Source organism: Panthera leo, chromosome D4, assembly GCF_018350215.1.
Source record: "Panthera leo isolate Ple1 chromosome D4, P.leo_Ple1_pat1.1, whole genome shotgun sequence".
Lineage (NCBI taxonomy): Eukaryota > Metazoa > Chordata > Mammalia > Carnivora > Felidae > Panthera > Panthera leo.
The window spans coordinates 79,017,872-79,089,960 of record NC_056691.1 but is presented as its reverse complement, the minus strand read 5'-3'; positions in this window follow the sequence as shown (position 1 = coordinate 79,089,960).

Here is a 72,089-nt window from a genome sequence, read left to right as displayed (position 1 = left end):
AAAGTCCTTCCTTGATTTTTGCACCGTCAGAGGCTGTTTTTAAATTTTATGCTTTCCGGTCTTTTAGCATTCTGCCTGGTTTGCTCTCACACTTTCCTGGGCAATCTTCAAACGTTACACCTCAGTCCTACCAGACGTCGGGGGGCGGGGGGAGGTCAGCCTTCCGGGGCTGTGATGGATGTGGTGTTGAGGAGGCTGGAGCTGGGGAGGAACATCTGTTTGATGTGTATTTGGTGCACGTATCCACTTGTTTAATTCTTAAACACAGTACTGAGACCGGGTGCTGACTCCCTTCGGCAGACGGAAGGAAATGAACCTCAGAGAGGTTGAGTAACTCCCCCCACGTCGCACAGCTACGTCAGAGGGGACCAGACGTTAAGAACAATTTTTTTTTAAATGTTTGTTCGTTTATTGAGAGACAGGGAGAGACAGAGCGGGAGCGGGAGAGAGGCGGAGAGAGAGGGAAACACAGAACTCGAAGCGAGCTCCAGGCTCTGAGCTGTCAGCACAGAGCCCAACGCGGGGGCTTGAACTCACGAACCGCGAGATCGTGACCCGAGCCGAAGTCGGCCACTTAACCTGAGCCACCCAGGCGCCCCCTAGAGGGAACCAAACATTAAACCCGGGCCTGTTGGATTCCAAGGTCCAAGCCCCTTGCCCTCTCTACCACGTGTTAACACAATTGGGGGAAATGCTTTCCGTCTCCTATGAGAATGTGTGTCTCCAAAGATCAGACTCTTCTTCCGGCTCAGCTTTGTAGATGCCGGTAGCACAGAGCTTGGAACGTTGCTCTGTAGACCTTTGTGGAATAACTGAATGGTCGGTCTCGGGGAGAAGGCAAACTAACGCTCATTCAGTTTCAGGCACTCTGTCGGCGTGTGCTTAAAGTCACACGGGCGAGTATTATCTTTGTTTTACAGCTGAGAAGGCACCAGAGGACTCTCTTAGCTCCAAAGTTAAGGAAGAAGATTAGATGCTAGGTGACCTTTTAATGGCCTTTGCAAAGATACACTTAGAAGAAAATGGAATTTTAATACTGAAAGGAATTGAAGAAAGGCAAGGAGGACGCACTTAGGCACTATGCCGTAGCAGGAGGGAGTGCAGTGCTAAGAAGAGTGGCTCGAGAATCAGACAAAACTTTTCCCAGCCTTGACTCTGCCGCTGTCTAGCTGTGTGACATTGAACTGGCTGCCTGACATCCCTGAGCCTTCCGTTTCTGCAACATAAAGAGAGCAAAGCCCTCTCGTTGGTCAGGCTACAAACCTGGATGGAATGTCCGTCACGAGCCAGCCCTGGTTCTAGGCACTGCAGCTGGAACGGCGAACCGGCCGGCACAATCTTACCGTCACCGGGGCTGAGGCTCCTGCAGGAGAGGGCCACCAAACGCTGCAAACAATACTCGCGTTGGCCAAGTAGTGTCATGTATTGAACAGTGCTTGCTTGAATCGACTGATGAGACCAGGGATGTCCCGGGTGGCCATGGTCCGGGGTGGTTTCTATAGAGCGATGATAGTTGACTTGATCCCTAGAGGATGGGAACGAGCAAGCCGTGCACGGTGCTGGGACAGGAGTGCCGCCAGCAGAAGGCACAGCAAGTGAAATACCTGAAGTGGAAGGACCCAGGGTTGAAGGACCGGTGTGGCTGTGGCTGGGCATACAGGTGACAAGTGGGAAGTGCAACAGAGGAGCTGGCCAGGTGGCCCCGTGCCTTCCGCAGGTCGTGTGGATTCCATGCGGGGTGCTGTGGGAAAGCCATGCAAGAGTCCCAAGACGATCGGGAGGCCGGGGTAATTTTCCAGGTTAGGGTTGGTTGTGGCTTCGAGAAGAGTTAGAAATGATGACAGGTGCTCAGATTCATCCCCCGTCACAACGGCGGGGGTAGAGCCCGGAATGCTTACCGTCGGATTGAATGTGGGGTGCAAGGAAGGGAGAGCAATTGAAGACCACACTGGGTTTTGGGCTTGGATGCCTCGGGGGAGGGTAGTGCTGCTCTTTATTAAGACGGGGAAGGGAAGACTGAGTGGAGAGAGGGTATAGGAATCAGTCATTCTGATTTGAGGAGGTGAAATTTTAGATACCTCTTAGACATTCCAGTGGAGATGTTGGAGGGGCAACAGATCAGTAGATGTACTGGGGACGTGTACTTGATGTATACTGACGGCACAGATGTGTATGGAGGCACCCTCCGTTGGGAGAGGGTGAGACCCTCTAGAGAGTGAGGCGAAGGACAGGCTGGGCAGGATCCCAGAGCTGATGGTATTTGGGGGCCTGGGAGAACAGAGAAGCACAAAGGCAACACCCAAATGGGAGACAAGTTAGACTTTTTACAAAGCGAGGGGATTCCCATACCCAGTGCAAAGTGCTCATTCCTCATACAGGAGATTTGAGTGAGGTTCCCCCCAACTCCCCCTGCACCCCCCTGCCAAATTGCCCTCACTCTCTCTAGATCATGACAACTGTCTGCCTCTGGAAAACGGATGGCTGGATATCATCACCTCCACCGTGGGAAGGGAGGAGAATGGGCGTGTTTACCTGTGCAGTGTTAATGCACCAAGTCAGCCCCGCTGTCTAGCCCTCGGCTGGGGCAGTGACCCGGCCAGGCTGTCACATGTAGGACAAGACCCCAGGGAGGAGATGAATGGGGACCGAGTGCCCTCCTGAGCCTTGAGCTCTCCTCATGCCATGAAGCAGGAAAGAAGAAATGGAAACATGTCCTGCATATGAACGTAAGAGGAATGTTGGAGAAAAGGGCAAGCCTGTAACACCGGGGATCCGCCCTGCCCACTAGTGACACAGGACCTAGAACTTCAGGTGCCTGCCAGTTAGATGAGCACTTCCTCCCCCCCTGTGGGCGGGACTAGCAGAGGGAGGCGGAGCCACGCAGGCTATGCTAAGCCCCGGCTGGTGTCCTGTCTTCAGCATCATCGGCCTCTTAAGACCACGTAGAGCCTGTGGCCTTCTCCTTTCTGAGCTGGCACAAACGTGCTCAAGACCTTGCCCTTCTTTTCCGCTGCTCTTTTTTTTCTCTCTCTCTATTGCCCGTAACTTTCATTCCCAAGTCTAAAAAACTGGCAGGGAGATGGGCCCGGGGAGGGCTGCTTAAATTAACTGTTCCACTTACAAGTTTCGCTCCCACCTCAAGGCCCGGATGAGAGAGGTGTGGAACGAGAGCATCATGTCAAGCCACATGATCCGAAATGTGTTTCTTATTTTTAAATTGGGCTTATTTATATATGCAACAGTTACTTTTTTATAAATGCAAATGGAAGAGCAACGAGAAATCCTCTTTCCTTTTTAGGTCTTATGGAGACTCCTCGAAGTTTTGGATGGCCTTGGGTTCTCCCGTCCCGACCGTGTCACAACTGACCCGATTGGCCCAGGGGTCTGTCTTTACGCAGACCCGTGGCATGGTTACCTGGTAGCACTTGCCGGACTCGGAGAGCACGCCGACTGTGAGAGCTTTCTTCCGTGAAGTATCTGACCAAATGTCTGCTTTTTGAACTTGAGACGGCGGGGTGTGCGGACGTGGGTCAGACCAGCGATCTAGTCGCTCGAGGTTCACGCGATGTCCTGCCCAAAGGCACCCGCAGCTTCATTATCAGACTCTCTCAAGGAACTTCATGTAGTCACTCATTCGACACATAAGTACTTGGCACCCACAGGTGGTGGTCAGGTGACAGGAATCTAACGTTACCCACGGTAGGCTGGGTCCTGGAGTTCACGGGACTTACAGTTTCATGTCTCAGGGACTCGCCCTGTAATGGGGACTCAACGGCTCAACGTCATTAAAGTCAAGGCCATTCTCCCCTGGTGCTGTGGAAGGTGCTCGAGGAAACACAGAGTATTTGGTGCATGTCACGGGTTTCTCAAGACACCCGAGCTCTGTGCACAAGAGAGTAGGACACAGAGTAGAAGCTTTGGGACCAGACCCGAGTTTGGACATTGGACTCACCACAGACGAGCTGGGTGAATGTTGATGAGCTGTTTCCCCTCCTTGGATGCCACGTTGCTCATCTTTAAGGGCGGATGTGAAACTACCAGCTGTGTAGGGCTGTGGCCACGTTGAAAGAAGAGAGCCTAAGTATGCTCTCTAAGAGAGCCTAAGTATGGGGAGAAGACGACCGTGACTTAAGGTCATGGCAACGGGGAATGGAGAAGAGAGGAAGGTCCAGGAGAAGTCAAGGTTGCACAATCTATAGGACTCAGTAGTCACGTAATGTCCAATGCAAGTCCTGGGGCCTAGGACGGGCTTGGGGTTGGAGGGTAAAGCCCTTGTTTTCTGTCCCCACCAAGTGCGAAGAGAGGACTCTTGCGTTTCCCAGTGAGGGCTGGGCCCTGGGAAGCTCCTCCTCCGAGCTCTCCGTTACGGGGAGAAGAACCATGGCTGCCCTGTCTTCACTCGCGGGGGCTGTCAATCTGGTAAACAAAGGCGTTGTCAACTTGTCTTATTGAGAAGTAGTTTAAATTAATCTTGACAGGCGGATTAATAAATAATAAGGCCTGAATGGCTTATAAAGAAATCAATTACACTATTTTTTTTTTTTTTTAAAGCACATGCTCAGCTCCAACTCAGGGAAGCCCCAGCTTTCTTGAGCAATTCCAAATAGGCCCAGACTCGATTCCAGGCAATCTCATCCTTTGGGGGATTGGACGTGGGATGCATTCAGTGGTGCAGATTACCAGATGTTCTGGGGATGGCTAAGGGACATCTGGTGGGTGAGGACGGTTTGTGGAAAACAAGATAATTTACTGTCATTCTCTACCCATAATTCTCTACCAGGTGATCAGGTGTGCGCCTCTTTCCATGATACCTCTACTTTGCTGCCTCTGGAAGCGATCCGGGACTCGTGTGACCCAGTGGTTCTCAGCCCTCCCAGGCGAACATTCTGTGATGCTCCCTTTATTATCCTGAAATGGAGTTCATAAATTATATTACCCACCTAGACATCTCATTTTAAAAATCTATATAATGCCCGCACGGCAAAGTAAATGAAAAATAAAAAGCAAAGTAATTTATAATAAAATAATATGTATGTTGATACGTGGGGAAGAGGTTGTGACTGGGCTGGAAGACGTAACAGCAGCCGGATGATTGCTTGATGGAAACTGAAACGGGTGTGCGGAATCGGCCACTCAAACGCACGCGTCGCACGGCCTTCAGAGTCGTGATTTTCCAAAACAGTGGAGATCGGAACAAAACCGAGAACGACCCGTCTTTCATTTGCATGGTAGCTGCCTTCCTGGAAAATTCCGTGCATATTAAAATCATACAGAAATTCATCGTGTCCGGGCGCCTGGGTGGCTGAGTTGGTTAAGCCTCCGACTTCAGCTCAGGTCATGATCTCACGGTTCGTGGGTTCTAGCCCAACGTCGGGCTCTGTGCTGACATCTGGGAGCCTGGAGCCTGCTTCAGATTCTGTGTCTCCCCTTCTCTACCCCTCCCCTGCTCATGCTCTATCTCTCTCTGTGTCTCAAAAAAAAAAAATACGTTACAAAAAATTAAAAAAAAAAAAAACTCCTTGTGTCTGTATGTGAAATGGAACTGAGATCTAGGCCTGGGTCATGAGAGCGGGGATTTTCCCACCTATTTCAGGTGGGACTTTCCAAAATCAAGTCAGGTGTGGTCCAGTTCCTCATCAGATGCGCCCTCCGGTGTGCTGCAGGGGGTCTAGCGTCTGAACGCCAGCGGTGTCCCTTCCATCCGTTATGACCACCAAAGTGGGAGGGTCCAACCATTCTTTGGAGGGACAAGTGCCCATGTTGAGATCTATAGTTCTTATCTAAGCTCCTCCTGGTCTGGGTGGAGATACAGAAGCTGGAGAAGGCAGGGGACTTGGCTAACGGGGTTCCTGGTAGAGAGAGGCTGGAATCCGGTCCTCCTGTCTGGCAGCCCAGGGCCTTCCCATTGGCCTTACTCTGCAAAGTGGGGTGTAGAGTGGGTCCTCCTCCAGTGTCTTTGCAACCTGGCCTGTGGAGAGATCCTTTGGCCTGGTGGATGTCCGTCTCTTAACCTGTCTGGGATGAGTTCTCGACTTCTGTACTCTGTACCTACTCTTAAAAAGTCTTATCTGGATTTTAAGGTATTACTTCTTTTGCCCCTCCTTTTGTCTTATTCTAAGCAAAGGTGGGTAAAGTACTGTAGAGAACAATGTGTCTCTTGTGATCTAAGCTGCAAATCCTTGTTTATCTTTAGCTTTCTTCACAAGGACTTCTGGAAGATACAAAGCACACATAGAGATACTCTCTAATGCTAATCTCAGGGCAGACATAACTAATGTATCTTCGCACCTCTACCCCTGAGGCAGACACGACTAATCTATCTCAATATTCATGTACATGGACACCATCATGGTCTCCGATACCTTCCTGAGTTGGAACTTCAGGCAGCCAAGACTAATCTGAACCAGCACAGATATGGATAGCTTTGTTCATCTTTGCTTTAGCTCATTGCTGGATAGTTTACTATTAATTTAGAAAATTTGTTATTCCATTTTTTAATGTATGTTTTTAATTTACATCCAAGTTAGTTAGCATATAGTGCAACAATGATTTCAGGAGTAGATTCCTTAGTGCCCCTTGCCCATTTAGCCCATCCCCCTTCCCACAACCCCTCCGGTAACCCTCGGTTTGTTCTCCATATTTATGGGTCTCTTATGTTTTGCCCCCTCCCTGTTTTTATATTATTTTTGCTTCTCTTCCCTTATGTTCATCTGTTCTGTCTCTTAAAGTCCTCATATGAGTGAAGTCATATGATTTTTGTCTTTCTCTGACTGACTCATTTCACTTAGCATAATACCCTCCAGTTCCATCCATGTAGTTGCAAATGGCAAGATTTCATTCTTTTTGATTGCCGAGTAAAACTCCATTGTATATATGCCACATCTTCTTTATCCATTCATCCATCGATGGACATCTGGGCTCTTTCCATAATTTGGCTATTGTGGATAGTGCTGCTATAAACATGGGGGTGCATGTGTCCCTTCAAAACAGCACACCTGTATCCCTTGGATAAATGCCTAGTAGGGCAATTGCTGGGTCATAGGGTAGTTCTATTTTTAGTTTTTTTGAGGAACCTCCATACTGTTTTCCAGAGTGGCTGCACTAAGATAATTTATTCTATAACTCTATAATTCCTAGATTCTAGAATTCAAAGATTCTAGGATCTATAACTTGGCTAAGATTCTACGATCCCGCATATCATTTTATTGTGCCCAGAACCAGAAACAGGCTTTCTTGCATCCTCCTTGGTCATTTTTGGGAATCACTGTGGCTTTCCTTATCTTCTTGGCATTGTTTCTGGTGCCCTCTAGATGGCACCCAGCCCTCTGACCAATACATGACAGTGGCCCCTTGAGGCTGCACAAAGGATCCCTTGAAAATCCTGGAAGAAATGAGGAAACTGAGGCACAGAGAGGTGAAGTGACTGGGCCCAGGCTCTGGAGCCAGTAAATAGTAGAGCAGCTCTCAAGCCCAGTTCTCTTCTACTCCAGAGACTTCCCCTGCAGAGGCTAACACAAGAGAGGGAGTGGAGAATGCAGGACACCTCCCAGCCGCTATTGTTTGATGTGGGGGGCTTCAGGAGTCCTGAGGGTTCAGAGGAAGTAGTACTCCCCCCCCACATCCCCCCACGCGGCATCTCTCACCCAGACCATTGTGACCCTTCCAGTTCATCTGTACAGCTGGAGAAACCTTTGCAGTGGAAATCTGACCACATCTCTCTTCCTACAGTCTTTCGGTGGCTTCCCATGGTCTACGCTTTTCATAACCTTTACCTTGGAATTTAAGACTCTGTGGCCATGGGCCACCTACCTCGGCAGCCTCCTTTCTAATGACACACTCTGCCCTTCAGCCATAACAAACTTTCATCTGTATTGGTTTCCCATTGCGGCTGTAACGAGTTTCCTGCAAACGTCGTGGCTGAAAGCATACGTTTACTTACTTATAAGACAAATTATTACCGTACGGTGTTGGGGGTCAGAAGTCTGAAATGGGTCTCACTGGATTGAAACCAATATGTCAGAAGGTCTGCCTTCCTTTCTGGACTGTCTAGGGGGCGGTCTGTTTCTTTGCCTTTTTTTTTGGCTTCTAGAGGCTACCCAAATTCCTTGGCTCATGGACCCCTTCTTCCGTCTCCAAAACTAGCAACAGTCAGTGGAGCCTTTCCAGTATTGTTTCGCTCTGACTTTCTCACCTCCCCTCTTCTACTTTTAAGGACCTTTGTGATTATATTGAGCCCACTTGGATAAGTGGAGAAAGCTGATTAGCAGCCTTGATTTCTGCTTGCTTGTGACATAACATATTCAGAGGCTCTGGGGATTGGGGACAGGGACGTATTTGGCGGACCATTACTGTGTCCATCAATCTGTTCTATGTCCTTTCTGGCCTCCGTACTTTTGCGCGAGCTCTTTCTTCCGCCTGAAATGCCATCTTCCCTTTTATTTCATTTTAATTTATTTTTTAAATTTATTTTTTGAGAGAGAAAGGCAGGGGAGGGGCAGAGAAAGAGGGAGACACAGACTCCGAGGCCGGCTCCAGGCTCTGAGCTGTCAGCACAGAGCATGATGTGGGGCTCGAACCCCTGAACGGCAAGATCATGACCTGAGCGGAAGTCAGACGCTTAACCCGCTAAGCCACCCGGGCGCTCCCATCCCCCCTTTGCTAACTAACAAATTGCTGTGCTTTCTTAGGACCCAGGTTCAATGGTGCCTCCTTCGTAGTCTTTCCTGAGCTCAGAGAGTTGGTTATACCTTCCTCTTATGGGCTCTGCCCCGCCCCTACAACTTTATTATTATTTGTTCTCTGGATCATGAGCTCCTGACAAAAGCCACCATGATTTACTCAACTCTGTTTACTAAGCACCTGTTTACTGCCTGACACATTGTTTGTGTTCGGAAAAGTTTATTGAAGAGGTGAGTGAATATAGTGGAAGCTAGGAGTTGGGAAGCCTGCTATTTTGTAATTATCTAATTAGCCAGTATGATTTTGGACATCCCCTCATCCCCTCTCTGGGGCTCAGTTCTCCAACTCTGCGGAATTAACACCGGGAGCTAGAGGGACTCCATCTTCTTACCATTAGGTTCAAGCTTCAATGCGTTGGAAGCATATTTCTCTCATGTTAAAGTCCACGATTGCTCGAGGGGTGCTGTTCAAATAAAGTTCCCAGGGACCCAGGTCCAAGGAGAAATTCTACCTCTTATATTAGTGTCACAGAAACACGGTAAAAGACAGGGACAGAAGGGACAAGGGTACCCAACGGCTGTACCTTAAGAGAGGTTCTTAGAAGTCTCCATCAACACCTGTGCTTGTATCCACTAGCTTGAATGAAGTCACATGACACGCCTAGCCACAAAGGAAGCTGGGGAATGAAGGTCATATTCTGGGTGGATAAATTCTATTGTGTGAAAGAAAGGGAGCATGAATATCGGGGGGTCTCTAGCAGCCTCTGCCATAAACTGTAATTTCCCGCCCCGCGGACATTCTGGGATTTCAAGTCGAGTGTTCCAGCTCAACGATTAAGAAGGTCGAGATGGGCAGGCTGGTGTCTATCGTGGATGTATTAGGGTACATCCTAAAGAGGTCTGGTATTACCATAGGACCACAGTGAATCTGGAGGAGGGCAGAAGGCTTGAGTCTTGATGACTTTGACTGGCCACCATTTACGTAATGACCTTCCTTTGTCCCTCTCCAACCTGGCTAATTGATCCGGGGTACTTATGTTAAAGTTAAGCCACTGGGCTTACAGACCTTGGAGCCCCCTACAGCACCCTACAAATAGGGCGGCCACGCACGCTGGCTTGCGTGGGACGGTGCTGGTTTATGCCTGTGGTCCTGGCGTAAGTATCAAGAATTCGTCCTCCTTCCCTCAAAAGCATTCCAGTTTGGATGATCCATTACATAGTCACCCTACCTATAAACAGTGTAGCATACAGCAAGGAAGGGGAGTAGTAACTCATATTCGAACCTCAGGAATATCACATCTAGAATTCAGGGTTTTTTAAAGGCTTGGTCTAGTGGGAAGGCCGTGGGTATGGAGTCAGGATATAAGCTATTTGGGATATCAGTCCTCTCAGGACAAAAAACCCTCATGGGTAATAACATCCATTTGTCAGTTTTTGTTTTTAAACATAAGATTCTATTCACCTGCCTCAAAGATCATTTTCTCAGTGGCCTTCCATGACCATTGGATCTAAAATTGTCTCCCCACCCACCTCCTTTCTCTCCTTACTTGTTATTTTTTTTTAAGGCTTATTTATTTTTGAGAGAGACAGACAGAATGTGAGCAGGGGAAGGGCAGGGAGAGGGAGACACAGAATCCGAAGCAGGCTCCAGGCTCTGAGCTGTCAGCACAGAGCCCGACGCGGGGCTTGAACCCACGAGCCGTGAGATCATGACGTGAGCTGAAGTGACGCTCAACTGACTGAGCCACCCAGGTGCCCATTACGCAGTTTTGCTTTTTACCTAGCACTTTGCAATATTTGAAATTACCTTGTTTATTCATTAGCTTGTATGTTTGCTTTACGTTTCTCTCCAACCCTTCTGCTGCTATGAATTCAAGCTACATATGATCACAGGACTTATTTTGTTCACTTTTGTGTCCCAACTGCTAAGGACATATTATTTACGATTGATGGATGGGTGGGTGAATGCAGATGGTTAAAAATAGTTTGTTGGAAGGTGGAGGAATTGGGAAGCGAGCTCGAAGCCACTGAGATTTAAAACTTATACAATGTTTCTGCAAATGGACTGAGATGTGGCTTTGCCTGAGTTTCATGACATGGGACAGATCACATGGGCGGTGAAATCCACAAGGCTTCAGGGGAAGACGGATACTGGTGGATGGAACATCTGTGGCTCATTTTCTGTTCTGCCAATGCGACCGTATCAGTTTCCTAGGAATGCTGTGACAACGAACCACAAACTGGGTGGCTTAAAACAACAGAAATGTATTCTTTCATGGTTCTGGAGGCTGCCAGTCCAAAATCAATGTATCAGCAGCACCAGGCTCCCTCTGGAGACTCTAGGGGAGCATTTTTCCTTGCCTTTTTCTAGCTTTCGGTGGTTGCTGGCCCTTCTCAGGGTTCCTTGGCATGGTGACACATCAGTCTGTCATCACATGGCATTCTTCGTGTGCACGCCTCTGTGTCCAAATTCTCCTCTTTGCATAAGGATGCAGGTCATTGGATTAGAGGCCACCCAAATGCCATGCAAACTCCTGGGTTTTCTAATTTCTACCATTTTTTTTCGTTGATTATGAGAATACGTGTGTAGCACAGCTCTTAGTCGGCACCAAAGGATAATCATACTGACGCCCATATTTTTTTCCTCGAGATTTTGGTCCTGGCTGTTTGTCCCTTCAGAGTAAGATAACTGAGCCCTTCTGTCTACCCCAGCTGCCTCCTCTCCCCCTTCTTTGGGTTGCGCTGAGGACAAGCAGGAGGCTTTGCCTTCTAGGCAACAAGGCTGTCATGAGTCCATGGGAAATCTGTTTGTGGCTTCCTTTATCACAGTGACGGGAGAACTGGCCTGCCTAGAATGTGAAGGAGCCTGAGGCTGAGAGCAGGGAACCCGAATCCTGCCCAGCCCGGAGGAAGGCAGCCAGGACCAGGGGCTGCCACCAGCGGTGAGAACCAAGGTGATTTCTCGGGGTCACAGAGCCCAAGGGAAAGGAGGCCTGGAGTCACTGATCCGTGCATTGGTGTGTGTGTGTGTGTGTGTGTGTGTGTGTGTGTTCACTGCTTTGTCTGGTTTCTCCCCGATGATTGGGATGCTTCTCCACATGTGCACGCGTTTAGTTTTCAAAGCATCTCACATGCTACGTTGTGTGTGCTTCTTACCACAAACCCTGCAGGAGGTTGGTTTTGTTCTCCCTGTTTTGTAGGTGGGGAAACTGAGGCCCAACGTGAGAAGGACCGGCAGGGCTGGGAGAGCCCAGGGCTTTCTTCACCACGTGGTAGCTGACGCTACGGTCCCCGTGGCTTTCTTGGTGGTGCCCTACAAGCCAGCTAAGATGATGCCTCCCTGCTCCCTCGTGGCCCCCAGCCTTTGAGACAGTAGACAACTCGCTGTGAACAGCTCCTACAAGATCGGGGCCGGGGGCGGGGGTGGGGACAGCATTCAGGAGCAGCTAGAGGCATGACCCAGGCTATCCCATAGAATCCATAGATTTGTGTGATGAACGCGTTGCCACTCCCACCGTAGAGGGGAAGAAACGGAGTCTCAACAGAATCTAAGTAACTTACCCAAGAGCCCGTGGCTTGAGCTGGGAGGCGCCAGGATTTGAACTCAGTTCCGCTGGATTTCAAAGCATTTTCCGGAGGGTTTTCTCGGGTATCAGTTTCAGAACATTATCTTGCACACAGTAGGTACTCGATCAGTGCTTATGAAGTGCCTCTGAATCTCACAATTTTTCCGAGCGACAGGGCAGCGGGTGGGGGCATGTTGGTTTGCATTCTTACTCGAGCCCCTGATACATTCTGAGCTCTCCGTAGACCCAAGTGGCAGGAGAGGGAGCCCAGACTCCAGAGAAGGGTTGCAGAGGGTGTAGCCGGGGGTTCGACGGAATGCTCGTCCTCTCTGCTCTGCCCTGTGCTGCTGTGGATTCACAGACGGGGATGGTGTGGAGAGGGTGGTACCTGGGGAAGCCAGGGGAGGGGGAGGGAGGATTGCATTTCATCTCAGCATTTATATTTCCCCAGAGCGGATCCCCCTGCATTTCAGGACCAGTGCAAAGCACTTAATGGAAATCCATTAATTCCAGCCCTCATTAGCAACTGATCTTGGGAAGCAGAGAGCCTCGCCACCATTAGGAACGAGCAGGATGCAGGCGCGGGGCTTTAGAGGGGTACGGCAAGTCCCCGGTTCATTTCACAGTTGATTAGAGTGAGTTAAACTTTGCCCTGCTTGTAAGTTGTATATTTAATATGAGAAATTGGCAATATGTGAAGTGATCGAAGTACCACAGGTGCCTTGGCAGGCCTCCCGTCGGCATCGCTCATCCTAAACAGCACGGTGACCCCGCAGAAACGGGTCTGAGACGCCATGGGCGCAAGATGGATAATGCGATTGAACCTCATCAGTCCCAGGGAACCGAGAGACCTCCGTTTAACCGCTGACTGCAGATTCTCTCCAGCATCCTGTACGGCAGGTGAGCTGGCGGCAGCGCCCCCTGCTGGCAGAGTTTACCGGGATCCGTAGGCGTGACCTGATCAGGGATCCTGGCTTTTCCATTACAGGTGCAGTGTGGCCTTGGGCAAATTTCCTCCTTTTGGCGCCCCCAGTTTTGCCACCCGTACACTGAGACAGCTAGGCTTGATTGCTCTGAGTGTGCGTGTTGCTCCCGGAACCCACTCTGTGGGAGTGTTATTCCTCAAACCTTTGTGGGAGGTGGTTTACAAGTGGATAGTTTGTATTCTATCACTGCCTGCCCTCTGGACTCCTTCCTTCTTTAGCATCTCCCTCTCCAACTATCCTTCTCACAGACCTCTTAGCACTCAGCTGTTTGCTTTTCCCAAATATGTGTGCGTCCTGGGCTGTTCTTCTTGCTTTTTCACCTGTATCTTTAGACACCTTTTTCACCCATTGGACATTATCTCTGCCCGGAGGACTCCTATGCATTCTTCAATACCCAGCTCGAATATACTATCTCATCGTATGACCTTGCCTGGGACAATGAAAAGAGTCTGCCGTGCAGACCCAGGTTTGAATCCTGCTTCTAACACTTATGACCTTGAGCCAGCTATCCCGACTTTAGAACCTCAAATTCATTAGCTGGAAAAAAAAAAGTGCGTTCGTCTATTCAGAGGACTCTACACATATTGGGGCTAAAACCTCTCTCCTTTCTTGGCAGCTAAGACAGAGTTAACTTCTTTCTCTATAACGGGCTGGCACAAGTTTTCTGTAAAAGGCTACATTCTAGTTATTTTGGGCATTTCAGGCCATATGGTCCCTGCTGCAGGGACACGACTCTACCTTTGCCGCGGGAGCGCAACTGTAAACGGTATGTAAGTGAATGGGTGTGGCTGTGTCCCAATAAAACTTTATTTATAAAAACAAGTAGACGGCTGGGCTTGGCACCTGGGCTGTCGTTTGTCAACTTCTGCCCTGTAGTATCTCCAGGACAGACTCGGCACACAGACTAGGAGGAGGAAAGAGGAAAAGAGGAAAGAACATAAATACTTAGACTAGCCCTGGTGGGTTTTCGTCGGTCTCTCATGCTCGGCTGTGCCTGCTTTGAGAGCAGGGCTGTTTTGTTTTTCTCTGTATGTCTAGGACAGGGCTGAGACATTGTCTCGTTTGATTCTCTTAGCAGTTCATAAGGCTATTTTATCTCTGTTTTCTAGATGGGAACCCAGCGGCACAGGGAGGTAAATAATTTAGCTTGTAAATGGTGGAAGCAGGCTGGCTCCAGAGCTCCTATCTCAACCACGACTCCACGGTGACTGGGACCTGAAGGCCCAAGGGCCATTAACTGACTGAGCATTGAAGCCAATAATGCCATAATTTCCCTATCCTGCACTTATGTGTCTGGTTTTCAGAATCCAGAAACGGGATTTAACATTCTCTCAAATCAGCATTTATTGGGCATCCGTCCCCGTTAAATTCTATGCTGGTAGATTTGGCTCATGTCTCAGACCTGCTCTCAGATCTTTTTGGATCTCGATTCCTTTGTTTACCATGCTCGCTCCCTCTCTCTCTCTCTCTCTCTCTCTCTTGCGTTGGAACTGACCACCTTTTTTTCTGGAGTTGCCCGGGCCAGAGACGACTGTTACATTAATTTTACATCCGTGAATAAAGGCCTGGACAGAGTTTGAGTTAGAAGTTGTGCTGGTTTTTCTAGGGCTTTGCCAAGCCCGTTTCCTGTGGATTAAGTCCCCAATCCTTTCATGGTTTAAAAACAAGAATCTGTCAGCTTGGCACCTGGAAGACTCAAGGTTCTTGGAATTCTGGTCCGGTCTCCAAATACTCGTGGTTCGAGTCAACAGGAGCGAGTTGGCTTGATTTTTACAGAGGGCATAAAATGCGGTCGATAGAAACAGAGGTGGGTGCTGTACGTTTCCGTGTTAACGTACTTGGCACTCCGTGTGCGTCAGGGTCTGCTCGAAATGTCGCGTACATGCATTCTCTTTTCGAGTTGGCTGGGGTCCGTGGAATCAGCCCTGCTTCACAGATGGGGACACCGAGGCTTGGGAGCTTGCCCCAGGTCACAAAGGTACTAAAAGGTGAGGCCCATGCGTCTGCATTTCTAAAAACTCCCATAGGAGACCCGCGGGCAGCGAGGGCGTGAGCCCTGCGCGCTCGGTTGGAGTTCACGCAGGAAACTCTAGGGCCTCTCCACTTCCCGAGAGTCTATTATCGCAGGGAATTGAAGCAGTGATGATCACGTTTAGGGTCAAGGGTAAGGAGGAAAGAACATAAATACTTAGAGATTTAGAAAGTCTGAAATCCAGGGGGGGCGTGGGGACCGGCAGGGACGTCCGAGCCAGGTGGCTGAGCCTAGCACCTCGTGTGAGCCCGAGCTCTTGCAAATCTCGCGCCCTCGTCAAAGCCTCCAACCCTCTGCTCTCGGGTTCCACCTTTGCAGAGAGAGGAGGGAGACGGCGTCCACACCGCGGGGCCGAGGGGAGGACGGAGACGGTGCGGCGTCCTTAGAGCCACGGCGCGCGCAGCGCAGGAAGCCCATGGTCCGCGCCAGTGGTTGTTGGACGTGGGCTTTCTGGGACTGGCCGCTGACGCCTCGTAACCCTGGGTCAGGGCTTTCTCCCTCTTTGACGAACCCAGATCCCATTGGCTCACCCGTCTGAGGAAGGACCGGGCCCCAGCCAAGCCGGCACTCACTGCTGCGGCCCTACTGTGTGTCTCGTGCTGGGTGCGGAGGGCCATGATGAGCCTGCGCCCACGCTCCTGTTTGGGTCAGAGAGGAGGGATGGGGGTCCCGAGGCTGGTGGCCAGCGCTGCCTGGGGTCCCCTGACTGCAGGGACAAAGGAGTGGCGGTTGTGTGAGGAGGAGAGGATGGCCAGCAAGAAAGAGCTTCCTGTGCCTTCTCTTTCCCAACCCTCTCCCTGCACACAGACCACCTGTGTTTGAGACCATCACCTCTCTCTGAGCTCTGGGCCTTCCGCCTGTGCACGCAGGCTATAAGACTGACTACCTCATTTAGGGGAGCAGGTAGGAAGGCTCTTTCATTTTTATTACCTGTTGTATTTTCCCGAATTAAAAAAAAAAAATGCCGGAGGAAACTTTATTCGGATGCGAGTTCCCTTCGGGTCCAAGGTAGACGGTGGAACCTGTAATTTTTTGTTGTTGTTGTTACATTTATTGACTTTTGAGAGACAGGGCACGAGTGGGGGAGGGGCAGAGAGAGAGAGAAAGAGAGAGAGAGAGAGAGACAGAATCCAAAGCAGGCTCCAGGCTCCGAGCCATCAGCACAGAGCCCGACGCGGGGCTCGAACTCACGAACCGCGAGATCGTGACCCGAGCCGAAGTCGGAGGCTCAAACGACGGGGCCACCCAGGCGCCCCAGAAGCGCAATGTTTATGTTGCGTTCCTCAAAAATCTTGACTGCGCCAGGATTCTGGAAGAGGCAGTGTGGTGAGTGATGGGAAGACAGTGGTGGGCAATGAGAACAGCTACCACGTATTGTGCACTTGCCACGGCCAGGCTCAGTTCCCAGCTCTTTGTAGGTACTAATATTTAATCCATGCAAAAGTCCCATGGTGTTACCCCAAGTTTCCAGAAAAGGAAACAGACACAGCGAGGTCCCACGACCTCCTCGCGGTCATATGGCTGGTGGCGGCAGGGTGGGGGTGACGAGGCAGCCGTGGCCCCCGCCTCAGGGGGCTTAGAGTCTAACGAGGGAGACGGATGGGTTAGTGGTCAGGATCGCAGGTTGGTCAGGGCTCTAGAGTGTAAGGAAGCCCGGAGGAGGTGCCTCACCCAGACTTAGGGGCTCTGGGAAGGCTTTCTGGAGACATCGATGAGTAGTAGAGAATAATTATGAGTTATAAGTAGAATTTTGAAGGTCAAGGATGAGGGAAGTAGATTAGGTGTGTTTTCCAGCCAGAGGGCATAGAATATGACACATTGAGGGGTGCCTGGGTGGCTTGGTCGGTTAAGCGTCCGACTTCGGCTCAGGTCACGATCTCGCGGTCCGTGAGTTCGAGCCCCGCGTCGGGCTCTGTGCTGACAGCTCAGAGCCTGGAGCCTGTTTCAGATTCTGTGTCTCCCTCTCTCTCTGCCTCTTCCCTGTTCATGCTCTGTCTCTGTCTCAAAAATAAATAAACATTAAAAAAAAAAAAGAATATGACACGTTGGCCATGAGAAAAATCATGGAGCGTTAGCAACGTGACAAGAGGGGTGCCAGGGTAGCTCAGTCAGTTGAGGTCATGATCTCACAGGGATCTCATGGTGATACCCCCAGTCACGATTTTTTTTTTCTCTCTCTCTCTCTCTCAAAAATTAAAACAAAAACAAAAATAAAAAAAAAGTGACAACAAAAAATTTCAACGTGGCCTGAGATGTCAAAGACCAGAGCAGAGGGCAGGAGCCGATGATATTAACAAGGGTCACAGTGACATTTTCAAGTCCTGGGTTCCAATTTTCTCAGAACCAGAGTTCAAAGGGCAGACTGTGTCTCCCTTCCACCTGAGCCCCCACGGGGGCGGGGGACAGACGTCGGGGGTCCCTAATTCTCCAAGGGCCACGGGATTCTCATTTAGTTTCAGAAGCCCCTCCCATGACATCAATTCACTTCTGTATCGGTCCTGGGCCATTCCTAAAACTTGAGACAAAAAGGGAGAACAAAAAAACCGAACCCAACTCCAATAAGGAATCAAATTTAGATGTGATTCAGAAGAGAGGATCAAAACAACTGGGTTTTATTTCACAAGGATAAAATAAATTGGCTTCTGTCATGGAACGAGCCAGCACTGTTACTGAGGTAAAAGCCCCCTTTGTAGCAACATTGAGCTATTAGGCTATAAACCTTGACACTGGGAAAGGACCAGGGAGGAAGCTGGCCGGGGGCGGGGCCGGGGGGGGGGTGGTGAACCGTCCACAGAACTGAGGTATTAAGCACTTCACATTTAACAAGGCAGTCTGCCCAATGGTCTAGTCTGTCCCATATTATCAATCTGAAAGCAATGACTATCATTCAGCATTAAAAAAAAAAAATAAGATGCACACCCTTCTTGCAAGGGGGCTGCCCTAACCATGTGTCTTACTTTGGAACGGATCTCGCGTTCTTGGCTCCCATGGAAACACTCCATGTCTTCGTCTATTAGCCACCGATTCCTGCCTGTCTTGGCTTCTAGTTCTGTATTTCATCCATCTCCTTTTTTTTCTAATTTTTTTTGAACGCCTATTTATTACTGAGAAACAGAGACAGAGCATGAGCCGGGGAGGGGCAGAGGGTAGGGGAGACACAGAATCCGAAGCAGGCTCCAGGCTCCGAGCCGTCAGCGCAGAGCCCGACGCGGGGCTCGAACCCACGGACCGCGAGATCGTGACCTGAGCCGAAGTCGGACGCTCAACCCACTGAGCCACCCAGGCGCCCCCGTCCGTCTCCTTTAGGAGACTGTGTGTTCCTCAGAAACAAGGACCGTGTCTTATTTCATTTTCCTTTGTATCCTCCACAGCCCAAAGCATCCCCAGAGACCACCTGGTCACACTTTTCCACTCGCTTCTGAGAACCTAAGTGCCGTGAGTTAAGCGGTTGGACCAGAAGGAGAACCCGGACCTCCTCGTTTGCAGTCCCGGGATTCCCGGCCACGGCTGTGGCAACAAGGCAGCTCAGGTGGGACATCACTTGTGAAGCTGGACGTAAATACACTCCGAGCAAGGGTAGGTGGTGCTTGCCTTGGAGCACGGCTCCCAAGCTGGCAAGGCTCTTTCTCGGCTGTGCCCTTGTGGATATTGTCCTTGTCTCCCACCTCACATGGTGGTGAAGGACATAGCGTCTGGGGCAGACAGACTGGCTCTGTCACTCCCTGGCCGTGTGGCCTTAAGCGAGCTCCTCAGGCTCTCTGAGCTGTTTCCTCCTCGTCCAAAAGGGCTGGTGGTGGGGATGCTGTGAAATCGAGAGCGTACGTGCTCAGCTGGACCCGTGTCTTTGGAGGTCGTGGCCCCCCGTTGTCCAGATCAGGTTCTGCAAAGGTGAGGTGGTCAGGTTATCTGATCCCCAAGTCGGTGAGGAGTCACCGTATCAAAAGATAACGTTTACGGTCTCGGGATCTTAGTAAGTGACCCTACTGTTCCCATGCCAGGCTCTCTGCTCCGCCTTTCCCCCACAGGACACCGGGTTCAGCTGCAATAGCGATCTCACGCAAGCAAGGACCCAGGATGACAAGTTTTATTGTCTAAACATACAACCCCGGGGCTTTGGTGGTGGGCCAGGGCCAGGGCCAGGGGATTTAAGAGCAAGAAAAGATTTTAGAAAATGTAAGTGATTGTTGCTTCCGGCTTTTTACATAGACTCCAAGGCTTTAAACGTCTCGACTCCCTCTGCACCCAGAGACCTGTTACCCACAAGCCCCCAGCTCGCTCTGTTCTGCCCTCCCCCGGACCTACACCCTGTCCGTTTGGAGGCTGAATTGCTTGCTAGTTAAAGACACGGAACCGAGCCCCCAGCTCTGCCGCTTGCTTGCTGTGGGATCTCGGGAATGTTTCTTAACCTCCTTGAGACTCGATTTCTCTATGTATAAATATGGGGCTGTCTATGACATACAGCACGTGGAAAAACCAGGCTAGACCTTCTTCTTCTTTTTTTTTCTTTTCTGATAGAATATATTTCAACGTACATTAGCTCCAAAAAGAGACACAAATGCAATCTGAAGAAAGACAAAATTCTCGGTTTCTAGAAAATGATCGATCATTCCGAGGTAAGTGGGCAGAACCCGTCTGCATTATCCAAGTGGCAGTAAGGTGGCAAAACTATTTACGGAGAAAAAAATTTCACTTTCATACCTCAAAGTAAGAACCGAGTAGGGCGAGATGTTTATTTATGTATTTTGGCCCCTCTTCCGAGGAACTTTTGCAATTCACAGACACGCCGAAATACTCCCTCATAATATGTAGGCGGGACCGGACATCACTGTTGCCATTTTAGAATCATTAAGGTCCAGAGGGGTTAAATGACTTGCTTAAGGTCACACAACGAGTCGGGCTTAAATCCCAGGTCCACCGACTTGGTGATGACCCGTTCAAGCACTATACCCTATCCACCCAATGAAGAATCCCGAGTGAGACACTGATTGTTAAGGAAGGAAAACAGCTATTGAACTACGGAAGCTGACATTTAGCCAGCCAGAAATCATTAATGTGGCCAGGTTTAAGGAGAGCTCTATTAAACTGTCCATCAAATGCTTTGCTCTTAAATGGATTTATTGAGAAAGGGGAAAAGAGTAGGGTAGAGAGAACATATTAGAGGTAGCTTTTTCTCTTTCTGCTGGAAGTTCACAGTGACTGGCAGGGAGGGAGGATGCCCCCGGAAGGCGGCAATTGGTGAGAGGAGAGGTGGAGTTTCTTAGGGCTTCGGGGCCAAGAAAACCAGCTGGGGTGGTGGCGGTGAAATCTGTTAGCTGTGTGTCATCGGACACGTTTCTTTCCGTCTCTGAGCATCAGAAAGACGTTGCAAGGATCTAATGTGAAAATACACGTAAAACACGGTGTCTGGCTTACCATGTGAGCCAAAAAACACGTAGGTGTTTGGTATTATTGTTGTTAGAGTTGGTGGAAAATAGAAGAAAGGAAGGGAGTGGACACGGCCCAGCCAGCCAAGCCACGCAGGATAATAGGAGAAGGAAGAGAAAGGGGGAAGAGTGTAGTCTAGGTCCAGAAATAGAGAGAGAACGTGTGTCTCATCAGGTAGGAGCAGCCCAGAGAGTTGGGGAAGGAGGCATCCATAGGTACAGAGAGGCATCTCGAGTTTTCTTTTCAAGGGGGGTTGCAAATGCTAACCCTCCTTTTTGCAGAGTGGCCAGAGGATTAAGCGAGTCTCCCACTATGCGTGCTAGCCCCTCAAAATATGTGCTGGAAACACAAAGCAAAGCTCCAGCCCAAACTGCCATCATGGTCTTTGTTCTGAGTCACGGGCCCTGACCCACTCGTCACTCTGAATCTGACCCTTCAGTCATCAAACGTGGCCTGCACACTGCCATCCGCTATGCTGGGCTCTAGGCACACAGGTGTGCAGACAAGGCGGGGGTTGTGGCTGAGGAAGGGGGCTGGGGGCACACAGCAGGTCCTTAACCTGATCTGGGAGCCGGGAGAAGGTGATGACCACGCTGGGTCGGGTCGTGGGGAAAAAGTAGGAGCCATCTGGGATGAGAGGAAGGAGATGGCTGTTCCAGGAAGAGGGAATGCCATGAGCAAAGGCCCACACACTCCAGGGATCACCTGGCTGCTGTTGAGATTCAAGCCACTGGAGGTTCCTGAGATGTCAGGGGTGGCTTGGAGAGAGGCAAGAGAAGGCTTTGGACAGGACATTTGGGTTCGTATTATGGAGGCTTGGTGGGGGCCCCCTGGGGGCAATGGGGAGCCACGGAAGGGGTTTTTCAGGGGAGAGGGATAGACCAGACGTTTGTCTGCGAAAGATAACCTGAGGGCAGTGTGGGGGAGGATTGGAGGGACAGACAGAGGTGGGGACCGGTGAGAAGGCTGCCGTACCCAGCCATCGTTCCTGGGACCTGGGCTTTGGGGTCTGATGCTTTGGCACTGTATGTCCTCACTAAGACCTTAACTCTGCTGGTCAAAGGTTCTGGATCTCCACTCTGAGCGTGTGCCCTTTGGTGGCCTTCGCTGATTATGTCTCCATGTTTGAATTGGTCCTTGGGTCCTCGTGCCTGGGCAGGATGGCATGCCAGTCGAAGGACCCAGTACCTTGGCAAGCAGGCCGTGGAAACACCTACAGGGGGTGAAATAGTTTCTGAAGAACTGGAAAGTCGACAACCCACCCTTGAGAGCCTCGGGTCTGGGCTTGCATTCATTCATTCATTCATTCATTCATTCCATACTGACTTGATGGACTCTACTTTCAAGGGGAATTTTAAAGGTGAGAGTCCTCTCATGGGGGCGGAGGAGGCAAAAAGAAGAGTGGGGTTAGTCATAGCTGGGTCAGGAAGGGTTTTCTAGAAGACGTGACCCCTGTGGTGCTCGCTCTCTGGAGATAAGGAGGTTCCCACCAGCCGGGACGATTGAAGGGCATGCTGGGGAAAAGGAGTTGTCTAAGGAAAGGCCTCAGACCATGAAATAATACGGCATGTTAGGACAACCCAGCTGGAGGTCAGGGTGGAGTGTTGGAGAAATCAAGACCCCAGGGGCCTCAAAGTATATTAGAAGTAGACTCTTACTCCATTTCTACCACGTCCCAGCTGTGTGACCTTGTGCAAGTTACTTGACCTCTCTGAGTCCCAGTGTTCTTATTCATGAAACGGGGGAACCTAATGCTTAATTTCCATTCTTGTTAACAGGAATAAATGGGATGATAGTTGAAAAGTAGCACAGTCAATAAACAATAACTATTATTATGCTTATTTTTATTCTCAGTGCCTAGAGATTCCAAATAGAATCTAAATCTGGTACGACAAAGCTGTTTCACCGTGAGTGCCAATTCCCCCTGATCAGGACCAGCTGCCTGGAGCAGCGAATTGTGAGGTTGTGTATGAGATCGGCAGGAGGAAGAAGAGCTGTGATCAATTAGTAATGTCTGCACGGGGCAGGGAATGGGAGTGATATCTGTGCCAAGTGTTGTCGACCCCAAAATGAGTGTTGCTTAAGAGCTGGAAGTTGGGGGTGCTTGGGTGGCTCAGTTGGTTGAGCGCCTGCCTCTTGATTTCAGCTCAGGTCATGGTCTCACAGTTGGTGAGTTCGAGCCCCGAGGGGGGTTCTGCACTGACAGTGTGGAGCCTACTTAGGATTCTCTCTCTCCTGCTCTCCTGTCCCTACCCTGCATGCACACACACACACACACACACACACACTCTCCCTCTCTCTCAAAACAAACAAACAAATAAATAGATAAGCAAACAAACTTAAAAACAAAAGCTAGAAGTTGTGAGTATCGGCCGTGTTTTAACAGGAAACATAGGAAGAGGGGAGATTTGAATCAGCCCCTTGAGGATAGGAAGGTAGGGGACAGGTGGAAAAGGAGGAGGGGGACAATCTAACCCAGCTGAATTTGGATTTCGTCTCGTTGGCAACGTAACATTCTATTTTGGGGCCCCAGCTTCACAAGCCAAAGTGTTAGAGACTCATCCCTTATCAACTGGCTACCAAACAAACATATGCCCGTTTCTCTGGGGAGGCAGGGGCCACTTGAGCAGAGTCTAAGTAAGGAGGGCAAGGAGGTACGTGCCTCATTTACCAAACCCCCAGTCTCTGGTAACTTTCCGGAATGCTAAGCTGTTTATTTTGGGAGTCTTTAAGCTTAGTCAGTTGGTATTTAGAGACAGCTAGGAGTTTTGGATTTCACTCCCATTCCCATCGAAAAAAGGAAAAACTTAAGTGCCTTCCAAATACTGGTAAGTCAAATGAGGACAGCCTGGCTCCAATCTGCTCTCATCCCCCCCAGCCCCCCGCCCCGTCCCAGAAACACAGAATGAAAAGGAAAAGCAACATGATCGATGCACTGAGCCGCAAGTTGAAACTTCCCCCAGAGAATGCCAGACAACGAGACTCCCTCCGCATTAGTTGAGGCAGGAGAGCATTTGTCAGTGTTTGTGAGACTCAGGGAAGAGGGGGGGCTTTTACTTGGTCCTTGTGGGTCTCCCTGAGGTGTGGCTTGTCCCATGATGGGTCACTGGCCTCCATCCAGACACATCTGGGGTTGGTGGTCTTACTCCGGCCCATGCCTATCAGACCCCTAGACTTTCTCTGCTGGACCCTGACCGTGAGATGTCTTCAGGCCCACCAGGACTCCCATGCCCTGCTTGCTGGCTTTCTCAGAATCTCTTGTGGGTGAATGGGGTGGACCAGTCTGTCCCTGGCCATGGTGGCCGCCCTGTGTCAGGGTCTTGTTTGCCGGGCAACTATACCTCCTGCCCCCTAATCCTTCAAGCTCATTTGGGTTCCTATCATTCCACCCTGATTAGATGGACTATCGGCCCCAAGATTTTCTGCCCCTCTTGATATCCATGCTCTTTGCATATGACTTTGGAATTTTCTCCATAAAGGCAGGTCACACCCCACCTTCCCGCCCTCCTTGACTTCGAGCTCATTCGTGGGACTTGGTCTGGCCAAGGGAATGAGGGAAAAGTAATGGTGTGTCATCTTCAGGCCCAGGTCTTCATAGGCCTCTGTTTCCAGTTGCCCTCTTGTGCCTCTGTTGTTAGCAAGAGAACATTCCTTAGCTTTCCCTCTGATCCAAGGACGACGAGAGATACACAGGGCAGAGCCACGTCAGATAAACCCAGCTTAAATAAGTTAACCCCCAGGGGCACCTGGGTGGCTCAGTGGGTTAAGGGTCCGACTTCAGCTCAGGTCATGATCTCGCGGTCTGTGAGTTTGAGCCCCGCGTCGGGCTCTGAGCTGATGGCTCAGAGCCTGGAGCCTGCTTTGGATTCTGTGTCTCCCTCTCTCTCTCTGTCCCTCCCCAACTCGTGCTCGCACTCTGTCTCTGGCAAAAATAAATAAGCTTAATTAAAAAAATTAAAAAAAAAAGATTTTGTGTTTGTTACGCAGTATTTGTGGGTCAGTGAGTAACTGATACACTCCCACACCCAAAACTTAGCTCAGGAGGCTGGGAACCTAAGATCCAGTATTTCTCCTCTTCTCGTCCCCCCGTCACACTTTATTCTCCTTTCTCGGTGGAGGCGAAAACTTCTTTGGAGGCCTTATCCATTCTCCTTCCCCTTTCTGGGATCTTATGCTTTCCACTTGTTGTTCTGGGTCTCTCGGGGCTTAGGTCTCACCGAGAAAAGTCGTCATTGCCTCTCCCTCGAAATTCCTATCCTTCCCAACCTGTGATATCAGCGATGTGGCAAAACCCAAATCTATTCAGAAAGGCAAACGTGAGGGTCTCAGCCGTCTTTCTTCTGAGGCTACCCATATAGAGGAGTATCGGCTTTTCCAAACGGCCTAAAACACAGGAGAGACGCGAGATGACTGTCTCGAAGGACAGGCCTAGAGTACCCCCACTGGTTTCCGGAGGAGAAGGAGAGGCGCTTGGAACGGGGCCAAACTGTGCCAGCCAAACCCAGCTCTGATCAGTCGATCCCGGCCTGTCCCTGCCCCTCCCCCCATGACGAGTGCGACGGCCTAGATCAAAACGGTACAGCCTAGGTCGCCCGAGCCACACAGACGAGTGAGGGGTGAATGTTCATCGTTTCAGTCCCTGAGGTTTTGTGGTATTTTAAAGCAGCAATTCTTTTTTTTTTTTTTTTTTTTTTTTTTATAAACTTTGTAGTAGTTGCTTTTTATTTTTTTCAACGTGTTTTTTTTTTATTTATTTTTGGGACACAGAGAGACAGAGCATGAACGGGGGAGGGGCAGAGAGAGAGGGAGACACAGAATCAGAAACAGGCTCCAGGCTCTGAGCCATCAGCCCAGAGCCTGACGCAGGGCTCGAACTCACGGACCGCGAGATCGTGACCTGGCTGAAGTCGGACGCTCAGCCGACTGCGCCACCCAGGCGCCCCTAAAGCAGCAATTCTGTGGCAATAGCTAACTGATAGAAACCTCCATCCCCAAACCAATAAAAGTGCAGATTCTCTTCTTGGAGGAGCGGGAGGGGACCCTGGACCCTCAGCCATCTGACCTCTTCCATCCTCTGTGTCTAACCTTGAGGGCCTGTTCCAGGACCGGGGTTCCATGAACCCGGTTTCGCAACCATTACTCCGATCCACACCGTCTGCCCGGGTCTCTCGTCATTTCCTGCCTTCCCCGATTCACTTTTGCGTTCTCTCTGCAGCATCTCCGCCATGGGTTTTCAGCTTGAACCCCTCCTTGACAGGGAGCTCCCTCCTTCAAAGGCAGCCAGCTCCCCTCCCCCCCCACCTTGGACCGCTCTGGCTGTCGGACAATGATTCCTCCTGCCCTGGGGGAGCTCAGAGCTATCACAGAAGAAATGGGGCGGGATGATGGTAGAGGAGTTTTTAATTTTTTTTAATGTTTATTTATTTTTGAGACAGAGAGAGACAGAGCATAAATGGGGGAGGGGCAGAGAGAGAGGGAGACACAGACTCGGAAGCAGGCTCCAGGCTCCGAGCCATCAGCCCAGAGCCTGACGCGAGGCTCGAACTCACGAACCGTGAGATCGTGACCTGAGCTGAAGTCGGACGCTCAACCGACTGAGCCACCCAGGCGCCCCTGTCCACGTTTTCTTAACGATCGTCACTTCTCCTTATGGAGCACAGAGTAGGAGTCAGGCTCAGTGTGAGGCATGTGAGATACGACAGACATCCTTGGTTCCGCAGGGGGTGGGCAGGTTCCTTGCCCGAGGTCTTACAGCCAGTAAATGACGGTGGGGAGGTTTGAGCCCATGTTTCTCGGCCCTGGAACCGGTGCTTTTAGGGACCCCATGACCACAGCGATGACAGTCATCATAACGGCACCGTAAATGGGAACAACTAAGCTTCATCACCTGTTTCCTCGCTATGGGTTGAACATTGTAGTAAGGAGCATTTGCAGATGAAACAAAACCTCACCGAAACTCGGTTGGGAAGGTAATCCTCCCCCGTTTTTAGGGATTAATGACTTTAGCGCCCCCCGCCCCCCGCCAGGCCTCAGCCTTTTTATCCCTTAGAGTGTATTTAGTCCTTACGCTACGGTGTTCTCTTCTCCCCGACACCCCTTTTCCTCTCCTCGTTCCCACCCCCGTATCCCTTCCATGTTTGCGGACCAAGAAAGAAGGAATGCTTCCCGACCTGCTGGATTACTACGAGCCAGACGGTGAAGCAGATCTTGGGTCGTCATTGCCTGATTTAAAGCTCACCGCCACCTCCAGAGCACCCCGTCCTGACCCTTCTCGGCGCCTACGACCCTTTGTCTGCTCGACCCCTCCCTGCCCCACGAGACCGACCAGCCTGTCAGGGGAGGAGCCAGTCTATTTATTTCTCTCTCTCTTTCTCCAGGCCACGCAGGAACCCCACACGCGGGGAGCCAGGCTCACCAAGGCAGGGCCGTCTTCAGAGGCAGCCGCATCTAGGGGGTAAGAGCAGGGCTCTGAAGCCGGACTACCTGGGTCCACGTCGCAGCTCTGGCCATTTTGCGGGCTGTGTGAACTTCGGCAAGTGAGCTTCCCCCCCTGAGCCTCAAGGTTCCCCATATTTGAAAGGGGAATCACCGAGAAACTCAAGCCGGGTGGTAAAAGTAGGGATCCTGGAGACAGACTGGCCAGGTTCATGTCCCAGCTCCGCCCTCGGCCCCTAGGGCATCCGGGGCAAAGCGTGTGTGTCTCCGTTTCTCTCCTGGAGTGCAAACCAGGGCTGCGAACACCTCCTGGCCCATAGCCGCCACAGGGGCTGAGAGAGCCAATCCCCGAAAAGCCCTAAGGGCAGGTTGTGGCCCTAAGTAAAGTGGCAGGGTCCAGGTCACCCAGCTACTTAGCACGAGAGTCCAAATTTGAGTCCAAGTGTACCTCCAAGTTCATTGCTGCTCAGGATACACCCGGGTTTGGGGAAGTGGTCTTCGTTCGAGCTGCTTGTTTCTAGCACCTTCTAGGAGAGCAGACGTCCCTCACGCTACTCCTCCGGTCGAATCTTGATGTCCTCGAAACATTGCCTACATCGGTAGAGATAAGCGTATCCCCCCCCACCGACCCCGGGGGAGGGAGTGGCGACCGCTTCTAGGAGGGAATGAGAGGAGTCATCGGAAAGCACGAACCAGCCAAGGAAGATGGAAAATAATTAAAATCGGAAATGTGCCGTTGCGTCTTCACAGGATTTCAATTTCGCAGTTGCCCGAGGTGGGGGGGGGGGGCGGGTGGCAGACATTCGCTTTCTCACGTCGATACACATTTTGATAAAGGGTGGTCAAGGCTTAGAAAAATTGACAGGTCAAACTGGAGTACAGGTTTGGAATGTCCGCATCCGGTAAGTGAGGGCAGGCGGCCAGCGGCGTCCCTGAGAAAAGGTGCCACCCCTGCCCACCCTGGTGGGCCGGGTCCCGGGACGGCCACCCTGTCCTTCTCCTGCTCGATCTCAAGCATCCCCGGGGCCTCGGCTCAGACTCTGCTTCCTTGGGGAAGTCTGCCCTGGTCCCCCAGACTGGACGGGGCCCCCGGTCACATGCCCTCGGCGCTCCCTGAACCTCCTTCCCGGCCCCTGGTGCTGTAACCACTACGCGGGCTCACGGCCGGTGGTTGGACTTCTATCCAGAACCTGCATGAGACTCTGGGCATCAAGAGTACGGAGGATGGCTTTCTTTGTGTCGTCACGTATCGCCAGGGTCCAGCGCACAGAGCGGGTGCTCAGGAAATACTTACTGAAGGAAGGGGTAGAGGAAGGAAGGCACAGACGTGGGGTTCGAACCAGCAGGTGAAGCAGGGCTTCGCGTCGGGAGGCGAGAATACGGAGGTACTTATTCCATTACGTTGTCTTCTGCACGCTGATTGAATCTGAGCCCCAGAGTCCCGTTCAGAAACACTCAGCCAGTGGAGTTTGGTGAAAAAGGACCACCTCCGCCTTGTCCAGGAGGACCAGTGTAGACGTCCTCACGTCACGGGGGGCGGGGAGGTGGTGTCATCTTGGGTTGGCGTAGGAGCTCTTAGCGCGCTTGAGGTTGCTATCTTCGCCTCAGTGCGATGTAGAGGAAAGGGGTTCCCGGGGGCCCCCCGGCACCACCACCGCGAGGCAGCTGGGTTGCTTGGGGTCCTGTGACAGGGCTTTTCCAGCCGGTGTCTGGGCCTGGGTTTAGGGATGAAGGCATGGAAATCCGCCTGTTGAATGCAAGAAGGCTAGACCGTTCTTTTCTCCAATAACCTGCCTCCAGTTACGCTCCATTTACCTGCTGCGTTCCCCTGCCATTTGCTTGTCTCTGCTTTCAGGTTTTCTGAGACCCGCTCCTCCACACTGAACCCCGCTCCCAGCCCCTCACGGTGGCTGAGGCCCCCCCCCCATCCCCACCCTTCAGCGGCAGCCCCTGACAACAATGGGCCCGTCTTTTCGTGCTTCTTAGTTCAGACTACCTACCGAAGAAATGTGACCGGTCCCTCTCCCCTTTGCAGGAGAGATCACAGGCTGGATGCTCTGATGGACGACCGACCTACGGACTCGCTGCCTCCAGAGCAGGTGCCCGGTTAACGCCGCACTGCCTGCATCGTCACCCGCCACGTGTTGAGGTGACATGCTTACGTGTTGGTTAAATCACAGATGTTGCTAACATCGCCTTTACTCGCCTTTTTTACCGTGTGAACGCGTCCGCCGGAAAAATCTACGATCACATGCGTGGCTCGCGTTGTATTTCCACCGGACGGTGCTGAGTCACTGGCAAGAGCCGGGAACCAGATCACCCGGGAGGAGCTGGGCTGCCCAGAAGGCAGACGTGGCGTGTAGGGACCTTTTCTGCAGAAGGAGGCCCTGAATAACATCCATGTTGTGTTTTGAGTAACGCAGTTATTATCAATGTCCGTTCAATAGTTATTCATGGTACGTCCCCAGAGTAGCAGCGTTTAAACATTCTATCACGTTGCATGAATTATCTGTTGCTGTCCCCGATGTTGTGACCAACTTGGTGGCTGCAAGCACCACACGTTAATTATTTTGGTGTCCGTGGGTCAGGAGCACAGGTTGTGGCTTGACTGGGTCCTTCACCGTAGGAGCTCCTGCGGCCGAAATCCAGGTGTTGGTCGGCTCCCATCTCGTCTTTAGCCTTGGCGTGGTCACTCTGGGTGGTCAGGGGCTTCCGTGGTCTTGGTAGAATGTAGTTCCTCGCAGCTGTGGTCCCAAGGACACCAACTTCTTACTGGTGGCTGGGGACCGCCCCCATGTCCCCACTGGTTCCTAGCCACATGGGCTTCCTTGGCATGGCCACTCGTTTTTCACAAGGAGAGAATCTTCTAGCAAAACTGATGTTACAATCTCATGTAAGTAATCATAGAAATAGCATCCCATCATCTTTGCCATATTGGCTCAAAACAAGTCACAGCCCCTGCCCGTGTTCCAAGGGGGGGGGTGGCGAGGGAAGGTTATACAAGGGTGTGGACGCCCACAGGTGGTCAAGGGGGCCTCTTCAGTCACGGTCCGCCACAGTTCTACAGGGCTTACTTTAGAGGTGGAGATGTAATGTAGAACATTCGATGTTCCAGATAATTTAAGAGCCATTAGCTCCCATTCCCCCAAGGAGAAATGGAGGCCCAGAGGGGGAAAAGAGGCTTCAAAGATAGCACAGCGCATGCCAGTGGCCAGATCAGACCCCATGCCAGGGGTCAAGGAGTGACCCCACTCCTTGTCCTTCCTCTATGCCGCACCAGCTCCAACAACAAGAGGTAGAACTGACTCGAAGCAATGAGCTTTGTTCTTAACATGGACAAGGCCATAGCACTCTGTAGATCAGGAGAAGTAGCTGATGGCTGATCAATCCTCCTTGGGGCCGCCATGGCTTTGAACAGACTTCTCTCCAAGGTCAAGCATCTTGCGTCTTGCCCACTAGAAGAAGAGAAGCAGAAAGCACCCTGCTGTCTGTGACTGTTAGTAGCCATGGGTTTCCCTGGCAGGTTGGAGGTCCTGCTTGCAGAGACCTTACGAGACAACTCAACCCAACAATTTCATGGTTGTCCAGCTGGAGACATGCTAACCTGCTCCCAGAGCACCGTGGGGATGATACTCCACCACATTCTGGATCTTGTCGGCTACGAAGGTACGTGCACAAAACCCTAAGAGGTGCAGAATAGCATCCCGGAATTTAAGGGTGTGAGAAGTCCTTTAGAGCCAACAGGAATATTTATTCATTTGTTTGTTTATTTTACATAGTAATACATTATTGAACGCCAAGCAAAATCCAATTTATGTGTATTGAAAAGGTATGGGACCTCTAATCATTTTCTGTCTAATTATCCTTTTCCCTCTAAAGTACAACATATTCATAATATAAAATTGTCATTGCATAATAAAATTTCCCTTTCGAACAGCTTCATTGAGGTATAATGTATAAACCACAAAGCACACATACTTTATTTTTTCTATTTTTTAACTTATTTTAATGTTTATTTTTGAGAGAGAGAGCAAGAGAGACAGAGCGTGAGGGGGGAAGGGACAGAGAGAGAGACAGAGAGAGACAGAATCCGAAGCAGGCTCCAGGCTGTTCAGCCTGTTCAGGCTGTTCGAGTCCGGGCTCGAACTCACAGACCTCGAGATCATGACCGGAGTCGAAGTGGGACGCCCAACCGACGAAGCCACCCAGGCGCCCCACAAAGCACACTTACTTAAAGTACGCAACGCGATGTGTGTATCTTTCTACATACGCCTGTGACACTCTCACCAAAGCCAAGATAATAAGCATGTTCATCACCTCCAGAAGTTTCCACATGCCCCCACTCCCTCCCTTTTCGTGCTTCATTCTTTTGTGGTAACAACACTTAACGGGAGAGTTAACTCACCTCACAATTTTAACAACGTTGCACGACCCACTATCGTTAGCTATGGGCGATATGTCGTTCAGCGGATCGCTAGAATTCATTCATCTTGCATGACTGCTAACCTCAAACCCGCTGAAAATAGCTCCCCAGCCCCACTGACCACAGACGACAGCGTTGTTGACCTCAGGGTCACAGAGCATATGCCTCATCTAACGCCCCCCCCCCCCCCCCCCCAAGCTTCTGATTTTGGATGAAAAGGCTGAGGCTTAGGGATAAGCTCAATAACCTGAAGGACCAGGTCTTGAATCTGTGTCTTTCGGAGTCCTTCTCCTCTAAATCCCGCCACGCTCTGCAAGAAAATTCTGGCTCGCCTCTTGAGAACGACGGTAGCTTCTACGTTGGTGGATTCTGTGGGCCACATGCTATTTCGTGCACTTCAGATGGACTCATGTAATCCTTACCGTACTCCTGACAGGTGGGAATGATCATGGCTGCCATTTCACAGGAAGGAAACTGAGGCTCAGAGAAGTCAGGGCCCTTGTCAGGGTCACGCAGCTTATAGGCGGGAGAGGAGTGATTTGAACAGGCTCCTAAGGCTTAGCCACTGTGCGTGCTGGCTCAGGAGAGCACTGTGGCATCAGTGTCACCCCGTTCCTGTTTTCCATGTGGGGAAACTGAGGCTTGCAAAAGTAAAGGGGCTGAGCTGTACCCTATTTTCCAGGCCGGAGGGCCCCCTCCCCAACCCATGTCTCACCAGCTTCATCTTTCAGAGCTAATGGCCTTTAAATGTCCCTGGGTGTCCCGCCCCTCCCCAGGAAGGATGCAGGGTAATTAAAATCCCTCTCTCCCACCCTCCTTTCCCTTTCAACACTTGGTAAACTGTTTTTTTTTTTCCCCAGTTCTATCTTTTTAGCCTTCCACAGCTGCTCATTTGGATAAGATCTGGTACCCATGGGTTTCTCTGATGAGCAACATCACAGCCCAGTCCCCTTCCCTTGGGAAGCCAGAGGGAGGGGACAGGGAGAACAGGGAACGTTTCCCATTAAATTGGCCTCCCGCAATCTGCGGAGTTTAATCTGAACTTGAAAGTGGTTTTGATCGGCTTTCCGGCCGCTTCCCCCTTCCGGCCCACCCCTGTCTTTGGACCCAGCACCCTTTCTCTCCCCGGCATTTGGAGGCATTCAAAGTTGTGCGTGTTGGGGTGTGTGTTGGGGGGGGTCGGGGGGGAAATGAGTGGCCGTGCTTTTAGCTCCATTTTCCAGCTGCCTTTCTGGCCAGACAGAAGCGCTAACTCCAGTCCCTTCCTAGGAGCTGAGGACCAGGTGCTATATTGAGATCTGACCTGGTGTCTGCATTTCAAGGGCATCTCTGTGCAGCGTAGGGCAACTGCTTCCTCCTCCTTTCTCCTTCCTCCTTCCCTAGTTCCCCTCTCACCCTTGACCTCGCCTTCTGCTCTTGGCTCTGACACTTTTTTTCTTTCTTTTTTTTTTTTTCCCCCTCCCCAGTGACTGCTTCTGTGCTGCCCTTTTATGCTTTGGAATGACTCACTAACACAGCTCCCTTGCCAAGCAAAGCAAGGTCTGATCTCCTTCTAAATGGTCCAGGATTTGCTGGAAAATAATGTCTCAATGTTCCCAAGCCTCATTATATATTCATTTGGCGGAATGCAGGTTTACAGAGAGAGGGAGACTGTTGCTTACTCCATAAATGAATTTCTGGCGAGGCAATATCCATCCAGATTGAAGGCACCCGTAGGTTCTCTTCTCTCCAGAGGAGCTGGAAGGTGTTATTATTCCAAATAAACCCAATGCATATTCATGACCGGGGGTGGGAAAATTCTGGATGGAGAAAAGCTAGCCAGGCCCTTGGTGTTTACCACATTTTGGTCTGAGATCTGGTCCTGCCACCTCCTTGCTGTGTGACTTTGGGCAAGTTCCCAACCTCTCTGAACCTCAGTTTTCTCAGCAGTATAGCCGGGATAAGGACAGTAGCTACTTCCCAGGTGTGTTCTGGGAGATCATGGGAGGTGGTGACGCTGAAAAGTTTCCCCGGACCGGGGCGCCTGGGAGGCTCAGTTGGTTAAGCATCCATCCGCCTTTGGCTTAGGTCGTGACCTCACGGTTCGTGAGTTGGAGCCACGCATCGTCGGGCTTTGTGCTGACAGTGCAGAGCCCGCTTGGGATTCTCTCTCTCTCTCCTCGTCTTTCTCTGCCCTTCCTCTACTCACGCCGTCTCTCTCTCTCTCAAAATAAATAAATAAACTTAAAAAAAAAGTTTCCCTAATTAGAGACCATTCTTCTGTATTCATTAGAGCAGCCCCCTAGACATTTCTGCTGTCCTGTGCCGTGTGTGAGTGCGATCCGTGCGGACGTTTATTTTCAAAAGGAATTCTTCACCTCTCTCTCCAGGGTCCTACTGGGGGCCCCTTTCACTGATTTGAATATGCTGCCACACACACACATACACACACATATTGAGATTTGAGAGTTTTCTTTTGCTAGAAAAAATCGGGGAAACCGTGCTTCTTCATCACATGACTGTGAGCGTGCTCAGTGCGAGAAGGACCCCCGAGGACGTCGATAGTACTGAGAAGTCTTGATGACTCAGGTGTCTCTCCATCCCCAAGTTGATGTGGACATTCTGCCATCATAACTGCACCCTGCATATGATGTCTTGTGTCCCCTATAGGGACGCAGCCACCATCGGCCATCTATGCTGGTAGGAGTCATTCACACCTTACTTACGCGTAGTCCAAAAGAAGGATGAGTTGCCGTGAAGGGTGTCGAGAGTGAGACAGTGTGGGAGCAGAGGGGAAATTGGTACCAAAAAAAGAAAAAAAACAACCGACAACAACAGGAAAATGACTTCAGAAGCTTGATGCTTCAGAAGTTTCACTGGCGCACTCGCTTGGATCATCCCTCTTATTCTTTCCAGCATCACGGTTTTAGTACAGGACCCTGGAATCCTTTGTCGGGATGGCTGAAGCGGTCTGCGTACTGTACTCTTCGCCTCTGGAATCAACCATGCCGGTACCGGCGCCCGTCTTTCTAACCTGAGCCAAACTGTGAGCGGCGAGAACTAATTCTGTCTCTCTGAAGGCTGCATCGACGCGTGATGGATCTCTCAGGCTCCTTCCGTCTCTGAGCACCTGGGGGTCTAGATGGCCGGTGTCCCCTGGGAGGGGCACCGTTCACTCACCAGGGTGTCTCCCCACTGTGTAGGCGGAGGGAACACAGACGCAGGCTGAACTCTCTTGGGGTCCCAGCCATCATCTGCTGCTGTGCCACCTCAATGGCTCGTGTTCCAGAAGACTCCTACCTGCGGTGCTCGGCGGCCACCTGGCGTTATCCATCTGCCCGAGAGCTGCTGACCAGAGAGCAAGCCCTGCAACGTGTGGGTGTGAATTGGCTGTGAAATCTGCCTCCGTCCCCCCCTCCCCCCCACCCCGTGATGGCCGAGCCCACGTGTGTGTGGGAGCGGCGAGGGCCTTTGTCCCTGCCTCTTCGGTGGCACACATCTTAGAGGTAAAAACAGGAACAGGTGGTTGATTAAATAAACATGTCACCGGCAGTCCAAGTAACACGGCAAAAAATTGGAGTCTCCATCAGGACCTGGTAAAGAGCCCTTGATTTGCAGTCAAGATTCTCATCTCGATTTCATCGCTGAACTTGGACACGTCACTGCCCCTTGCTGGGTTGGGTATCCACCCCCCTCCCCAAAATAGGGATGGGAGGGATGTGTTGATCTGATCACCTTTAAATCTCAGCGCTGTGCTTTGCGAACTTCGCAGCACGCGTAGGTCATAAGCTGTCGTTTCCTTTCATTGTAACATTTCTGAAATGGATTTGCATCTTACAGTCGGGGGCACGTCCTAGTTTAATTGACAACATTTGTTCTTTGTGGGTGATACCGAAATGATGGTGTATCGTGCGATGGGTGGCATATGCAATCGGATGAATTATGTGACGTTCGGTATTCCTTCCTTCTTGTGATCCGATGACCCAAATGAAGGAACCGGCTCTCGCCGTGGATAGCGTCTTCTTTCTATATCACTTTTCATGCTAAGCTATCTGGTTGTAACAGCTAGGATCGTGGTTAGCTGTATGGAAAAGACGCTCCCCAAATAACAGTGGCTTTACAAAAATCATGTATTCCTTTCTCACATACAAGAATTCCAGAGGGAGGCAAGCTGGAGTTGGCCTGCTCAGGCTCCAGGTTTCCCATTATTATTTCAGCTTTTTTCCATCCCAGTGTCCTCTGGGGCACCTTACAGCCCAAGATGGCAGATGGAGTGTTAGCTTTTGATGACCAGAAGGAGAGAGGGGCACATAGGATCCATCCTCGTAGGTCCAGTTCCCATGAGAAGGTCTTCTTGGAATCATCCCACGATTCTGTCTGATCATGTGACCAGCACTTGGTCACATGATCAACCATCATTAAAAGGGAGGTTTGGAAATACAGTTTTTGGTCGATGCCTTGATGCTCCAAATAATATTGGAGTCTGCTACTAAAGGGAAAAGGGAGCGTGGCTCTGTGGTAGGCCACCAGCTGTCTCTGCCACGTCACTGAGGTATGACGGCTATGAATCTGCAGATCAGGAGGAAATTTGTCTAATTTCATCTTTTCTTGCTTGTCTTAGTTTTCTCATATACATAATGTGGTTAATGATGTTTCTACCTAATGGAAATAATTTTTGCGCAAATTATGTGAGGCACAGAAAGGAAACAGCTCCTTAAATAAAATAGACCCCCTAACATGAAGAGATAGGAGGTTTTTAGTTTATCGAGAAAAGCTTTAAGAGAATAAAGAGCATCATGAATAGGTCTGTTTTTCTTAATGTTTATTTATTTTTGAGACAGAGGGAGACTGCGAGTGGGGGAGGGGCAGAGAGAGAGAGGGAGACCCAGAATCGGAAGCAGGCTCCAGGCTCCGAGCCATCAGCACAGAGCCTGATGCGGGGCTGGAACCCACGAACTGTGAGATCATGACCTGAGCCGAAGTTGGACGCCCAACCGACTGAGCCACCCAAGGACCCCTGAACAGGTCTGTTTTTCAAATTCCTGCTGATCTTTGTTCCTGAACTTTATTCTTCCCTTCAGGCATGAAAAGAGGCTTCCAGATCTCTTCATCTATGCCTCAGTGTCCCGCCCAGACTAGATTCGAACATTCTGGGTTTATGGGCATCTATGTCTTGAAAAATGGCGTTGCCCTTGTTTCTAGTCTGGTTCCTGGACACCTTCAAGGTATTCTCTTTTCACTTCAATTGCAGACCCTCATTCTGTCGCTTAATCTCCTTTCCTTCCTTCTGCTGGTGACAGACACAGGACACTCTAGGCTCTAGTGGCTGTCAGGGGTGTTTTCACAGGAGCATGGAGATCATTTTGAGGTCAGGAGGATACTGTAAGAGCACAGCCACCTGGGTTTAATCTCAGTGCTGCCTTTTGTATCAGTGTGACTTCAGAAAAATCTCTCCCCCCTGCCCCACCATCACCTGCAGTTTCTTTGTTGGGAATGTAAAGACGACTGGAAAGATTGAAATCTACTCTCTACTGGGAATCATCGGCTCCTTCCTTAGCACACTTGTGTGAACAGAAATGAAGGTCAGAGGTGGGCAGTGACTTGCCTGTGGTCACAAAGCCGATATGGGTATCAGATCTTTAAATCAAATGCATATCGGGGCGCCTGAGTGGCTCAGTCGGTTGGGCGTCTGGCTTCGGCTCAGATCGTGATCTCACAGTGCGTGGGTTCGAGCCCCGCGTCGGGCTCTGTGCCGACGGCTCAGAGCCCAGAGCCTGCTTCCGATTCTGGGTCTCCCTCTCTCTCTCTCTCTCTGCCCTCTCCTGTTCATGCGGTCTCCCTCTGTCTCTCAAAAATAAACATTAAAAAAATTTTTAAATCAAACGTGTATTTTCTGGTTCTCAAATGGCCGACTTGTACTCGCATTCCAACTCCAGAAACCACCAAGCATATAATTTTGTATCTTTAAAATCTGCATTACAAAATTAAATGCTTATGTTAGGCAAGAGGCTGGGCTCCTGTTCAGCACATGGGATGTATCAGACGTGGGGGGAGTAGGTCCGGGTGGCTGGTTTCATTTGTCTCTCTTCCAGTATTTGAAGAAATCTTCAGTGGTGACAGGAGCCACGGAGCACCCATGACATCAGCCTGACCTTCTGGACTGGTGGGGTCAGAGAGGGGTTGTTCCCTGACAAAATTCAGAACAAGGCAGACGTCCCTTGGACGTGGCTGTCCACAGGGTGCCAACAGCTGCCGCCGTTGAGAAGGGCCGGGCCGGAGGCTGATAACAGGGTGACGCTGTGAGACAGGCATGGCTCTCACTTGGGGCTTGGGCTGGGAAATACCTGTGACAATAATAAAATCCCCTGGGGCACTGCTCCAGGGAGACGGGCAATGTCCTGCTGCACATCTAACCAATGTCCCCAAGCTTACAGATAGCGTTGACTGATGAATGGCGGGCATTGGCTAATGATGACTGCAGCCGCTCAGACTTTCCTTCAAGAAATGACTCGTGGCCCAGCAGCAAGGACTGTAGTTAGATGGCAGCATTCAGCTGATAGATGTTTTGGGGCCTTATTCCTCTCGGGGAGCCCCTGTTTCTCAGATAATAGTTTTCTTTTTCCCATTGCTTGATTAACCCAAGAGACGTTGATGAACTCCCGTCGGGGGTGTGCCATAATCAAAGAAATCCAACGTGGAGATCAAAGATGTTCTTAAAAAAATGGATCAAGGGGCGCCTGGGTGGCTCAGTCGGTTAAGCGGCCGACTTCGGCTCAGGTCATGATCTCGCAGTCCATGAGTTCAAGCCCCGCGTCGGGCTCTGTGCTGACAGCTCAGAGCCTGGAGCCTGTTTTGGATTCTGTGTCTCCCTCTCTCTGACCCTCCCCTGTTCATGCTCTGTCTCTCTCTGTCTCAAAAATAAATAAACGTTAAAAAAAAAAATTAAAAAAAAAAAAGTGGATCAAGGGTGTAGTAAGCTGAGTACTAAGGAGACCCGATTGAGGATGTCACAACCCCTGTCCTCAATGAGCCTAATGGGTCTAATGGGCAGAGGGCTGAGAACACCTGCCTGCTCCGGGCAGTGACTCAGGGAGGAAGGACGAGAGGGGAGTCAGCTCCTTCTAAGAGTTGGGCAGGTTTCACGAGGTGCTGGCATTAGCTTTGGACTTTGAAGGGGAGAGCGTGTAGGCCAGAAGTGGGGGAATTGGCTGGCAATCACGGACCCGCGTCTGTATGAGGAGAAGCAAAGAGGAAGGGAGTTGTGTCCCGTGCTAAGCGAACAGGGAACTAACTGTTCACTTTGTCACTCTGCCTGGAGCTACCTCTCTGGCTCATTCTGCTCTCTCTCATCCTTGTTCTTTACTTCTAGCCTCAAAGGCCTTCAGTTTCTTGGCTGATCTGGAGATCACCTTTGGATCTCACCTGTGTTGATCCTTATGCCTGGAAGCTTCTCTTCCCCTCCACCTCTTAGTCTAGCTAACTGCAACTAGGTTTAAATGTCACTCGGGGATGTCTTCCTGACCCGCTAGCAGAAATTACGACCACGCATCGGACATGCCCGTTGCACTCTGCGGCTAACTCTTGTGATGTCACAACTGTTGTGACATCTATCTCTGTTTTCCCACAAGCTCTACAAGGCCCACCACTGTTTTCCCAGTGCCCAGCATGGGCCCCAGAACACAGCAGGTACTCAATTGTCATTAGTGGAATGAATGAACGACAAGGATGACATTGGCCAAGCAGGTCACTAGCAACTCTTGAAAGCTCTTGAAAGCTGAGTCAAGGAGTTTGGGTTTTATCATTCAGCCAAATGGTGAGCCTTATACCCCAAGTATGAAAACGCCGTCTAGCAAACCTGCACGGGAAGCACGAACAGATATAGACGGCGTCTCACGGATCTTTTCAGCGATTCCTTGAGAACTTCTAGGACATGCCTTTTATCCCCACGAAGATAAGCATGAAGCTCAGAGACGTTGAACTAGGCGACCCGGTCACTAACTGGGCTGATGGCAGAGTCAACTCAATGTCAGGCCTAATGACTACATTCCGGCTCCTTCTTTCTTATTGTGCTAATGCTCTTAGAAGAAAGAGCATCTGGAAAACTTGAGATAATTGGGAAGCCGCAGTAGATAGTAGCTGTGGATGAAAAGACTTGTATATTCTCCCGGGGTCCCTGGCACAGGGCAGACCCAAATGACTGAGAACACGGCTGGTGGCTTCGTGGAAGAAGTCATTACGTGGACCAGTCTTTCCTAAGCCAAATAATGAATAATAGTGCATAATTACTGAAAAGAAGGGGGCCATTTACGTCCTTGTAAATCGTTTTCAAGGGATTCCTTTTAGCGTTTCCTGTTGCTGGATTTTTTTCTGCTCATTTCTTCGGCCATTCCATTTTGCTTGAGACGCAAGCGGAAACACACGCCCGGCCCGAGCCGTCTTTTCTAGAGAAAAAGGAAGGCCGCCGTGTGCAAATGCTAGATGGGTTCCGTACGCATCTTTTCCGATGTCCGGATCCCTCCAAAGGCACCAAGTGGTGTTCTCCGGGTCGGCTTTGGATTAAGAGAGATGAGTTGCCCTGACTACAGGTTTTAGGGACACAGCGAGGAAGCGGGAGTCAGGACAGAAGTTCTAAACCTGGCTCATCATTAGAATGACTTAGAGGTGGTGTTTAAAACTATAGAAGCCTCACCCTTGGAGACTTGGCTCTTACAGGGCTGGGAACTGATTTTTTTTTTTAAGTTTATTTATTTATTTTGAGAGAGACAGAGAGAGTGGGTGAGAGAGCATGCATGAATCGGGGAGGGGCAAAGAGCTGGGGAGAGAGAATTCCAAGCGGGCTCTGCACCGTCAGCACAGAGCCTGGGGTGGGGCTCGAACCCACGAACCACCAGATCATGACCAGAGCCGAAATCAGGAGCCGGACACCCCACCGACTGAGCCACCCGGGCGCCCTTCACATTCCCTCTTTGAGGTAAGTACATTCGTTCTGCTTTGTGGGGAAGGCATTCAGAGATGTTAGACGATGTAAGACATCAATGCCAGGATACGAAACCAGGCTCCGACCCGAGAATCCACACTTTTCCCCCTAGACCGCCCTGCCTCGGGATCGGGGATCAAAATTGTGTCCTGAGGAAATAAGTGGAGCTAGCCAAGTACGATTTTGTCAGGAGAACCGTGCGGCCGAGGCTGTAGAATCAGTCGGATCTGGGTTCAAATCCCAGGACCACCACTTAGCGGGTTTAGAAATCACAGTGCCCTTCTGAGTTTCTGTTTCCTGAAACAGAGCAGAAACTAAAGAAAAGTGTGTCGGGACGATAATGGAGTAAACCAATAAATGGTCGAGATAAATTTAGGTAGTGGCTGGGGCTTGAGAAAAGCAGACCGCGACCACGTGTACGATGTGAGGCGATGGGCGTAGGGAGATGGGGTCAGTGCCTACGATGGGGTGGCCAGAGAAGACCTCACGAGGTGGGGTGTTGTAATAAGATTCAATAAATAGGAAACGGACAAACTTGGAAGATCTCGGGATGGGGCCGTCCAAAAAAAGAGAGAAGAGCAGAAATGGAGACCTCTACGTGGGAATATGCCCAGCGGGTTTGAGGAACAGAAAAGAAGGCCAGTGGTGGGGACAATAAGGAGCCAGTGCGGGGTCAGGGGAGATCAGTCAGAGAGGCAGACAAGCAGCACAGTCCCTTTGATGGTTCAGGAAATTCAGGACAGGGCTTCCTCCCCAATAAAATAGGAAAGCAGATGACGATGACCTTAATACATAGACTCAGGTAGTCTGAGTAAGCAGCCTGCGACCGACACTGTGTCGTTCAGGGTAACGCCGGCTGCTGGGACAAATAAGCCTCTTGTCGCCAATGTAACAGGTGTTGTGGGTGTTCTCGGTCGACCGGTTTCTCTCTGGCTCGCTGGCCCAGGTCCCTTCCATCGTGAGGCTCTGCCATCCCCTGGGTCCTCGGGGTCCCTCTGCACCTGGCGCATGAAGGGGAAAGCAAGTGTATGAAGAAGGCGTGTCCTCTCATCAAATCCCTTCGTCCAGAAGTGACACGCGTGGCTTCCACTCACAACGGGACAGCAAGAACCAGCCACGTGTTCCCACCCAGCTGCAAGGAAGTCTGGGAAATGTAGTCCATGCTGGAGCATCTCCCGGGAGGAGCCCACACGGAGGAAGGAGAGCACATGCTCTGGTCCATAGTGAGGCATTTCTGCCAGAAACACCAAAGGAAGAGAGTTTTACCTCGTCTGCCAGGGTCAGCGGCGAGGTGTGCGGGAAGGCGGCCCGCGTGAGGGCCCAGGAGACCACTCCCCACCCCGTGTGCCTTGCGGCCCTGGGTGGGAGCTTGCCATGCCCTGTGCTTTCTTTGGGTTGGAAAAAGATCCCTGCAGGTCAGCAGGCCTGGGGTCTCAACCGACTCTCCTGGAATGACCTTAAGCCAGTGACCAACACTTTGGAATATCAAGAGATTTTCCTTTCCTAATCTGGGGCCCGTTCTCACTCATGGAAGTGAACCAAAGAGAGATGTTATGAAATTCACATTTGGAAGGCAGTCGTGGTGTCACAGACACACAGGGCTTAGAAGATGGCCTCAGCTTAAAGGGTTTTTTTGGTCGCCTATTTTTTTTTTTGAGAGAGTGCGAGAGAGACGAGGGGCAGAGCGAGAGGGGGACAGAGCGTCTGAAGCGGGCTCTGTGCTGACAGCAGAGAGCCCGACGTGAGGCTCGAACCCATGAACCATGACATCATGACCTGAGTCAAAGTCAGACGCTTAACTGACTGAGCCACCCAGGCACCCCTAGCTGAACGCTTCTGTAAACAGAGGAGGGACATTAGCCGAGTTACTTACCTTCCCCGAAGAGGTTACAGATACTCCTGTAGTTTTTTGGTTGAGCGTCCACTCATGAAACCAAGAACTGCTGAGTGTCTTTCCTGGGTTCTGGAATAGCAAATTAAATGGCTAAAGTCCCCACGTCATGGAGGTTGCATTCTAGCACAGGAAGACAAGTCACTAAACACATGAGCAAATAAATACGTAACACACTGGAGGGCAGTAAGTCCTGAAGAGGAAAACAAAGCAAGTGCCAGGACCCTGTGGGGTGCGATAGGGAGCGTGCTGGGCAGTCAGGGACCGTGTGAATTCTCATATGCCCTTTGAACAGAGACTCGAAGGAAGAGAGAGTGAGCTGTGTGTATGTATATCTGGAAGGACATCATTCCAGGCAAGGAGAAGAGAAAATTCCCTGCCTCTTTGGACATCTGTTTATGGGGCTGTTAAAGACAGACTGGGTAATCTTTTAGAGAATCTTTGTCCTCTATTTGTTCAAAATAATTACACTGACTTGGTGTGGAGTAAGAAACTAAATTTTGGTTGAAATGGTTGCTTTGCAGTTCCCTGAGTTAATTTCATATGAATAACCTATATGTCATCTCACAGCTCAGGTAAGTGGGGGAAGCGTGTGAAACTCTCTACCGAGGGCCATGGGCTCAGAGGTCAGTTTCTCTTCGTTTTCCATCGCAGGAAAGTGGTGGGGAGGGACAAAGTCAGTGGGTGTGAGATGGTATGAGCTTACAGGTGTCTGTTCTCAAGGGTCTCCGTCTATCAAAAAGTCGTAATTGCTGGGTTAACTCCACAGGGTTGCAGATGTGCGAATTAAGTGAAGAAATGGAAGGAAGGGCCCTTGACAAACTTCGTGCTGATCGGTATCTTTAGTTTCAGGTTAAGGAGACCTTCCCCGCAACTTGGTCTAAAACCCATTTTTGGAGGAAGGTCCATAAGGGTGAAATCCATGGTCCCCTAACATCCAGAAAAAAAGGTACCCACACCCAATTTCAGAGAAGGTCAGACCCCTTCTGAAAACCATCCTATGAGGGTCAGGTTAAAAACCCCTTTTAAACCACTTGGTTGACATGTCTTTTTCAACAGATAACACGTAGTTGGGTTTTTTTTTTAAAGGAGGAAAAGGGGGAAAATGGACACAAAAAGACCATGTTGTAGAATGGTGTATTGACCTAGGTTATTACCAAATGTTTACGAGGATTCATTTGTGTGCAGACATGTGTGGGTTAGTGCAAATCATCAGATTCTGTGCCTTTGGGTTAGTGCAAATCATCAGATTCATGGTGGTGACGGGAACAGTGCATTGGTTGTGGGTGAAAACACACGCACGAGCACAGCTGTGAGTCTCGGCAGGCATATCTTTTGGTTCACATGCATCTGCCTATGTATGTATGGGCAGGTGTGGGTAGGCTTCAATGTCCGTGTGCTTTTGTTAGATTCTGTTGGAAGTGTGGCCTTTTGGATCAATGCACCAAAAGATGAATCTCATGTAGAAGAGGGCCTGGCCCCAGGGCTGGCATCCTTCAAGGTTGTCTGAAAAACCCATTTGCAGGCAGATGCTAGCACAGTCTAGTTCAAAAAACACTGACCATATCCAGAATCGTGTCTGCTTGTCTGCTGATTTTCTGCAAGTTTTAAAGAGAAAAGGCAAACATAATTCTCTTTTTGGTCTTCTGTTGTTTTTCCTGCCTCTGTTCCTTCTAGTGATGGAGAGCCAGAAAGGAGAAAAGAGTTTCTGCCAGGAAATACATTCCTTCTGAATTCCAGCGACTTTCAGGAGGGAGAGTGTAGAACATGGTGGTGAGAATTTGAGCCTGGGAGTTAAAATAAGTGAGTTCTAATCTCGTCTCTACCATTACCGGCTGGCACACAATGGACAAATCACTGAAGCTTCCTGAGCTACCAATCACTCCTTACTAGGATGGGGATGATGTCTATTTTGCCAGACATTGGCGTTGTTGAGGCTATGCTATAACATATACGATGGCCTGCACAGAATAAACATATATTTAGTTTATTAAACAAATAACAATTTCATGTGTAGTCAATCAAATGTAAAATGCTTGAAAGAATTAAATAGTGCTTCCTTTCCTGTGGTGGGCTTTCTGGATTAACTTAGAAAAAAAGCTGGGAAAATTCTCGTTGTGTATTTATTTAAAGCAGATGTTTGCTCAGCTCCTACTTTATGCCAGGCACTGTGTTAGGGGCTAGAGACACAGTGGAAAACAAATATAACAATAATCCCTATGAAAGGAATTTACAGCCTACTGAGGGAGAGAGGCATTAAGCAGGCAAATGAGTAAATATATAAATAGAATTAAAACTGTGGCAAAAGCAATAATAATAACAACACAAATGAATGCCATGAGTGACTAATAGAAGGTTCTAATTGAGCCTGTGTCATCGTGGAAGGCTTCCCCGAGGAGGTGACTTTTAACCTGAGATTTGAAGGGGATTGCTTGAGTTGGTATGGAGCTAAAGCAGTCCCTAAATTCTGCCCGTTAAGATCTGCTTTCTCCCCTGTGATTCTGTGGAACAAACATGAAATTGAATTCCTATTCTGTGCTGAAAAGTAAGTAAAGGGAAGGGTGGAGGGATCTATGTAAGGAGAATATTAAGAGATAAATCTTATTTTTATATTGTAGTCTCTTTCCTTCAAACTGTTCCTAATCCCCTGACTTTTGATTCATAAAGAGATAGAATTTTCTTTCACGTTAGAGCCTTGCCTATAGACAAAGAGCAGTTTTGCCACAAATGATTTATGTTCTGAAATCTGGAGAGATTTTACTCATAAAAATATTCCAGCCATCTATCTTGATCATCTGAATATCAGAGCCTGGCTTGGATACTTCTGAATTAACTGCAGATTAAATTATTCAAGCCAGTTGGAAAAGTCTAAGAGCGGTAGGGAGTTGGTGGGGGGGTGACAGAAGGAGGCTCATCACCACTGTGATTGTATCCTATTTAGTCCAGAGGCTTATTGCAGGATGAAAGGCAGGAGAGGTGGAAGTGAAGACTGGGTCTGGGGGGGGTGGGCATATTTCCCGGGTGGGTGAGTATTTAGTCATTAACACATTTATTGAGCACATACTATGTGTTAAGCAGGGAGGTTGCTGCTTAACAGTGGCGAGCATGTTAGGTATGGGTGCTGGTCTTGCGGAATTTACGGCCTGACGGAAAAAGGAGATGATGAAACAAACAAGATATCTACCGATACATCTCCGTCCCAGCATCGCTGCAATTTAGTGGAAAGAGCACGGGTCAGACCATGTACCAGCCTTCCAGACATCATGGCTTCACTCCCTCCATCAAGTAATTCTCCCTCTCCTATACCTGCATTTATTCCACCATCCACCTGCTATTCAACAAGCATTTTTCTTTTTTCAATGTTTATTTATTTGCGAGAGAGAGAGAGAGAGAGAGAGAGAAGGAGTGGGGGGGGGGAAGGGCAGCGAGAGGTAGACAGAGGATCCAAGGTGAGCTCTGCGCTGACCACGGTGACCCTGATGTGGGGCTTGAACCCAGGAATTGTGAGATCATGACCTGAGCAGAAGTCGTTCACTCGACTGAGCCACCCAGGTGCCTCCCAACAAGTGTGTCTTCTGAGTTTCTATTCTGCTTTCTCTTTGGTGTCACCAGGAAATGGATGAGCCCCAGAAAATGGATGAGACGGGGCCTCCACGTTCAGAAAAGCTCAGAGCCTCATGGTAACAAATGGTCACTCTTGCAAATCATTTCAGTGCAAGGCAGAATTGTAAGTGCCTCAAAAAGAGTTTCATTCCAGAGGTCGTGAGGGCCCAGAGGGAACAGACATCTTATTTAGCTGGGTAATTGACTTTATGGAAGAAGCCAAAAATTCAACCAATATATACTGAGTGCCTTCCTCTGATCCAGTCTCTGGGCTAGATTCTGGAATTAACAAAGATGATTAGACAGTGGTGCTTCCCAATGGCAGCTTCTAGTTTGAAAGATGGGACAGACGTTTCGCCGATATTTTCGGTACAACAGGGTCATTCATCCACTTAACAAATCTCTCCCAAGGATCTACCATGGGCCAGTCTGTGTGCTACTCTATGTGGATACAAGGTGAGCAGGGTTGACCTTCTCCTCCCCTGTGGTACTTATCTTCAGGTTTACAATATGGTGGACTGATTTTGTTATTTTACTGGGCATTACTGGCTTTAGTTGCTGCCAGGTGGGGTAGGTGATGAGGGGCCCCCGGGGGACTAACTTGCCTACCGGAGTCAAAGAATTGGCTATCCAATGAACAAGGTTATAGTGGGGGTGATTCAACACAGAGCCTTCCCCCAAAATTCCAAAAGAAAAGGTGAACTAGGGGGGGCCAAGCAGAAGATGTGAGACACTGGGAACTTGGGTAGTCAGCAAACAAATGGAAGGTCTGTTGGGAAGGAGGGAAGAAGACAAACATTTACTGGGCACACACCAGGGCAGGCATTGTACTAGCTATCTTCCATGCAGAATTTCTTTCATTCTTTGCAACGGGCAATGACGAGAGAAAGTCAAGGCCCAGACCCATGTAGGACCTGGGATCCAGACATAGTATCAGAAGTGGTCTGAGCTAACCGTCTAGGAAATCATGCACACGGGGCTGGAGGAAAAGAGAGGATGGGGCTTTGAGAAGGAGAAGGGGGTAAAGGGATGAGAAAAGTGTTGAGGTTTCAACACTGAAAATGAGTGAGAAGTCAGGCAGAGCGCTGGCTGTCCTTCCTCACGTTGGAATGAACTCTCGAGCCGTCGGCTGGTGAGGGTCAGTGGTGGCCTGTGCAGACGGACAAGGGGCAAGATGGGCAAGGCCTGGCATAAAGGAGCAGAGCCGGACTGTTTCTGATATATTTCACCCACCAGGACCTCTGACCTCCTCTGAACGTCCCCCATGTCCAGCTTAGATAAGGTAACAGAGATAGGGAATCTTACAGTTCCTGGGGGTTTTATTCATAGAAAATGCATTAGAGTGTTCAATCACAAGTAACTAAAACTCAACTCAACTCAACTCAACACCAACTAAGATATTCCAGATAACTTATTTTTAACTATAATTCACATACCTTACGATTCACCCACTTGAATTTTTTTTAAGTTTATTTATTTTGAGAGACAGAACGGAGGAGGGGCAGAGAGACAGAGAGAGAGAGACAGAGAGAGAGAGAGGGAGAGAGAGAATCCCAGGCAGTCTCCATGCTGTCAGCACAGAGCCTGGTGCTGGGCTTGAACTCACGAACCGTGAGATCACGACCTGAGCCGAAATCAAGAGTCGGAGACTTAACTGACTGAGCCACCCAGGCGCCCCAACAATTCACCCATTTAAAGTGTATATACAATTCAATGGTTCTCCATAGTCAATGTTGGATCATTTTCATCGCCTCATAAAGAAATCCCATATTTTATAGCTATCATCCCCCCTCAACCTGCATCCCTCCTAGCCCCATAAGCAACCACTAACTAGTCTTTCTGTCTCTAAAGATTCCGTGCTTTGGACACTTCCTATGAGTGGAATCATATAATGATAGAATAATATAATGTGTGGTCTTTCATCACTACCTTCTTTGACTTCGCAAATTATTTTTGAGGTTTATTCATGTTGTAGCATACATCATTACTTCATTTCTTTCATGGCTGAATAATATTCCATTTTACGGATATACCACATTTTGTTTCATCAACTGATGGACACTTGGGTTGTTTCCACCTCCCGGATATTATGAAAAATGCTGCTGGAAGCATTTACGTACAAGTGTTTGGCAGACAGACGTTTTCCCTTCTCTGGGGTCTCTACCGAAGAGAGTGGAATTGTAGGTCATTTGGTAATTCTGTGTTTCGGCATCTGACGAAATGCTAGGCTCTTTTCCAAAGTGTCTGCACCACTTTACATTCCTGTCGGCATTGTATGAGGATTCGGATTCCTCTCTGTTTTCACCAACCTTTGTTAGTATGTGGCTTTTTAATTTAGCCATCCTAGCACGTATGAAGTGATTTCCCATTGTTTTGATTTGCATCTCCCTGGTAACTAATGACATTGAGCATCACTTCGTGTGCTTATTAGTTAATTGTACATCTTCCTTGGAGAAATGCCTATTCGGATTCTTTGCCCATTGTTTTAAAAAGTTTGTCTATTTGGGTGGGGGGCAGAGAGTGAGGGGGAGAGAGACGATCCCAAACGTGCTCTGCCCTGACAGTGCTAGATCTCACAAACTGTGAGATCATGACCTGTTTTTCATTGCTTATTATTCTCTCTGTTATTGAAGACTATTTTTGTCTGAATATTCTTAAGGTATTGTGGATTTCAGGTGAGGCTAGATCCAGTGGCTCCACGATATAATCAGAGACCTTTTTTCTTTATGTATCTTATTTCCGCCTTCCATTATATTGGTTTCCTTCTAAGCTTGGCTCCTTTAGTGGTTGAGAAATGGCTGTGGTTGGGTCAAAACTTCCTTTGTCCTACCCAGTGGCAGAGAAAGGGGGTTCCCTTCCCCGACATAAAAATCTTGGACTTATTTTTGATTAGCTTGATTTAGGTCATGTGACCACCTCTGAATTAATCACAGTGGTGATGGAACGGGAATGGTACAGATTAGACTGGACCATTTGAGAGGCATTTGAAGAGGTGGGATTGGGCGTGGTTCCCACCTCTCCCTCAAATGCACAACTAGGAGGGTTAGGATAGATGTCGGAAGGGCAACCAACATAACCCACTGTAGCGCTTTAGTAATTACAAGTTTTGGTAGCTATTTGATTAATGCCTCCCTAGTAGAGGATCAAGGCAGGGGCCATACTTCTCTTGCTTATTTGCATTTAGAACACCACCCTCATCATGTTAATGGACAGATGTGGGGCAGGTACTGTGTTACGTGTTCCTTGTGTATTAAAACACTAAACAGTTGATATTAGTATTATCGTCCCCGTTTGACACGTGAAACATCCAGTAAGTGGTGGAGCTGGGATATGAACCCAGACAGGCTGAAGACTGGGTACTCTTGACCTCCTTCCCCATGGATGACAAATAATTTTCACCTTTGCAGGTTTCAGGGCAACATGTGGCACAAAAGAGGCGTAGGCACTCAAGAAGTATCGGCTTGAATTGGGATTGAATTAAATTCTAATATTTTAAAATAAAGGCATGGATTCCTCTTGTCATGGCAGGAAGACTAGTAGAGGTCAGAGACCAGAGTGAAGAACTAGGTGGCTGGACAAGTTCACCAGCAGCCCCTGCCACCACACGGATGCTCCCGCCCCAGCTTAGAGATGCAGGTCTGGGTCAGAATGTCTGAGGTCCCATGCGTCAGTCAGACACATCTTTTGACCTTCAGTGAGCTCTCCTCTCGGGAGGTCAGACCGGCTTCCCAACGTTCATGAGTGAGTGCAGAAGTCCAGAAATCGAGTTTGAAATGAGGCTTTAAATGCCTTCTGCAATAAATAATTGAAAAATCCTGTACGTTCCCCACCCCCCCCATCCATCGAATCAAAAAAAGAAATAATGTGAGATCAAAACCCCCAGAAGAATATGAAGAAAAATATTCAGAAAAGATACGGGTGCTTGGCATAGAAAACATCTTCTTTTCCCAGGCATCAAAAGAAGCTCCCAGTTTATCAGACATTTTCACGTGGGCTGCAGCATGTTGGGATGAGAATAAAAGCAGAGCAGTAAATTCTAGGTCATTAGATTGGAAAGTCCGCTGAAATAAAGCGAAGTCCTGCCTTTCCCTTGAGACAGACATGTTTGCAAAAGATTTACTCAATGTATGACTATTTCCTAATTTGCTTTCCCCGCATTTGGGATTGAAAGATTCCTTATAGACTGATGTGTGGATTGTCACAGAGCTGGCAGGGCCACGGCTGAAATTCTATTAGATCTTTGGCCCTCTGTGCTTTCAAGAACAGAAGATGGAGGGAAAAGGCACACACGGGCTAAAGTCTTCTATCACGTTTGTAGCTGGGTGGCTTCGGTCAACTTGTTTTACCTTCGTTTTGCTTATTTGTGACATTGGGAAAATACCCACGGTGTAAGACTGTGGTGAGGTTTAAGTAAGACAATATACATCAAGGACCCAGGTGGAGAATTTGAGATGGCCCGGTAACTAAATAGATTATAAAATAGAATTATACATGCTAGCATATGGAGAAGATGTAGCTTATACCAGTAGAAAATGGGTTTCCTAAGCCTAAACCCTGGAACGAGGTAGACTTTCCACCCAGCCATCTGCAACACTGGCCCACACAACACCTCCTCGCGTGGGGCAGGTCTAGTGTAATGTTTCTGCATGGCCAAGAGCGTTTCTGAGCGAATGGTTTGTGCAAGCAGGCTGGTTCCTCAGAGGGAAGGGAGAAGAAGGGACAGTGGCAAATCAAAACCCCGAGATCAAATCAAAACAATGAGATGCCACTAGGTTGGCCATAATAAGGAAAGGCAGTAACAGGTGTTGAAGAGGGACGTCGAGAAATGGAAGCGTCACTTATTGACGACGGGAATGAAAAATGGCGCGGCCACTTTGGAAAGCAATTCGGCAGTTTCTCAAATTTTTAAATCTAGAATTAACATGTGGCATAGCCATTCTACTCCTAGGTATATATCCAAGGGGAATAGAGTTATTTACAATTTATAAGTTAAGCACATTTTTTTTTTTGAGTTGATTTGTTTATTTGGAGAGAGAGAAGGAGGGGGGAGAGAGAGAATCCCAAGCAGGCTCCGTGCTGTCAGTGCAGAGCCTGATGCAGGGCTTGACCCCACGTCATTATAACCCGAGCTGAAATCGAGGGTCGGACACTTAACTGACTGAGCCACACAGGGGCCCCAAGTTAAGCATATTTTGATAAAGAGAACACGAGGTGTGATAAAGTTATGGCTGCATTGATTCAAAACTCTAAGGGGTTGACAATAAATTTCATATATTAAAAAAAAAAAAAGAGATGATAAAAAAAAAAACAACAACTCTAAGGGGAGCCATCCGCGCTGTGGTCTATGTAAATGGCACTCCTGGAACCGGGGTATCATGACGGTCCTCCATGGGAAAAGAGCCCTACTCTCCTTGCAACCCTGGGAAAGTCATTCACTGTAAAATGGGGGAAGGCTCGGTGGTTTCTAAGGGATCTGGGATTCTCTCTGCGTATCTCTGTCCTGCGTTTGTCTCTTGCTTGATATACACGGGGCTGTCTGTTGATGCCTTGATGTTTTAATTTGGGAGCTCCCAGAGCAGCAAGATGGAAATATCAAGGGGGATATAGATGCCATCTGGTTCCTTTGAGTCTCACTTAACATGGGCTTCCCCCTTCTAGGAGCTGCTTCCAGCCTCGGATCCATTTGATTCCCATGGGGGGGCATTTCTGTGGAAGCAGAGGCCAGCTGCAGGCCTTACGGATGCTGATTGCTGACGTCCCAGGCAACCGCAGAGACAGAAGACAATTGCTTAGAAACTGGAAACAGTGTCCAAGTGCTTTCACACCCTCTGATACTACTTTTGGTTATTTGTGGCATTGGCAGATGTGCTGATGACCTGGGGTGGGGTTATCAGACCGGATCGCACAACAATTCCACGGCTCTCAAAGGTAATCATCTGAACAAAAGAAGGAGGAAGAGGGAAGCCCTAACAGTCCCGACTGACAGATATCAGTTGTGTGTGGCTGGGGCTATATTATGCACTCTCTACACGTTTTGTCTTCATCATAAACCCACGAGGTAGGGTAGGTACTGTTATAACCGTTACCTATGCCGGCAGCCTCCTGGTGGTGAAAACACTTGTTGGTTTACTCTTGTTGGTAGTGGAGGATTGGAACCCCCAGTCTAGGTGGTTTTACTCCAGTGTCCACGTACTGAACTACCAAAAAAAAAAAAAAAAAAAAAAAAAAAAAAAAAAAATATATATATATATATATATATATATATATATTTATCATAAATCGGGTCACCAATTCAGTTCAACTCTGCAAGTGTTTATTGAGCACATAGTATGCTAAAGGAAAGCATGAAGGAAACCAGCAGTTTGGGGCCCTTCTATAAACTGGCACTGTTGTAGGGATTCTATTATTTTAATTATTTTTTTGAGCTTTATTGAGGTATAATTGACAAATAAAAATGGTATATGTTGAGAGTATACAACTTGATGTTTTAATATTTGTATACATTGTGACCAAGCTTGTCAACATGCATCACCTCCCATAGTTAGTATTTTATTTTATTCTATTTTATTTTATTCTATTTTATTTTATTTATTTTATTCTATTCTATTCTATTCTATTCTATTTTATTTTATTTTATTTTATTTTATTTTATTTTATTTTATTTTATTTTATTTTATTATTTTCTTGTGGTGAGAACCCGTAGCATCTACCCTCTAGGCAAATTTCATGTATATAATATGGTATTACTAATTACAGTCACTGTACTGTACATTAGACCTTCCAGGACTTATTCATCCTGCATAAGTGGAAATCGGTACGCCTTGACCAACTTCTCCCTATTTCTTTCTCCCCCTAGCCCCTGGTAACCATGATTCTCTGGGTCTGACTATTTTAGATTTCACATATAAGTAAGATCGTGCGGTATTTGTCCTTCTGTATCTGGCATATTTCACTTAGCATGATGTCCTCCAGGTTCATCCATGTTGTTGTGAATGGATGGACTGCCTTCTTTTCTAAGGCTGAATAATATATAATATATAATATATAATATATAATATATAACATATATATAATATATAACATATAACATATAATATATACATATAACATATAATGTATATATATACACATATATATACATATAACATATAATTATAATATATAATATATATGTTATAATATATAACATATAATATATAATATATAACATATATAATATATAACATATTATATATAACATATAACATATTATCTATAACATATAATATATGTTTGGATATGACATATATCCAAATTATATTATATAGATTATATTTTATTTATTATATTATAAAAATATTTTATATATAAAATATTATATTATTATTCATATATAATATTATATATAAAATATTACATTATTTATTGTATTTTATTATATATTTATTATATATTATATTATATAGATTATATTGATTATATTATATATTATATATATATCTCACATTTTCTCTATGTATTCATCCACTGACAGACATTTAGGTTGTTTCCATGTCTTGGCTGTCATGAACAATGCTGCAATGAACCTAAGAGCACAGATATCTCCTCTAGATACTGATTTCATTTCCTTTGGAAATACACCCAGAAGTGGGATATCTGGATCATATGGTGGTTCTATTTTTAATTTTTTGAGTAAGCTTCATACTGTTTTCCACAATGGCTGTGCCAATTTACATTCCCACCCGCAGTGCACAAGGATTCCCTTTTCTCCACACCCTCGCCAACATTTGTCATCTTTTGTCTTTGTAATAATAGCCACCATTCTAACAGGTGTGAGGAACAAGCTCATTTGATTTTGGCTTGAATTTTCCTGATGATGAGGGAGGTCAAGAGCATCTCCTCATGTTGACCGTTTGTATGTCTTCTTTTGAGAAATATGTAAACATGTACTTTGTCCATTTTTAGATCAGGTTAATTTTTTTTTTTTTTTTTTTTTTTGCTATTGAATTGTATGAGTTTGTTATATATGTTGGCTATTAACACCTTATCAGCCTTATGGTTTGCAAATATTTTCTCCCATTTTGTAGGTTGCCTTTCTACTTAGCTGGTTATTCCCTCCACTGTGGAAGAGCTTTGTAGCTTGATCTCATTCCACTTGTCCATGTTGGTTTTTGTCACCTATGCTTTTGGTGTCATATCCAAAAAATCATTGCCTGGACCAATCACAAGGAGCTTTTCCTTTATGTTTTATTCTAGTAGTTTTATGTTTTTAGGTCTTATGCTTTTGGAGTTTATTTTTGTATATGGTATGAGATGACAATCCAATTTCATTCTTCCAATGTGAATATCCAGTTCTTACAGCCCCACTTATTGAAGATATTATCTTTTACCCATTGTTTGCTCTTGGCACCCTTGACAAAGATCAGTTGGCCATGAACGTGTGGCTTTATTTCTGGACTCTCTACTCTCTTCCGTTGGTCTATATGTCTGTTTTCACACCCATACGATGCTGTTTTGATTACTGTTGCTTTGTAATACATCTTGAAATCAGGAAATGTGATACCTCCATGTTTTTTCTTTTTTCTCAAGATTGCTTTGTCTATGGGGATCTTATATGGTTCCACGTACATTTTAGGATGATATTTTCTATTTCTTTAAATAATGCACTTGGGATTTTGATAGGGATTACCTTAACTGTATAGATCACTTTGGGTAGCATGGACATTTTAGCAATGTTAATTCTTCCAGTCCATGAACATGGACGTCTTTCCATTTATCTGTGTATTCTTCAATATTTGAGGTCCACGTCTTTTGCCGTTTTGGTTAAGTTTATTCTTAACCGTTTTATTCTTGTTGTTACTGCTGTAAGTGGAATTGTTTTCTTAATTCCCTTTTCAGATAGTTTGTTATTTGCATATAGAAACACCATTGTATGTTGTATGTTGATTTTGTATCCTACACGTTTACATTTGTTCACCTCTCTTAACCTTTTTTTTTTTTTTTTGGTTGAGTCTTTAGGGTTTTTTGCATATACGATCATGTCATCTGCAAACATTTTAGGTGCACTATTTCATTGGGTCTTCTCTTCTAAGGTTGGGTGGTGAGAATCACGATGTCTGTCGTACAGAGGAGAAAACAGAGATCCTAGAAGGGAAGCCACTTTCTCAAAGTCATATCTGTGATTCATGGCAGAACGAGGGTGACTCAAGACTCCTGAACTTGAACACTGTGTTCTTCCTACTCCCTCTGACATCATTCATAACTTGCTCACATGTATAAATACATATGTGCAAATATACCTATTATCAATATAATGAATATACACCCACATTTACACATCATAGTTCTCCCCGCATCGGGGGGCAATGGGAAGGACCAAACTGTATGCAAACGGATGTAAAAAGGGTTGTAAGCCTGTTATTATTTATTGTTATTGCTTCCGTGGTTATGACTACAGTTACAAAACACAGGTGCTTGTCTGTGAAGGATACTCCCTGACCCACAGCATGAGGGGGCTCTGGAGAAAAGACAGACGTTTGCCTTCCCCACCCCTTTCCTGCTGACATCACAGCTCCGTTTCGGCACAAATAAAAGGAAAAGACTGATTAAGCGGAGTGATGTTGACTTCAACTCCATTAAAGTCTCAGAGGGATGGTGTCACGGGAAGGGGGGTCAGCTTATGGGAAGCAGGCAGGGAAATGAGAGTTGCAGGTGGCTGGCTTGTAGGCCTTTTGAGGCATGGTAATTTCTCTTTATGCCCTTAGAACTCCCAAGTATAGTAAATCCCCAAAACTGCTTGAAGGCAAGGGTATCTGTACAGATTTTGAAGCTACTGAGGGGCTTGTCGAGTTACCGATGGGGAAGACATTGGAAGGTGGAGGTGGAAGGTGTTTTATTGGCTGGTACAAATGCATCAGAGCCAAGAGAGTAGGTTTCACGTGTGGCTTCCTGGGGAGGCTCTCTGCGTTCAAATCCTGGCTTGTCTATTGTGACCTGTGTGAATTTAGGTGAGCTAATTACCATCTTTCACCTCCATTTCCTATTCTTTGTATTTATTTTTAGTTTTTATTTGAGAGAGAGAGAGAGAGAGAGAGAGAGAGAGAATGTTAAGCAGGTTCCACGCTCAGCACAGAGCCCAACATGGGGCTCGATCCCACCACCCTGGGATCGTGACCTGAGCCAAAATCAGAGACATTTAACCAACTGAACCACCCTGGTGCTCCTCTGTTTCTTATTTAAAAAAAAAATTTTTTTTGCATTTATTTATTTTTGAGAGACAGAGAGAGACACAGCACAAGTGGGGGAGAGGCAGAGAGCGAGGGAGACACAGAATCCGAAGCAGTCTCCAGGCTCTGAGCTGTCAGCACAGAGCCCGACCCGGGGCTCGAACTCACAAACCACGAGACCATGACCTGAGCTGAAGTCGGACGCCCAACCGACTGAACCACCCAGGCGCCCCTCTCTTTCTTATTTTTTAAAAAAGATTATGCTACAGCCTAACCCATAGAGGCTTAGAACTTACTGTGTTACTCAGCCCTCCTTCTGTCAAGGCTCCCGACTAGAGGAGGTATAAATTTGGGGAAATAAGAGACTAGAACTTAAGGTAAGACTTTACCATGAACTAAATGAGAGCCTGCTTTCCCAAGCAAAGGCTTTCTGATCAAAGTTAGATTTGAGCACATGGCGAAGGCTGGAGGCCCACCCAAACCTTCCTATTCTCCCACTCTACCCATGTCAGATTTGGCTCTGGGGCCAGCATGCTGAGGAGACAGACAGACAGAGATGCCCGAACTTGAGAGCCACCCTGCCTCATAGAGTTCTCTGGAGGGTGTAGAAGCCGGATCTGCCACTGGTCTGCCCCAAGGGAAAGTCTTGCCTGGGTGGGAGGCAGGATGTGCAAGCGACCAGTGCAACATGAGGCCTGTCTTGGAGATTCAGTAGTAAAATGTGGCCTAAGCAGTGCCTTGGGCTCTGACTCGTCTTAGAGCTTCTCTTCCTACTCTGCAGTGGCTGGAAAGGGGACAGTCAGAGGGGGCTCTGACCTGGGAAGGGAGGTGATCCCTTGTCCCCACACTCAATATTTTTATCTCCGACGGGGATCCTTTAGGCCGATACCTTGCATCTTCATTTCCCCTTTGAAGTGGTTCTTGTGCCTGGATTTCATCTTCCTTTCTAGAATTTGATCAAATCTAAGAACTGGATGGGCTCCACTTCGAGCCTGTACATCAGGCTTGGTCCAAAGTCACGGTGTCCTAACTCGTCTCCTGCTGTCTAGCCTCTCCATTTCCCCCATTCACGGTTCTTAGTCACCCGTGGCTTCTCTAGAACATACTCCCCAGCTCGAGAACATTCCTGGCTGCAGACTAAAGGTCCAATTTCTTAGCATGAGGCGCTAGACCACCACACCCTGACTTCATCTATCCTTTCCGTTCATGGCATTGTCAACTAGAGCCATTCCCCTCGTGTCCCAACACCCTTATGGTATCGAGTACAAGTTTGTTTATGTCAGAAAACTGCAAACCCTTTCAGATGGGGACTGTAGATTATTGATCTTTATAGCTCCTACAATACCCAGTGACGTGCTTGGCACATAGTAGGTGCTTAGTGTGTTGGAGTAGACCTCTGGAGCCAGACTTTTGGCTTCTGATATGGTCTCTTTACCACGAACTACGTGGCTTTGGAGAAATCATTCGATATCTCTGTACCTGAGTGCCCTCTTCTTAAAAATGGGGGTGAGAATAATACCTACCCCCTAGGGATAATTTGAATATTGCGTTGGTTAGTAATCATAAATTCCTTTGACACATGCAGGGAATAAATGAGTGTACAATCCCAGTTAGCTACGACTACTGTCACCGTTGCTCCCAAATCTCTCAAAGTGTCCGTTTACAGGAATTAGCACAAATTGTAATCATCATGGCCCATCACTTTTATTTGGGTCTTTATAGCTTTCATCACATTTCCCATAAACAATTTTACATGATTCTCACAACTGATTCTGTGAAACCCTTCGCTTCAGATGAGGAGACTGAGGTAGAGAGGGGGGTCAGTGGCCTCCCCAGTGACACAGAAAAAGACTCGAAATTAAATCTTTGGATATCCGGTTCGTTACTCCTTCCATTGCACCGTGGCCATCCCATGAATTCCAGAAGAAACCGAGCATAGGTCCTGCACTAAATGGATTTCACTTGAAGAGAAGAATTGTGAATTTTAATTTTCTTTTTCTTCCAAAGGCTTTATTTTTAAACACGAGACTCTGTGCTTTCTTAAGTGTTAAGACCATGTTTCGTGGTGTCTGATCCTCCCAATCTCATACAGTATCTGGGATAAGACACACTCGAAACGTTGTTGGGAGAAAGAAAAAAAGAAGACAATGAGGGAAAAATATTTTAGGGTATGTGAAATATACACATGCCTCCCATTTTCTGATACCCATAATATCACGTAAGTTAGCTATTCATTACTAGAAACGAGGGTCCTTTTCATTTTTGCTTTAGTGGACAAATAGACACTCACAACTGTCTTACCCAATTCCCTTCCAGAAAATGCAGAGCAAGTGGAATAAGGATCCCCTGTAAGAGCTCTCCTACAATTTCTCCGACATGACGAAAACATCCGTAGTACCGCTCAATGTGAAAGAAACATTAATTATATTTAGAACCCTTGAGTATGTTTCTTAGGAGTTGCTTGAGATGGAATTAGCAAGCTCTTTCATTTTAATAAAAATCCTAAACTTATAGAAGAGATTCATTCAGCTGCCTTTCTCTGCCTTGCAAAGGCATCTTAGCCAAAGTGTTGGGAAGGAGAATGTCTAAAAGATGCTTCATTAGAATAAATGCTCCCCAAGAGCGGACGTCGCCTGTCTGGGCCTACGTGTTCCTGGTGCCTGGAGGGTGCCTGGCTGGTTGGTAGTCAGAGCGCAATGATTGCGTGTTGGATGAATGAGATCGTCTTTGGCTTATTTAAGCTCGGTTCAAGTTAGAGACACTGGCATTTGTGTGATTACAATTCTCCTTTAAAAAAATAAGCTGACCCCACTACTCCTAATGATTCCGTGAAGTCAGGCAGATCTGGCTGGATGTTTATGATCAATCATACCGATCAGCAAATGGATAGGCTTCCAGATACAGACCATAATACACGACTTGTATATGCCGCAAATCCAAATGTATTCAAACTGTTCACATCACCACCGTGCGCAGTTTACCAGAAGATCTGACTGCCTCCTTCCATGTGATGCTTCCAGCTGCTTTCACGAATCACACTAGCTCATTCTCTTTGAGGTCCAGAACAAGGACGGGCATTGTCTTTAATTCTAATTGAGGGCTTCAATTCTGGGATATCTCAAATATTGCAGGTGACACGTGCTGTCTCTTCCAAGGCCACATTTCGAAGGGTTTTCTAACAAGGAAGCAGCAAGATTTGAATATGGTGACATTAGACCTTGTCAGACAAAAACATCAATATTGGTGCATAATTAATGCTTAGAGCTTATCTGACATGGACAGAGCAGGCCCAGAGTGCTTTCAAAAATCAATTTGCTACCTGAATTACAAACATCGTAGATACAACCTGACAGGCTGATGCTATTAGAACATGGGGGCATCTAGAGAAACATTTGAGCTAATCAAAGATCTATTTTCCCTTTCACTCCTGATATACAAAGAGACTGAACAGGATTGAGAAAAGGGAAGTAACATTCATGCAGGATCCGTAACAATCGGATGAAATGACGGTTGTGATACTAACACTAAAGGTAGGAAAAGAGGCTCAAAGAGATTAAAGAATGTGACCAAGATCACACTGCTAGTAGGTGACACATAGCACTTGAATGCACATATGACCCCAAACTGCATGTTCTATGCGTCCTTTCCCAACACCACACGTGCCCGTGTTTTTACCTTCTCCATCCTCTGGGCGTGGTTCTTTCAAAGCTGTGTTCCCGTGGCGGGGGAGGGGGTGGGTGGTGGCGACGGGCACCGGACGTCACATGCGGAAGAGCAGCTGTGACTACCTAAAGGCCCACGTCACCCTAAAAGCTTCCTTTACAAGCTGTAATTAAATTACTGTGTCGTACACCTGAAACTAATAGAACTGATAGAACACTGTATGGTAACTAACTGGAATTGAAGTGGAAACTCAGAAGAAAACTGTAATTAAAAATAATCTCACTGATTGACACGCCAAAATCGCTACTAAAGAGTTAGCTTATTTTGTATAGACACATATATAGTCTATGTACGTAGACTTTGAAATACATGGAATGAGCTTACTCCCACAGTTTTTGTGTGTGTGCGTGCAATTATATATATATTATACATGATGCATCATATACGATATATGGTATATCATATATGATATATCACATATCACATATTATATACGATATATCATATATATCGTATATTATATGTGATATATTATATGTTATATATGATGTATCATATATTATATGTGATATATTATATGTGATATATGATGTATCATATGTGATATATGATATATATGTGATATATCATATATCATATGTGATATATCGTATATCATATGCGATATATGGCATATCATATGTGATATGTGATATATCATATGTTATATATCATATGTTATATATTATATATGATATATCATATATTATAATTATATATTATATATTATATATAATTGCATGCACACATATATAACATACATTAAAATAATGTATAATATATATTATGTAATAATTATATAACATATTATGTATTATATATTAATATATAATATTATATATATAATTATATATTTATTTATTTATATATATATATTTATATATTTATATATTATTATTTATATGGATACATTTATATTTTACCTAAATATATACAGTAAAACCTTGGATTGCAAGTAACTTGTTCTGTGAGTGTTCCGCAAGACACGCAAACATTTCTACTAAATTTTAACTTGATAAATGAGCGATGCCTTGCGATATGAGTAATACATGACGCTGAGTGCCACATGATCACAACTGAGCGAATGGTTCTTGAAATTCGCTTTGATATACAAGTGCTTTGATTACAAGCATGTTTCCATAATGAATTATGCTTGCAAACCAAGATTTTACTGTATATTTTTACATATATGCCTTTATGTATATACCTACGTGTGTGTGTGTATATATATATATATAGTTTTTTTCCATATATATGTACGTATATACATAATATAATATAATATAATATAACATAACATAATATAATATAACATATATTATATATGTATATATACTGTTTTTTTTCCATATATACCTTTGAAATGGGAATGTGTCATTAATTAGAAGCTGTAAGTCTGTAGCGGGTTTTGTTTCAATCCCAGGGCAGTGATTTTCCACTCCTGTAAAACTCTGTAAGCGAGTACCACCACTTACCCGTGTGAAAGAAGGTTCTTCTTAATACTGCACAACCCGAACAAAATACCAAAACGTATTAGATGCTCGAGCTGTCTTAAGATCGTAACTCTTACCCATAACTCCTGAGGCACTGTTTTATCAGAGTAGCCTCATCGTTTTCGATGGTGGCTTTTAAAGTGAGTGCTGTGCAACAGGAACTTAGGGAGGAAATGCATGTGGTTACCACCTGCTTTCATCTGGTCTCCATTCTAGGGTTCCATGTAAAATTTCATGTTTAAAAACGGGCTCTGCTGTTAAGGAAAGTAGGCAATGGCCAAGATAAAGGAACTGGGCCGTATCCACAAGCTCTGTTTCCTCTGGTCTCAATGTTTCAGTCCTTTCTGTGTCTGAGAATGAGCGCGGTGTTAGCCATAGCGCCGCACGGGCCTGGAGCGGACTTGGTGCCTAAAACCGACTCCTCTTTCAAGGCCTAGCTGGAAAAACAACCTTCTGGTGAGTCTCTTCCCTAGACTATAGGCTGCCCGCCATGTGGACATGGCGTCGGGAGAGGGCTTGCAGCAAGGGGCCCGTGGCCAGGATGAGGAAGGCTGTGTGTGGGTCACACGACGCACTGTTACCCGAGGGGGCACCAACGACATCCGCCTTGGGATCTGCAGGCAGCCCCAGACCTCTTGCCCAGCCTGTTCCTCGAGCCTCACCTACTTACGCCTCACGTCGCTTCCTCCACCGGTGGGCTCCCCACAGCACCCTTCCTGGCAGTCTTCCAGTCCAGCGTGTTCTCGGCCACCATGCTGCCACCCTCCCTCCCATCACCCACCGCGGGAACTTCCTTCCAAGTCACAGAGCACCGGCACTTCGACCCCTCTGGTGGAGCCACCGTCATGCGTTGATTATACTGACGGTGCGGCTAGTGGCCTCTTTGACTCCATGTCCTTGCACCCTGTGACCGTCATTTCCGCTCGCTTGACTCTGGGCCGGTTTGGGGAGCTGCTTCTGCCCATAAGAGGCCGCAGAGGTGCCAGTGGGTTGATTCTGAGCTTAGGCCTCAGGAAGCCTTATCCCCTTCCGCTCGGTCTCTCGCACTGCCGGCTCCCTTGCGCCGACCCTCTGGCCTTGACTTAAGAACACGGTGGAAGGACGCGAGAACGCGCACAGGCTGGAACGGGTGGAGGGCAGAGGCACTCCGACGGACCGCCAAGCCAAGACCAAAGGAACTGCCCAACCGGGTTCAGCATAAACTGACGATTCTCGGGGTTGGGAGCGGAACAACCGGTTGTTTTGAACCACTGACTTCCGGGGTGGCCCGTGATGGGCCAGGGGTAGCTGCGAGAGCAATCCTCTTCCATGCCACGCGGCCCCATTTCTTCCCTCGGCCTCGACTGAGCCCTGCCTCATGCTCGCAGGTGCAGCCCTCCACCTGTGTTTCTTTCACAGGATTTCACCCTTTTTGAGGACCTTACCATAAATCGCCTTTGCTCATATGTATCTTGCCTATTTTTGCTAGATAATGGACACCCTGAGGATCAGATCTGTGCCTAGGTCACCCTCCAGCTTGCTCAGCTCCAACCGCGCGGCTCTGCGGACAGTCCCCGGAGTCGCCCCGTTACATCTGGCCTCTGGCTTCGGGCGTTTCCTGCCTATATTCAAGGAAACCCTCGCCCCCAGCATTTCCTGGTTTTCTCCCGGCCAGCAGCTTGGAACTTTGCATGGTCCCCAGTTTCAGTTTATTGTTATTTATGTATTTATTTTTAAAATACTTCTGTTTCATTTTGGGGAAAGCACAAGCGGGGGAGGGGCAGGGAAAGGGGGGACAGAGGATCCAAAGCGGGCTGTGCGCTGACGGCAGTGAGCCTGATGGGGGCCTCGAACTCACCAACCGTGAGATCGCTACCTGAGCCGAAGTCGGATGCTCAACAGACTGAACCACCCAGGCGTGTCCGAGTTTCAGGTTAAACGCTATTTCCTCGTAGAGGCCTCCCCAGCCTCCTTATGCTAAATCATGTCACCTCGGTGTCCTCTGTCGCAATGCTGTTTCCCTTGCAGGGTCTTACCGTGCACAACTAAGTTCTGGATTTATTAGTGTTCTTGTTACTTATCAAGTTCCTTTGCTAGAATATAAAGTCAATGAGTAAAGGGACCACGTCTGTCTTGGTTTCTTCACTGGGTCTCAAGCGCTTAGCTCAGTGATTGAAATTGAGGAGACCTATTAGTCATATTGGTATTCGTATGAATGAACGAATGGTGACTAATGTCCTTCTATATCCCCTCCAAGGATCTTGCATGCTGTAAATGTTCAGTGTATATGTTCCTCGATGGGTTGATTGAATGACTTCATTCCACCATTTAAAGCCTTAAGAGGTCAATTTAACCTACATTTATGCCTTTTTTCCTGGTTGAGAGAGGCCTGGGGAGGTTAATTACTTGCCCTGAGTCACAGAGCAAGGTGGGAAGCACTGTGATAAGCATCCAGATTTTTCGGAGTTCCTACCTGGGCCTGTCTGAACCACGGCTCAGAGCTTTGGCAAAGCAAGCTCCGTGGAAGGCTTGTTCATGAGAAAAAAAAAAAAAATGTAGACGATGAGAATTACCCAAATCCCGATTATCATGCAATGGAAAACATGGTTGTCAATTCTCAAGCACACACGACAAAGGAAGCTAACCCAATTGCACACATATAGCTCCTCGGGGATTCCTTTCCTAGCAACTAGATGAGAATGATTTTGTAGTTAGCTAAGTGATTTTATGTGAGCGAGTATCAGAACCTGACCTTCAGGCCACACGACTGCTATGGTCATATCGGTCCAGAGAAATTGGCATATTCAAAGCGGTTGACCAGTTGTCCCTCCCGCCCTGCTTACCAAAACTCTTAAAGCCTTGAGTTACCATCACGTCTAAATCCATGGATCATTAGTGGTGAAGTCTGGTGATTCTTGGAGTGCTAGCGGCTGGCTGAGAACTAAAGCAACCAGTTGTAGGGGCAGGGCAACCCAGCCGAAGATTCTAAGGCAGACGAGCGGGGTGGCGTAGAAGTTCATTGGACGGGGACATCACTCATGGGCTCTGTCAGAAAGAGCACCGGGCAGGGCTTTGACAACAGTTTAATCAGGTTGGCGCTCACCTCACCCTTCAGGTTTAATTTTGTCCCTGGAAGTCGGATGCTCGAGCAAACCAGGCGAAGTGTTTGCTCACTTTGAACGGGGTGATTCAAGGACAGGCAAGAAGACGGAGCGAGTCGCAGAAGGTTCCATTTGGAGGGGTTCTTAGCCGTCACGTAGTCGGGGGAAAAAAAAAAGAGTCTGGACCAAAATAAAGGAGATAAATAAAAATAAAGCCATGCTGATGTGAGGGAGCCAGAGACGGGCCCAGACAGTGTCTCCCACTCTGTGGATGGAGTGCCGAGCTCAGAGCCAGGGAACCCGGGCAGCAGCCTGGACGTCTGTTTCCGGCCTCGTCACCGTGGGCAGGGTCCTCCCTGATGTGGGCCCCAGGTTTTGGATTTGTGAACAGGTGGGGCTGTGTGTGGCATGTTCACGATGGCTCTCGGTTGCCTTCCAACTCTGCCTTTCCTGGAGCAAGGACAACACAGACCCAGGCAGCGAGAGGCTGCGGGGAAACCCGGACTCTGAAGGCAGAGAGCCCCCAGATCTGGACATTCATGTCTGGCTACACCCGCCTCCCCTGAGAGGTTTCCAGAGAACCGCAGCAGATTTCCTGGGTCCTATCCGGCCCCGGGGCTCCCCGTGGCCTGTGTATGAGGACCTCTCATGCGGAACCCAATAGGCTCCCTCTGCCAGGGTGGGTTGTGGCCTGGGTGCACCGGGGTGCATTCAGTGAGAAAGTGACCAGACCTGGGGATTTTTTCATGGTACACACTCTCCCTGCTCCTTCTGGGGGCTGCTGCAACATTTCTGGTCCTCCGTTTTCCCTTTGGTGCAATGCAGGTGTTGAGTGAGATGATCTGGAAAGCTCTAACGGCCCAAGTCCGTGGCTGGCCGCTGGGCTTTCCCATTTTTGAGGACAGGAGGAGGGGTGGGGCAATGGTTGTGAGCCCGGGAGTCGGGCAGTGCCGGGCTCACAGCTCAGCTTCCTCGCTGTGTCTCAGGCCAGTGCCTTAACTTCTCCGAGCCTCAGTTTTCCTATCTGTAAAATGGGGATATGAAACTTCCTCAGTTTGTTGTGAGGATTAAATTGGTCTCCCTCAGTACGAGGTCAAGGCCATGTCTACTTTCATCCATCACTGTCTCCTAGTGCTTGTCACAGTGGCTGGTGCATAAGTTCTCATAAACATTTGTTCAATACATGAAAGAATAAATGGATGATGTATTTAAAATACATAGCATAAAGCTTGGGCATGGTGGGCACTTTCTTCTTCCCTCTTCCCTCTCTCCTTCCCTCCCTCCTTCCTTTCTTCCTCCCTCCCACCCTCCCTTCCTGCCTCCTTTCCTTCCTCCTCCCTCCCTCACTTCCTTCCTTCCTTCCCTCCTTCCTTCCTTCCCTCCTTCCTTCCTTCACTCCTTCCTTCCTCCCTCCCATCCTCCTTTGCTGCCTCCTTTCCTTCCTTCCTCCCTCCCTTCCTCCTTCTGTTCCTTTCTTCCTTCCTCCCTTCCCTCCTTCCTCCCTTCTCCCCTCCCTTCTCCCTTCCCTCATTCTTCCCTCCCTCCCTCCCTTCCTTCCTTCCTTCCTTCCCTCCTTCCTTCCTCCCTTCCCTCCTCCCTTTCCTCCTTCCTTCTTCCTCCCTTCTCCCTTCCCCATTCATTTGTTCATTCCTTCCTTCCTTCCTCCCTTCCTTCCTTCCCTCCCTCCCTCCTCCCTTTCCCCCTTCCTTCCTTTCTCTCTCCCTTCCCTCCTTCCTTCCTTCCTTCCTTCCTTCCCTCCCTCCCTCCTCCTTTTCCTCCTCCCTTCCTTCTTCCCTCCCTCCTCCCTTTCCTCCTTCCTTCCTCCCTTCTCCCTTCCCCATTCATTCGTTCATTCCTTCCTTCCTTCCTCCCTTCCTTCCCTCCCTCCCTCCCTCCTCCCTTTCCCCCTTCCTTCCTTTCTCTCTCCCTTCCCTTCTTCCTTCCTTCCTTCCTTCCTTCCTTCCTTCCTTCCTTCCCTCCCTCCCTCCCTCCTCCTTTTCCTCCTCCCTTCCTTCTTCCCTTCCTCCTCCCTTTCCTCCTCCTTCCTCCCTTCTCCCTTCCCCATTCATTCGTTCATTCCTTCCTTCCTTCCTCCTTTCCTTCCTTCCCTCCCTCCCTCCCTCCTCCCTTTCTTCCTTCCTTCCTTTCTCTCTCCCTCCCTCCCTCCTTCCCTCCTCCCTTTCCTCCTCCCTTCCTTCCTCCCTCCCTCCCTCCTTTCCTTCCTTCCTTCCTTCCTTCCTTCCTTCCTTCCTTCCACGTTCTTCTCTGTCTTTCTTTTTCCTATTTTTCTCCTTCTTCCCTCATTCCCTCACTTGGCACAAAACTCTCCCTCCCAAACCGCAGGAAACCTCAGTAGAGATGGGGTCTCTGGCTACAGAGCCGGGACACGTTCCGGCTGACCCGAGCGGGGCTGTTGCGGGGACTCTTGGAGGGTGGGCTGCGCTCCTCACAGCTGGGGCTGCTGGTGCCCGCCCCCCGGGCAGCGAGCTGCACCGTGGGTAAAAATAGGCTGTAGGAGCGGAGAGCGTCAGAACCGCCACCCCAGACAGTTCTCAGCATAAACAAAGCAGCATATGGTGAGGCCCGAGTTGCTGGGGATGGGCAGGGAGGGAGGGGAGGTGTGCAGAGGGAATCTGGGAGCAGGAGGAAGGAGGCAGGGCAGGAAACGCAATCAATGACCTCTCTGGCCAGGCTGCCTCGGCTGCCAGTCAACATTCTTTTGCGCGATTTGAGACCCTTAGGGCCAGGGGAGCCTGCCTTGCCCATTTTACAGGTGCAGACACAGAGGCTCAGCGAGGGCCATTCTGCTGAAGTCAGAAGGAGGGCTAAGCCCAGTGGTTCTTCAGTTCCTGGATGCCAGAGCAAGGTCATGGGGGCGGTGAGCCAGAGGCAGGCGGCCAGGGCTGGCCCAGGCCTCAGGAACCTGTCATTTCTGTCCTGAGAAGGCACACATAAACAGAGAGTAAGCAATTGTGAAAGGACATAACTGAAATACAGGGGCTGTGGCGGGTCCCTGGACACTCCCAGGACTCAATACCTCTCCTCCAGAACTCCTCTGAGACCTTGAGAGAGCTGGCGAGGAAGCCTGGCCTGCCTGACTGTGGCTGCCAACAGCCCGGTGATACATTAACAAGGCCCCTCCTGGGGTCCCGTGTCTGCAGTGCTGTGTTAAGTCCTGCTCTGGCCCACGTGCCCCACTTTGGAGATGGGAAAGGCAGGGTGGTGGCCGTGGGTGAAGGCAGGACGTTTAAAATTGAACCCAGGAGCCCAGGTACATTGGTTCTCTCTCTCTGTGTCTCTCTCTGTCTCTGACTCACTTTTCAGTAACATGGGAGCCATAAGATTTATGAACAGTCACAAGATACAAGCTCTGTGAAGACAGAGACTTTTATCTTCTGTTTTACATGGTATCGTCCCAAGGCCTAGAATAGCTCTCTAGTCATGTGGCAGGTGCTCAGTAAATAAATTTTTGTGGCACGAGCGAATGAATGCGCCTAGGCATTAGGTGAGGCTGAACCCTCACCTCGCTTCCATACTTCACCAGATCCCGCTTCTGAGTCCCCATTGTCTCCTCAGGAAATAGGAGCATGGGATCTACCTTTTGGTGACATCCAGGAGAGTCAATGAAATGGATATGGAAAGGGTTTAGTAGAATGGTCAGTCCACAGTCATATTACCATGGCCAGTGTCCTGGGCTTGTCACCATCGAGGAGACTTTTCATAGTTGGAGACGGGCCCCCCAGTTAGGTAAGAAAGTGCAGCAGGAGTCAAATCCATTGGTTAGTATTGTGTCTATTGTGCTTTTTTATAGACATCTCTCCATCTGTGTTGTCTTGTCTATTTAACAGGGTCTCTTGACAATGACCTGGACCTCCTTCTATCTTAAGATCTCCCCCTTTTCTCTTGCTGACATGGAAGGTTTACAGAAATTCATCTGAGTCATTGGTACAGGTCACAGGAGGGGACTTCCAATATCCCTGGAGGGCTCAGATCTATCCAGACTACCCTCCAGAGCTTACGTAAGGTGGTGGGTACCACAAGAAACAGAGAACCACCCAAGAAAAGACCAGTTCCTGGATGGAAACACGGAGGACCAATACTCACAGAATGGACCCAAGGTTGCTCAAGGCAGACCTTTCCTCCTGCCTCCTGCCACCCCATGCCCACTGCTGGCGGGTTTTCGTGTAGATGGATTGGGCTGTTGATGGAAGGATTATGTATCATTGAATTAGTAGAACATTTTTATAGTTGATGCTGTTGTGTTCTTGACTTACATAAGAATCGACCAAAATTGTACCCTTTCAAGATTAACCCATGGCATTCATTCTGACAGCAATAAAGTGTCCTAAGTCTCAGCAAGCTAAGTAATTTCCATCATTCCTACCTTAGTCAGAACCTGAGACATCTTTTAGGAGGGTCCTGGTACCAGAAACATCACTTCGTCACCCACTTGGACAGCCAATGACTTTCTGGTCTGCGGGAGAGTCATGGGTTGGACAACTAAATCTACAACCATATAAACATTGAAAAGTTTAATCAGTACCATGAATTACAAGTATCGGGTGTTACAGAAGAAAAGTACGTGGGAGAAAATTTCGACATGGTTTGGTTGTCTCGGAGAGGTCCTTTGCAGAAGGGACACTTTAGTTGAGACCTGAGGAATAAAGAAGTAGCCAAGGAGGGATCGGGGGTGGGGTGTGTGCTGGGCAGGTGGGCGGGCTAGTGTGAGTGTTCCCAGCCTGAAGTGAGAAAGAGCTTGCCGTCTGCACATCCAAAAGAGGGCTGTTGTTCAGAGAAAAGTCCCAGGCAATTGTGTATATTAGCACTGAAGCAACCCCATGCTTACCTACTGGAGGCTTGGGCTGTGACTCACCCGGAAGCTTTGGAAGGGCCCTCCCGCTCCCTGAAAGCATCTCCCCTGCGCAATGTGGTCGTACTGCATGACCACTCACTTGCCTTTCTCTTTCAGCAGTGATATGTGATGAAGGAGCTCTCTTCCTCACACATGGGTCTCCTGACCTTCCGAAGGTCGCTCTCAGGGCCATCTTGGCGTTGAGGAGAGGCACCACCCCCCCCCTTTGCCAACGCTGCTGAATGAAACAGTGGGTTCTCATGTTGAGAGCAGTCACCTGTCAGTGTCTCCCTGGGGTTTGGCACGGTGTTTGGTACACATTAAAAAAAAAAGTTTGTCAAGGAAGGAAGGGGATGAATTATTGCCTGAATGAAAAGGAAGCGTCTGAGCTCTTGAGAGAAAGAAGAATCTGTCCATAGGGGATAGGACTTCCCTTGAAGTAGATGCCAGATGTATCATAAAGCCCTGGAAGCATCTCTAGTCTGAGCAGAAGCTGACACTTGAGCCCACGGAAAAAGACCTGTGGGAACCCAGGAGTGTCAGGAGGCAGATGGCCCCAGGTCGATTTGCAACAACCATAAAATGGCCCGGAGGAATGGGGATGGGCTCCATCTACATAGCTGGGGATTTATACACTTGCCTTCTGGGGTCTGCACACATGTGCCAGGCCTCCTATTTATGTCTTCGCTGGACCTTCATACAGACTGGATGCTGCCATTCTGCTTGGCTGGTTTCTCCGGAAGGCAGCGTCTACTGGTGGTCTCAAGTGCCACACGGCCCTTCTGATTTAGCTCTTTGGTCTGTTCTCCTTGCCAAAAGGAGTTTGAGTCCCCCCCTCCCCTTATTCCTGAACTGCCTTGTGGACTGAAGGAATTGGAGCACTGTGAAAAGGGCCCTAAGTGGGGCCGAGAATTTGGGAAACTGTTCAAATCTTGGCTATGCTAACTTTCTGTGGGACCCTGGCTCTGTCTTGTTCAATGCTTGGTTCGCAGGCTTTCGATCTGCAAAGTGGATTCGATTGCTGGTTTTCCATCTTTCATGTTTCCTTCTTTCCCTTTCCTTCCTTCCTTCCTTCCTTCCAGTCTTTTCTCTCTCCTCCCTCCTTTTATTCTTCTCTCTTTCTCTCTCTTTCTCCTTCAGTGTGGGGAGTAGAAAATTTGTGTTCTAGATCAATACTTGTTGGGTAAGTGAACGACGAATGAAGTTTCATTTGGAATCTCAATATACGAAACAGAAAAAAGAGAAGATTCTCTCACGTATGCGGGGATGGGAGTCTTGGGTGGCTGTCACCCAAACAGCCCCCGGGCCGCTTGTGAAGCACCCTGGAACTCTGGGGACCACCATTTGAAAACAACTGGATGGCCCATATTCGAAGGCACGCTTTGGCTTTACAATGTTGTGATCACTCACTATGGTGCTGCATTTGAAAATACCTTGACCGTCTCTGACCATCTGCAAGGTCAACAAGGAAAGACAAAAATAGGACAAGTCTATCAACAAGCTTTCAGAGTGTCAGAGCAATAGGTCTGGACAAAGCCTCGGGGCCACCTAGGTGAGTCTGATGACCCCTCTGGTTGATCGGGCCAGACTGTGCCTGGGGCATGGCAAGAGGAATTCTGCAGTTCCAGTGCAGTTGGAAAGAGCCAAAGAACGATGTCTGTAGTGAGTGAGGAGGGGTGGCGGTGGTAGGATTTATGCCATCTGCTTGCCACCCATATGTCCGCTAATACCCACTCAATAGTACGTATTGGGAACCTAAGGCGCAGAAGAAACAAGAGCATTGTTGTAGCCCACCGCTCGTGAGTGGTAGATCTAGGACTCTGCCCAAGTTTGTCTGGCTCTGGTTTTCTTATTTTGTAGCTCAGAAATGCCACAGGGCCCCGTTTGGAATCAGAGTGTTTGGAACGGCGGCCATGATGCTTTGAGCTCTCGCTTTTAGCCTGGGTCTTCAGGGTACCTCGGGCTGGACCCGTAAACACGGACAGTCCTCACCTCTGAATTCCTTTGTTAGATTCGATTCTGTCCTTCGCGTTCCTGACCTTCCTGCTAGGAGCCTCCAGGGACTTCTTGGCTGCTGAACTGAGGCTTGCCCCTGGGAGCCATGCTTCCTGTTGCTACCACCTGCCCCTGACCTCCGCGTCACCACGCACTCCCCACTCCCCGTCACGAAGAACTCGGGCTGCTGGAGCACCTGGAACCAGTTCCAGCAGCCGCCGCTCACTGGCCGAGCAACCTTGGGGAAATCAGTCGACACCGCTGAGCCTCGGTTTCCTCGTCTGCCAAATGGGGACAGTGATAGAATAAGAGTGACTATGCTTAGTATGATTATGAAGCTTTTTGAGATAATGTATATGATGTGCTTAGGACAGCGTTGATGAGTGATAGAGGATTGAGAAACGCTAGTTACTATACCACCACCGATGACAATAACTGATAGAAACCACTTCTCTCATGAATCGCCATCTTGGACACCGCCGCTTACCCATTCGTATCTTCTTGCGACGGTTATCAAGAATAAGAGCAAAATGGTAGTTCAGGGTAATTCTTCCCCTTTATTGAGTGTTTACTATTTGCCAGCGCTTTACATAAATCTATCGATCGATCGATCGACCGATGGATCGATCTATCTTCCTCTACTCCTGTATTACGTCTACTATATTCTCAACACCCCTGGGAGGGAGGTACCATCGTTCTTAGTTCGCTAGCAAAAAACAAAACAAAAACAAAACAAAACAAGAGGCTCCAAGAAGAGAAGCGCTCCAC